This window comes from Kogia breviceps, chromosome 2 (genome assembly GCF_026419965.1).
Source record: "Kogia breviceps isolate mKogBre1 chromosome 2, mKogBre1 haplotype 1, whole genome shotgun sequence".
NCBI classification, from domain to species: domain Eukaryota; kingdom Metazoa; phylum Chordata; class Mammalia; order Artiodactyla; family Physeteridae; genus Kogia; species Kogia breviceps.
In genome coordinates, this window is record NC_081311.1 from 81,347,983 (window position 1) to 81,420,071 (window position 72,089).

General features: G+C 44.6%; 1 protein-coding gene across 1 annotated transcript; it reads right to left on the bottom strand.

The window, feature by feature from the left end:
- Nucleotides 1–10,810: 10,810 nt before the first annotated feature.
- Nucleotides 10,811–56,031, bottom strand: KCNK1 (potassium two pore domain channel subfamily K member 1). Its single transcript, XM_067025700.1, has 3 exons — nt 55,445–56,031; nt 16,710–17,105; nt 10,811–11,963 (listed from the first exon to the last, which is right to left on the bottom strand). Exons 1-3 carry the CDS (start codon nt 55,797–55,799, stop codon nt 11,704–11,706), a joined length of 1,011 nt encoding a protein of 336 aa, XP_066881801.1. The 5' UTR covers nt 55,800–56,031; the 3' UTR covers nt 10,811–11,703.
- Nucleotides 56,032–72,089: the final 16,058 nt, after the last annotated feature.

The following is a 72,089-nucleotide window of genomic DNA, read 5'->3' on the forward strand; positions in this document are numbered from 1 at the left end:
AAATACAAGTCTGTTCTCTATGTCTGTGAGGTCTGTTTTGTAGATGAGTTCATATGTGTCCTATTTTAGATTCCATATATAAGTGATATCATATGGTATTTGTCTTTCTCTTTCTGATTTACTTCACTTAGTATGATCATCTCTAGGTCCATCCATGTTGCTACAAATGGCATTATTTCATTCTTTTTATGGCTGAGTAATATTCCATTGTATATATGTACCACATCTTCTTTATCCATTCCTCTGTTGATGGACATTTAGGTTGCTTCCATGTCTTGGCTATTGTGACTAGTGCTGCTATGAACATACGGTTGCATGTATCTTTTTTTTTTTTTTTTTTTTCTTTTTTGGTATGCGGGCCTCTCACTGTTGTGGCCTCTCCCGTTGCGGAGCACAGGCTCCGGACGCGCAGGCTCAGCGGCCATGGCTCACGGGCCCAGCCGCTCCGTGGCATGTGGGATCTTCCCGGACCGGGGCACGAACCCGCGTCGCCTGCATCGGCAGGTGGATTCTCAACCACTGCACCACCAGGGAAGCCCCGCATGTATCTTTTTGAATTATAGTTTTGTCTGGATATATGAAGAGGCTAGATCTTAATTATTCCCACCACAAAAAAAGAAATGATAATTATGTGATGTGATAGAAGTTCCAACTATCGCTACAACTGCAATCAAATTGCAACATATAAATGTATCAGATCAACACGTTGTACACCTTAAACTTACACAATGTTATATGTCAAACATATTTCAATTAAAAAAAAAAAAGGTGGAGAAGGGAAGGCAAAGCTGGCAATGAGGGAAATGAAACTTAAATAGTGAGACAGATTGCCCAAGGCCCCCATGGAGCCTGCAAAGAATTCACATTGTCTTAGAATTCTGCCTCATTTTGAATTAAGTCACTCTTGTCATTGTGAAAGTGTCAGACCTTCTCAGTAGGTGGTGAGACAGCCTAAATTTGAGGAGAGAAAGTCACATCAAAGGTTTTGAGGAAGCGAGCTGCTAAATGGATTCCATCCATGTTTAAGAAATCAAACTTATGGTTAATGCTCTATTTAATCAGAAGCCAACACTGAGGACAGGTCACAAGGGGAGCGATTCAGCATCTCAAAGCCCTCTGACTGCCTTTAGCATCTCCCTTACATTTAACCTTTCAGTTTACTTATATCCACAGCACAAGCATATCTTTCACCCAGGCTTTGTCTGCCCATTGGTCCTAAAAGGCCTCTCTGGGTTTTGATAATTCTGATGAGATTTGCCCCCCACTTTAGGCCCCTTTGGCTTGAGTCAGGAGCAGAGTTAAAGGAAGGTGGTCTGACAGCCCCATTTCTGCATCTCTGAGCTGCAGAAATAATCTGCAGTGACCAGGCAGTGTTTGGAGTCACCTCCATTGGCCAACAAAGTGGGTTCACAGCATCCAGGGTTGGCCCCCAGGTCTCCAGAGGCACGAGGGGTGGAGGTTACAGGCTGACCTTATCAAACACCCTTTGGCAGATGCCACAGCCATTCCAAGTTCTTGCTCTAGAGAGGAAACGATGTGGTTTTAAAAGCTGACAGATGGAAATGTAAGCCTTCTTTTCCGCTACATCTGGAGTACTGTTTTGAAATGTAAGACAGTGACAATAAATGTTCTTTGCATGCTTTACGAAATAGTGTCCCAGCGTTCTGGGGGCAGAGGCAGAGGGTGCTGACGGGTAGAGACAGGGTACAGGGATCTCACAGAAGCTGCTGTAGTTGTGGAGCAATCATACTCTCTGTTCCATTGCAGCCACTCATTTTTAGACTGAGTAATAGATTTTGAGCTTCCTGTTATACCAAAGAAAGAGCATACGTTTTTTGCTTTTACTAAAGGAAGACTTACACTGAAATAGGTGAATAAACCTACTTTAAGGATATTCCATGACATTTTGTTTGCTTTCTCCTGGAAAGACTCTTATTGTAAAGAGAAGAGTGAATGGTACAGATGTCAGAGAGCTGCTTGGAGAAATCGAATAATAACTCGCTTGAAGGAAAAAAGGTGACAGTTTTTTTTATTCAGTTTCCAGGAGGCAGTTGAGCTGGAAGATCCAAAAAGTTAAATTCTGCTTCTTCAGCCTCGAGATGTGGCCACATCATCACTGATACAAAAGAGAAGCAGCCCTTAGGCAAAATGTTGCCACCCTCTAAATCATCAGCCAAAGCCAAGGCCGTACACATTCTGTCTCTGTTGATTAAACTGTCTTGTGTTTTTTTGAACAACTTTACCTATACAGCTAAGGACGCAGACTTATCTCACGGAAATATTGTGGGCATTAATTATCATAAAAGGTATGTGAAGTGCTCACCCGAAGGGGACCTAGCTCTGAAGCCATTTTTCAGGTTCTCATACAGCGAACATTCCATTCTACTACGCAATGTGATGAGACTCTCGTTTCAATTGTAATTTGGGTAACAAACAATTCTTCACTTACTTGTGTTTTTTTCATCAGCCAAGGGCAAGTCAAGTTCAATAGGGAGGGAGACTCTCGATGTCAATCAGAAAACTTGACTCTCTTTGCTGATGTCATTAATTGTACTGGGTACCACACATTTCCTTGCTTTTCTGCTTTTGTTTTTGCTTCCCAAATTATAATTATTTTATAGCTAAAAATCGAATACTTATGAATTGCTTTGAGATGGTAATGCCTGGAAAATAATTATAGAAAAAAATGTAATATCAGAATGAGGACAATGAAATACTGATGGTGATGGGTGCAGAAAACAAACAGAAAGCCTCCTACTTTATTTTGAACGCTATCCTCCTTTGCTCCTGCATTTCTTCCTACAGCTGCACCTTCCTGACACCTATGTGCCCCAATCAGACGTCCCTCCCTTCCCCTGTGAGGACTAAGATCTTTCCAGACCTAGAAGGGTAAACGTTCCTAGCTCTTTCCCTTCGCAAATAGAAAGTCGAATCTACTCATCTCTATGAAAAGTACTCTTACAAAGATGTTCAATTACAGTCTTAACCTGCGTTGACTAAAGAAAAACACACAACCTAAAAGTTGCGAGTTATGTTTTATTTGGGGACCTTACTGAGGACTATAGCCCAGGAGACAGCCTCTCAGATCACTCTGAGGAACTGTCCAAAGAGGGAAGGGAGGAGCCTGGATATATAGTTTTTGCTGAAAAACAAACAGACAAACATGTAGTTGAACATCAAAAGATTACTGCTAATCACAAAAAAACAGACATCTCCAGTTAATGATTTTAGTGCTTTTCTATGTATGGGAAGATGCAAGAGCTTGGACTCATTGAAATTACTCCTTTGATTTAAAAACAAATTTTATTTTATATTGAAGTCTAGTTGATTTTCAATGTTGTGTTCGTTTCAGGTGTACAGCAAAGTGATTCAATTATACATATACAAGTATCTATTCTTTTTCATGTTCTTTGCCCATTTAGGTTCTTACAGAGCATTGAGCAGAGTTCCCTGTGCTCTACAGTAGGTCCTTGTTGGTTATCTATTTAAAATATAATAGTGTGTATATAGGCGTCTTAACTATCTAGGGCCAGTATCCTGCTTTTCTCCACCCTGAATCTCCTCAGGGTGCACAGTCAGGGGGCAGCTGCAGTGGCTGATAGCTTGATGAAGGGCAACATTTGTTTTGTTTTATAAATTTATTTATTTTTGGCTGCTTTGAGTCTTCTTTGCTGCGCGCGGGCTTTCTCTAGTTGCGGAGAGAGGGGGCTACTCTTCGTTGCGGTGCGCGGGCTTCTCATTGCGGTGGCTTCTCTTGTTGCGGAACACGGGCTCGAGGCGCGTGGGCTCAGTAGTTGTGGCACGTGGGCTCAGTAGTTGTGGCTCGTGGGCTCTAGAGCGCAGGCTCAGTAGTTGTGGTGCACGGGCTTAGTTTCTCCGCGGCACGTGGGATCTTCCCGGACCAGGGCTGGAACCTGTGTCCCCTGCATTGGCAGGCGGATTCTTAACCACTGCGCCACCAGGGAAGTCCCAACATTTGTTATTTACTGGGAAGGCAGCAACATTTTTTGTCCACACTTTCCTCTCTTCTCGCGTAATTCCTACATCCTTCCAGCAGGGCTTTCTGCTTTCCTGGAGAAGCAACCTTCTTGTAGTTTTGGAAACCGTGAGCATTTGAGGAGTGTCCCCAGCAGCTCTGAGCCAGCAGACGGGATGGCTCTGAGGCCCCGGCTCTCACGCTGTTAGTTTCAGGCTCAAGGTGATTTAACAGACCTTGAATCTGCCCTGGGTGTATTCAGCTCCCAATAACTCCCTTTCTTATTCAATACTGCCCACAACCAGTGGGGATGTACGCTCAGGCTGGACGTGCCTGAGCACGGTCCTGGAGAGGAAGATGATTTGAGCAGCTCGGAGCAACGAAGCTGCTGGGAAACCACCAAAGGCCTGCGTGAACTCGGCAGTGACCCAGCGTGAGGTGTCAGGGGGACAGGCAGCCCCTCACCAGGGAGGTGTGTCTTCTCTCGAGGAGCCCATCTGGCTCCCAGTGTGCCTTTATCCCCCAGTAGTTATTGGCACACAGAGTCCACGAAAGGAAGATGAGTGGAATAAATGAAGTTGTGTCTGTCCCCGCCTATTAATAGTAATGCTATTGGTTAGGGAAGCCTGAGGCCTTCCCTGGGCACTGAGCCCACAGACATTTCCCGACCAGAGTCAATGTTGTGGATGGACCAGTCCCTGTGGTTTTTATTATGACTGCAGGATGCATCTCCACAGCAACCATCAGGGAACTCAGAGGATCAAGATTTCTTACTCAGAGGTCCTGGAGGGTACACGGCACACCCAGGGCCCACACAGTGAGGTCACGGGTAAAGAGAGTGTGGATCTGGGCTTCTGCTGTTGTTAGGATACAAGGGTGGGGTGTCTAGGGTTTCATGGGTTCACTCTTTATTGGCTAATTTAAGACATGAAGGTGGGAATTAGGGTGTGGAAGGGAGAAATGGGGCCACGCAAGTGGTCTGTTATCCAGGTCACCCAGTGCTTCCTGATAGAGGGAAGCTTCATGGGTTGGGGGGTGGCCTAATTCCTTATCTGGTTGTTGGCCTTGTAGCTATGTAGCTATGTCACAAGGCTGGCAGGGGCTTATTCAAGACGGATGGCTTTGGAAAGGGATGCCTTGGCCATCAGAAGCTCAATGTCAGTAGTTACGTTACAGAAGCACGGAGAGGACTAAGCAGAGCAAGAGAGAGGAGACCAGAAAAGAGCTACTGAAAGTTTAAATTTATGTCAACAAAGAGTAGGGGATGGCCCTAATCAAAGTCTCCCACCTTTCCTTTTCTTTTACCTGAAACACAAAACCTAAATGATTAAAGTAGGCTAGTATAATAATATAAACCCCTCTGCCTTTCTGTAACTGTCCTGCCAGCTCTTTGCCCTCAGGCCCGAACTGGCTCAGTTGTAGCTCTTGGACCCCCTGCATGAAGGCTCAGCCATGTTCCAAACTGTGCCTGATACTGGCCCTGGGCTGGGGGAGGAGGAACGACTGGGTCATTGTCCAGCATTCTGTCACTCTTGCTTGCTACTGGCTCTGAGTTCTGGCAGCAATGGCACATGCCATAAATTACAGCGACCTTTAAGAAAAGGGAACTTTCCAACACTGTTGGTGGGAATGTAAGCTGGTGCAGCCACTATGGAAAACAGTGTGGAGGTTCCTCAAAAAACTAAAAATAGTTGCCATATGATCCAGCAATCCCACTCCTGGGCATATATTTGGACATAACTCTAATTCAAAAAGATACATGCACCCCTATGTCCATAGCAGCACTATTTACAATAGCCAAGACAGTGAAGCAACCTAAATGCCATAGACAGATGAATGGATAAAGAAGATGTGGTACATATATACAAAGGAATATTACTCAGCCATAAAAAACAATGAAATAATGCCGTTTGCAGCAACATGGATGGACCTAGAGATGATCATACTAAGTGAAGTAAGTCAGACAGAGAAAGACAAATATCATATGATATCACTTATATGTGGAATCTAAAATAGGGCACAAATGAACTCATCTATGAAACAGAAACAGACTCACAGACACAGAGAACAGACTTGTGGCTGCCAAAGGGAAGGGGATGAGGGAGGGAAGGATTGGGAGTCTGGGGTCAGCAGATGCAAACTATTATCTATAAGATGCATAAACAACAAGGTGCTACTGTAGAGCACAGGGAACTATATATTCATTATCCTGTGATAAACCATAATGGAAAAGAGTATGAAGAAGAATGTGTACAACCGAATCACTTTGCTGTACAGCAGAAATTAACAGAACATTGTAAATCAACTATACTTCAATTAAAAATAAAAATAATTACAGTGACCCTTAAGATCTAGGTTGGTCACTGTTTAATGGCTGGAAATAGGCTTAGTCCCAGTTTTAAGGTCACACTGTCCTAAACTGCAATCATTACACCATGTACCAAGTTGGGACACCTGCACAGAGGAAAGCTTTCATTATGCAATCAGAGCACATGAATAAAAGGACACTTTTCCCAAGAATGCAGCAATATGAGGCAACAGTGTTTACACAGAGCACGAACAAAGTAACGCAGGAGTTTCAGGTAAATTATGCTGATGTCTTGAGCATCTATGGATTCATTAGAAGGTTAAATACCTCGTGGCTAATGGGCTCTGGGTTTCTAGCCACTGCTAAGAAATGGAAATTAAGTGCTGAGTTATATGATAGATGTATATAAAATTATATATAAAAACACTCAAAACTCAGTTTCTTCAACTAAAAATAAATAATATAGATACATAATTTATTTACAGAAGATGTAAGCCGTGGTCTCATCTTCACATGTCAATGACAGCGAGGCTATAGGTTCGTTACCATGCTACCTCCTGTTGGAAAGTGAGATGCTTAGCCCAAGGGAATTTCCTAGACAGTGGAAATGATCACTTCAAAAGCAAGGCTCTTAAAAACGAATTCTAATCATTTTGTATGGAAATACATTTTATCTCCTTAAACAGAGCATATCAGTTTAACATTGCTATGAAAATTGTGTAACTGAAATAACATCAATAAAAATACTGTGCCATCCCGGGAACTATTTGCCTCAGCCTGTGAAGGTTTTAGAGGGCAGGTCTTTTCTTCTTCATCTGGGTCTGTCCCTCATGTCAGGCTCCCAGAAGCCTGCTCTCCTTTGTGTACTTAGCAGCAGTTAACACAAGCTTCTCAGCCGGGGTGGCAATGCACTCACATCCACAAACCACACACAAGGGCGGCCAAGCAAATTTTTATCCATGTGGAAAGTCCATTTTTGCCACAAATTTATACTTTTACAATCATATCGACCTGAGCATGTCCTGCCATCTGGCTTAGAATGGACATAACTTGCTGTGACTAAGAGAGTTGTTGCGTTCCTGGATCATCTGACAATTTTCCTCCTAAGTACACTAGAGGGGTCAGGAAGTAAACTCTTCTTCCCCGATGCAGAGCACAGGAGGCCAAGGGGATGGTGCAGGCACCGTGGATGCTTTTACAGGTACAGAGAAACTGCTAATTTAAAGCTGCCCAAGCAATTACATGGTCATTATTTCCAACTTGCATCTTGAGACAATTTTTTTTTTTTTGGTACTCTGCCACCAAAAATTATAACATGGAAAGTCTAGGAACTATTGGGAAGCAGCAAGCTCCTTTGTTTTCTGTGGGTTGGGAAATCAGAGCAGTAATTTTTTGAGACCTGTGTGCAAAGTAAGTTTAAGCTCTGAGGGAAGCCAAGAGGGGGCTTATTTATTAAACGTACTTGACTGCCAGGCTGGGAAAAATACGTAAAATCATTTTTATTTACTTCTGAGTTCATTATTACATTTTAGAAAGCTGAGGTTGCCTGACAGCACATATTAGATAAATGAGACGTTTGGAATATTGTCTTCAGCAAACAATCTCATGTTTTGCCTCATACTTGAAAGCTTGGATGTACCAAATTTCCATAAAGGACTCTTGGAAAATAATACATCACTAATGGAAAACTTTAAATGTATTAAAGACACAGATCTGAAATCTTACTGGGCACAGTTGAATAAAGTAAATGGTAAATACTGTATTATTTCAATTTCAGCTTTCTAAGGAAGGGTTATTTCTAATTTTGCCCAGGATCTGTTTGACCATGTATGCATTTCTGAAACTACATCCCAAAAGGATGGACTGCCTTCCTGAATTGAGGATATCAGGATTCATCACAGCTCTCCTCAGCATGGAAGATTTAACTACAAATCACCAAATGGAGGTACGATGCCACGCAACTGGGAAATTCTGCTCACTGAATTCTGAGTAAGAGATAAGATAATCCCATGATCGCCCTCCAATGCATGCTTGTGTCAATTTAAAATGAACTCTTTTCTGGAGCAAATATTAGCTGCTTTTAGTAAGAAGCCAGTGTGCTACTGATAATTTTAAAGGGTTAAAAATGTTTTGCACTGACCATTTCAGTTACCCTGACATCTCAAGATTTGTAAATATCTCCTTATGCATTTCCTAAAAGGCACATGAGCATGACTGACTGTTTTCCAGACATTCCTAAACATTTTTTCCTGAAGCCACTCATAAATGGAGTTATTTGGGCCAAACTTATCTGTCCCATGGGTTTCAAGATTCTTTGGGAGACGGCTCCAATGCCTTGGTCTGCAGTCCCTTTGATTTGGGGGAGGCTAATTCTTACTCTGAGCTACCTACTGACTTTAAATTCACACACAATGAAGGACAATGATTTCTGCTGATCCTCTATCCTGAGGGCGTTCTGTGGGATTCTTAAGAACTCAGCCTAGGGCTTCCCTGGTGGCGCAGTGGTTGAGAATCCGCCTGCCGATGCAGGAGACGCAGGTTCGTGCCCTGGTCCGGGAAGATCCCACATGCCGCGGAGCAACTAAGCCCGTGAGCCATGGCCGCTGAGCCTGTGCGTCCGGAGCCTGTGCTCCACAACGGGAGAGGCCACAGCAGTGAGAAGCCCGCATACCGCAAAAAAAAAAAAAAAAAAAAAAAAAAAAAAAAAAAAAAAGAACTCAGCCTAGAAGACTCCTGCCCAGGACTTCCATCCTTCAGTTTATACTCTGCTCAGACTCCAAATTTCCTCTTCTTTTTTGTTTTTCCAGAATCCTCGTCTTTAGTGTTCACTTTGACCTTCAACTTCACACTTGCTCACCTTCAACTAGAGGGTTCCAATGACAGTTCTCACTTCCTCAACCTGCCCCCAGGGGACCCTGCCTCTGTTCTCTGGCTGACACAGCTCCCCCTCCCTCAGGACTCCAGGGCAGCATCTGTCCCTTGGCCAGTGACAAAAAGAAAGTCTGGAGAAGACACTCTCCCTTGCATTTCATTTCTGACAGGGAGGCAAAACCTGCTCCAATTTTTGAACCTCATCCTTCATATTAAAAAGAACAAAAACAATGTGAAGGGTATTAAGGTTTAGCATTTAGTTAAGGGTATTCTCTGCATTCACAAAAGCTTTGCAAGTGAAGGATTACGGTCTCTTCTAAAATTCCTAATAGTGTCCTGTGTACAGCATTTAAATGTTGCCTTTATGGTTCCTACAAATGCTTATGTAATTCATATGCAGCAGTATCTCTGCTGCTTATGAATGACATCCTGCTTCAGAATTTTCCCTGTAGGCTCTTTCTCATTTTCAGTATTTTGCACTCCCCTCTCAGATTAGAGTCAAGCAGTGGCAGCAAATCATCGTTTCCTGCATTGAATAAAATGCAATGACACTCTGTGGGTCTAATCCACCTTTTCTCCAATTTATATTCTTCAGCATCTTAGCACCATGCCAAGAACTGTGATCACCGTGAACTTTCCAAACCCAGTCCTGTCCATGAAGCATGTATCCTCCTAGGGGGTCCCTAGTGCATCCCTTACCCAATTACCGACCCCGGGTGAGCCGTCTGCCACCGTGGAGACACAGTCAGCCTGGAATGCAGACAGAAATGCGCTTACAGGGCAGGATCACCCAGATCGGAGGGACAGGAGAACACGTTTGGAATCAAACGCTGGAAAGGATCCGCTGAGGACGGTTCCCCATTACAGGAGCTATGGAGTGAGGTACTGGGGCTATAGAGTGGATGTCATTCCTTCTTATGGTTTTGTCGCTCTCAGACAAGATGGGATTTTATACAATAAAGAAGGGCCCTGTTCTAAGTCAGGGGATACAACGTTTGAAGGCTAACAGCAGAGAGCAGGACAGAGCTGGTAACGGTGCACCTGGGCGCACCGTGAAGGAGGTGGAGAGGCTTTCGTGGGAGCCCCAAGGAGAGGGTGCTCTGCTCAGCTGGCTCACCAGCAGGACGCTGACTTTTACCAACATGTCAAGCATCATCTACTGGGCTCGGGAGATCGGGACTTGGCTAGTGGGTCACTGAGCATTCGTCATCACACAGGGTCTGATTTTCTCTTCTAAAATTCCTAATAGCGTCCTGTGTACAGCATTTAAATGTTGCCTTGATGGTTTCTACAAAGGAGTGCATACCTATTATCTACCTGGAGGAAAACTTTTCTTGATATATTAAAGCATACAACTGCAACCAACTAACATTTTTATTTATCCAACTCGTGACTAATTTGAATCTGTTCATTTGGAGCGTCTGTGTTCGGGTTCTGTGCTTTAATACTAGGTGATAGCAAATCATAATGCACTTTCAAAACAAAATATCTTAACTTTTTTTTCTTTTCTTTCTTTTTTTTACAAAATCATACTCTTTGTTACTTGTTCATCTCCAGAGAAATGCTTACAAACATTTGAGACATTTGAGACCATACTACTACAAGAGGGTAGAAGCATTTATTGTAGCAGAATACTAAATTAATTCACTCATAAGTGTGTTATTCCCCTTATTTTATTGCCGCAACTTTTGATTCTTCAGTATAAAGAGAAATCAAAGGGGAAAAATCTCTACAGTCTTGGGTTAAGAAGTGTGCTGAGATCTGGTGACCTAAACCGTATGTACAGGATATAAACATATTTATACTTTATATGTACACAGTTAATGGTTATCTAGTCATTATAAATAGTAGGTTTAACTTAGAGTCTACAAAAATAATGATTTTAGATGGGCACATGCAAACCAGTACACATAAACTTATTTGTAAAACACGTCTCTATGCTTTTCTTTTTTGCTTTTAAATATAAATGTTGCCATTTAACCATCAGCTAAATGATTTAAATGCAAATCCCAAAGTCCCCAATGAAAAGTATAAAACCTGCTTCTCTCCACAGAGGCACCCTGCTTCAAGTGTTGTTCACCTATTAGTAAAGTCGAGATAATTTTGTCACATATGAATCACGGGCACAGACCCCATTTTCTCGGATTTAAGACAGTCCTCCAGAGTAAAAGCTTCCTTTGCTCCATTATACAAAAAATATTGCAGGGCTTCCCTGGTGGCGCAGTGGTTGAGAGTCCGCCTGCCAATGCAGGGGACACGGGTTCATGCCCCTACCCGGGAAGATCCCACGTGCCGCGGAGCGGCTGGGCCCGTGAGCCATGGCCGCTGGGCCTGCGCGTCCGGAGCCTGTGCTCCGCAACGGGAGATGCCACAACAGTGAGAGGCCCGCGTACCGCAAAAAAAAAAAAAAAAAAAAAAAAAATTGCAGACAGCAGATATTTGTTAAAATGTCACCTTGGCTTGTACATACTCATCAAAACGAACAAAGTGAAGCCTCCGCCCACTGCCCTGAGCCTGCACTCTGGGACAGCGCAGCGAAGCCCTAAGCCTACTGGTTCGCCGCACCGTCGGCAAAGGCCGGTGGCTGGGGGGGCACAAAAGGCTCATTCTGTTTCTGGTCCTCCTTCACGCTGGCCGCGTGGTCCGTGATGGAGGAGAAGGACATCTGGTCGTGTTCTATGATGTGCACTTGATCCTCTTCCTTGTCTTTCTTCACGTAGAACATTTTTCTGAACTTCTTCAGCTCGTGGAGCTCACAGAAGGTTTCCAGAACCACCAACATGGCAATAAGACCAAGAAGCAGGTAACCTGTGTGAGAGAAATGACAGCACCTCAGTGCGATCAAGTCACGCACGACGCAACCTATCTGCTGATGAGTAAATCCATTGCCACTTCTATCATTTCTAAGGATGTTTTGAATTCCATGGCTCAAAGAGGGACAACCCAGAGAAAAATGGAGAATGACTTAACCTCCTAGACCTAAATAGACATTTCTTCAGAGAAGACATATAGATGGCCCACAGGCACATGAAAAGATGCTCAACATCGCTAATTATTAGAGAAATGCAAGTCAACACTACAATGTGGTATCTATCACCTCACACCAGTCAGATGGCCATGATTAAAAAATCTACAGATAACAAATGCTGTAGAGGGTGCAGAGAAAATGGACCCTCTTACACAGTTGGTGGGAATGTAGATTGGTACAGCCACTATTGAAAACAGTATGGAGGTTCCTCAAAAAACTAAAAATAGAGCTACCATACGATCCTGCAATCCCACTCCTGGGCATATATCCAGAGAAAACTCTAATTTGAAAAGACGCATGCACCCCAATGTTTATAGCAGAACTGTTTACAATAGCCAAGGCATGGAAGTAACCTAAGTGTCCATCGACAGATGAATGGATAAAGAAGATGTGGTACATATATACAATGGAATATTACTCAGCTATAAAAAAAGAATGAAATAATGCCATTTGCAGCAACAAGGATAGACCCAGAGATTATCAAACTAAGTGAAGTAAGTCAGAGAAAGACAAATACCATATGATGTCATTTATATGTGGAATCTTAAATATGACACAAATAAACTTATCTATGAAACAGAGACAGACTGAGACACAGAGAAGAGACTTCTGGTTGCTAAGGGGGAGGGATGGATTAGGAGTTTGGGATTAGCAGATGCAAACTATTATATATAAGATGGATAAACAACAAGGTCCTACTGTACAGGACAGGGAACTATATTCAACATCCTGTGTTAAACCATAATGGAAAAGAATATGAAAAAGAATATATATATGTATACATAAATCACTTTGCTATATAGCAGAAATTAACACAACATTGTAAATCAACTATACTTCAATAAAATAAATTTTTAAAAAAAAGAATGACTTAACCTTCTACAAACCTGGATGATTCAGAATCACATGGTGTGATTTTGGGAAAAAAAGAAGTTGGGGCTGATGAGGCATTGTTAAAGAGAAATAACACACCACACTGTACTCACCCAAGGGCAACCTCCCCTCCACTGTATAATCAGTGCTTCTCAAAAAGCCAGTGACATTTCGGAAGAGCTTCTGATGTATCAGGAGTGCTTGGAACAAAGCTTACCATCCTTTTCAGCACTCAATGCTTTTAGCAGTAGAAATTACAGTTTAAGCTAGATGAAAATTCCCTGAAGAATGGACACGGAGGGACTTCCCTGGTGGTGCAGTGATTAAAAAAACTCCGCGCTCCCAATGCAGGGGGCCCTGATTCAGTCCCTGGTGAGGGAACTAGATCCCACATGCCGCAACCAAGAGTTCGCATGCCACAACTAAGGAGCCCGCCTGCTGCAACTAAGACCCGGCGTAACCAAATAAATAAATATTAAAAAAAAAAAAAGAGGGGGCTTCCCTGGTGGCGCAGCAGTTGAGAGTCCGCCTGCCAATGCAGGGGACATGGGTTCGAGCCCTGGTCTGGGAGGATCCCACGTGCCACGGAGCGGCGGGGCCCGTGAGCCATGGCCGCTGAGCCTGCGCGTCCGGAGCCTGTGCTCCGCAACTGGAGAGGCCACAACAGTGAGGCCCACATACCGCAAAAAAAAAAAAAAAAAAAAAAAGGAATGGATGTGTATATTTACAAGGTCTTTGGGTGTGGTTATTTACACTTTCACCAGCAGGCTGCAAACTAAGCTTTCCATTATGTGACCAGTCATTTCTGGGGAACACAGACCATTCATCAAATAACTCTATCAGTTTCTTACTCCAAAATGAAAGATAACCTGTTGCTTCAGGTAAAGTGTTATTCCTTGGAATCCATGATAGGAAAATGGTAATTTTAAGTCAATTCCAAGGCGTTTAAAATCAGTTTTCAGAAAAAAAATTTTTTTCATCAGGGAAAGGAACATGAAAATGGAAACTCAAAGAATAACAAAAATCCCAGTTTCATGACCCAAAATGGTAAAACGTTTGAGGAAGATTTTCAGAAAATAAATGAACCAGGGAAGCCAGAATCGGTAGCATAATAGGAACAAGGAAGCTGATTATGCCAAGAATGCAAAGTGACAGTTTTTTAGTATCTTTAGAATTTGGTTATTAGGTTTTGGTAATAAGATAGCATATTTTAGAAACAGCAATGACATTGTTAGTAGACTAATGGCAAATCTCCTCCTTTTCCTTTATCCATTATGTAGTCAAACTCTTGAGTGCTGACAAAAATAGCCATGATGTTTCAGACAAAAGCTGCAGGTCTTTAGCCTATCCACAAACTACTATACCTTTGGAACATTCATTTGCTCCACCTAGCACATGCACTATTCAGAGTGCCTAAAAAAACTAGGAAACAAGGAAACAAGCCTTACATCGTTCTGTAAGGATTTAGTACTACATGAAAAATTGAGGAAATTAAACCGTTGGGCAAAATTTATGAGCAAACAGTTAGCACAAGAGAAAAGTAGAGCTAGCCACCATAATTAATTACAGAAACAAATTCAACATCTCTTAAGTCACGAAAAAATTAAATTCAGATAAGGAGGTAAACATTTTACCCTAATGCAAAACAAGAAAGTCTTGCATTAGGTAATTCTGGTGATACTGTAAACTCATAAGGCCATTTGGAAAGCAATGGGTCAACATGATCTATGAGTCACCAAAGGGCATGTTCACTTTGGGTCAGCCAGCCCACTTCCTGGAAAGATAACAAAGTAGAAAAACATGCAAACATACAAAAGTATTTACTGCAGTATTATTTATAATGCCCCCCAACTGGAAGCAATCTAAATATTTGATGGAGGGCTTCCCTGGTGGCACAGTGGTTAAGAATCTTCCTGCCAATGCAAGGGACACGGGTTCGAGCCCAGGCCCGGGAAGATCCCACATGCTGCGGAGCAACTAAGCCGGTGCACCAAAACTACTGAGCCTGCGTGTCACAACTACTGAAGCCTGTGCGCCTAGAGTCCGTGCTCTGCAACAAGAGAAGCCACAACGAGAAGCCCACGCACCGCAACAAAGAGGAGCCCCTGCTCACCGCAACTAGAGAAAGCCCATGCACAGCAACGAAGACCCAACGCAGCCAAAAATAAATAAATAAATTTATTTTTTAAAAATCATAATAAATAAATAAATAAATAAATATTTGATTGAAGCAGGACTAGATGATGGTATAGGCACCTGATAAAATATTATGCGGATATTAAAGAAAAATATGGTAACTAGAGGAAATGTGCGATCACCCCTGTAACTATTTGGTAAATATTTATGGAACTTGTATGGTAGCCAGGCACTGTTGAAAGCACTGGGTGTTTATTAGTGAAGCCTTTGTCCTGAGTGAGCATGGTTTCATAGAAAAGCTAGAATACGTACAGTTCAACTAAGCATTTTGTCATGTTAAGACTACAGGACAGGGCCAGGCCAGAACATCCGGCTGCCTGAGTATGTACTGTGATTTCCTAGAAAATATGGCATGAGCTGAGTCTTGAAAAATTCCTGAGAAGGCAGAAATGAAAACTATACGTACAGGGGATGGTGGTGGTGGTGTGATGAACTGGGAGATTGGGATTGACATATATACACAAATATGTATAAAATAGAGAACCAAAAAGAACCTGCTGGATAAAAAATTTAAATTCAATTAAATTCAAAAACAAAAGAAAACTGTACATACAGTATGATGTAATTCTACACATTGTGAAAAGACAGGAAACAGACACACAAATAGTTTCTTGCCAATGGATTTCTAAGTTTTCCATGACATTATATTGAATTTTTAAAAAATTGTTTAAATTATAAGTCACTGGCCATCTGAATTTTATGCCTATTTTCCACACGTAAAATTCGGAAAGAAGCAAACATATTCTAACTTCAAAAAAGAACCAGATGGGGCTTCCGTGGTGGCACAGTGGTTGAGAGTCTGCCTGCCGATGCAGGGGACACGGGTTCGTGCCCCGGTCCGGGAGGATCCCACATGCCACGGAGAGGCTGGGCCCGTGAGCCATGGCCGCTGAGTCTGCGCGTCCGGAGCCTGCGCTCCGCAACGGGAGAGGCCACAGCAGTGAGAGGCCCGTATACCGCAAAAAAAAAAAAAAAAAAGAAAGAAAAAAGAACCAGATGGACAAATGAGATAAGCAACTGGTTTACGATTTTCCTGGTAAATGAAAGAACATGATGGATTGTTAACAGGCTACATCCTAGTCCTGGTTTTCTTGAGCTTACAATAGTTAATAAAGTAGAGCAATTTTCTAAAAATCAAAAGTTGATTATCAAGTTATTCTGTGTGGTGCATTCTTATGCTGTCATGTATAGTGTCTATTACATTACTAGTAAGAAATTGATGGGTACTTTTAAGGTGCCTGGGAAAAAATAATTCTCAGTAATAAGATTTTTGCTTAAAGCGTTTTGAAAGGAAGCATGAGGAAACGAAAGTTATGGGAAGGTGGCAAAATGGAAAACTTATCCACGGAAAGCAGTCAGGCCTCTGATGAGTGGCTCTCCACGAGTGGGTGAGGTGGAGCTTGGAACTGCCAACAGAGCCCCGGCGGGGGGTATTGTTCGTGAACCCCAATACTCACACGTGATCCCAATCTTGTAGAGCTCCCTGAATTTTTGATTATAGCCCTCTCCGGGAACATAATCCCCGAGGCCAATGGTGCTCAGGGAAATGAAGCAAAAGTAAAAGGATTCCAGGAAGTTCCAGTCATCCTCTAGGAGGGAGAACACCGCCGCCGGAATGAAGAAGAAGCAGGACACAGTGACCACACCGAGAAGGAAAGCGTGGACCATGGCCACCGCCTGTTTGGAGAAGCCCCAGCGGATGTGGAAGTAGAGGACTGGCCTGCGGGTGACATGGATGGTGACACGCTGGACCACTGCCGTCAGGAACAGGAGGGTGAAAGGGATGCCGATGACTGAGTAGATGATGCAGAAGGCCTTGCCCCCGTCGGACAGGGGCACAGTGTGGCCATAACCTGAAAGGGGAAGAGGTGGAAAACACCTTATAAATAACACACGCCTGCTGTCCACCCCTCCTCCCCTCCCACCAGGAGATGAGCCACAGGAAATTTACGTTGGTGCTTCAAAGGCTCTATCCTGTTACTGCAGTAAGATTCAACAGCACGTGCCATACATTTGGGAAGTCCATCACTCTGGATCAAATCTACCCAGCTCTTCCAAGCCTGGGTAGATCCAAGCCTGGTTTTTGTTTGTTTGTTTGTTTGTTTGTTTGCGGTACGCAGGCCTCTCACTGTTGTGGCCTCTCCCGCTGCGGAGCACAGGCTCCGGACGCTCAGGCTCAGCGGCCATGGCTCACGGGCCCAGCCGCTCCGCGGCACATGGGATCTTCCCGGCCCGGGGCACGAACCCGTGTCCCCTGCATTGGCAGGGGGACTCTCAAGCACTGCACCACCAGGGAAGCCCAGGAGGAAGGATATTTTAATGGTCAGAGGTCTGGAAACAGAATCTGATAATGGAATCTTATTTAACACAACAAAGCCAACTGGAAAGTGATTCACAAATTTGGTAATGAGCCTCTGACCAAAAGTATCAGGAGACAACAGGTGATCAAGCAGAGACTGTAAGAGATGGATTGACTTTGGCAGGAATTGTGTAGAGAAAACATAAGATTAGCTGAATTTGTTAGACTACGTAGGTAAAAGCCTTGAAGCCATGATTTTATTACTGTTTGGTAGCATTGCTATGAATTATCTTCACTAAAAGTGTAACACACCTATTTCACATAGCCCACCTCTTCTGTAGCATCTGTTCCAATAAACTACACGATTTCAGTACTAGTAGGAAAAAAAGTCCATTTCTAGTTTTAAAATACTTTAGGCTAAAGGTTTTACTCTCCAATGATAATAGCTCTTTTTATTAGATCTTAACTAAACTTCCATTTACTAAAATGTTATCTCCAAGCCATAGAGATAATCATTACAAGACTCTAGGATGGCTGTCTGCAGTAATGCTTTTTTTTTTGGTCAGTAATGTGTTCCCGGCTAAGAGATTAAAAATCACTGAAGTGTAGATGGCTCTTGAAAGCCAGTTTCTCCTTCTGATGTTTGCATAAATAATTTTTGTTAGTGGAAAGTACAATGTAAAATTTATATCTCATCTGCAGCCTCTCTACTCTCAGTGCTTTACTGAGTACTCAGCAATTCTTTTGCAATAGACAGTTGAATGCACCAGACAGAAACCTTCAGTCCTAGAGAATTGTAATGAAGCAGTGAATAATTTACTCAAGTTCAGTCAACTGACTCCCCAGATAAATCGCAAAGCAAAGCTCATATTTTTATCTCAGAACCACATTAAAATCCTTCACAGACTAGGAAGGATTTAGCAAAATGTTAATACCTTACTTATTTGGTGTTCCTTAAATTTTTCCAAGGCTATGCATATAATTTTGGGGCCACGAACCCACGTCCCCAGCATCGGCAGGCGGACTCTCAACCACTGCGCCACCGGGGAAGCCCCCTCAATCTCTTGTTAAGACGTGTATCCCTATAATGTCTTCTCCCACCAGCCTCTGCATATCCTCACAAGCCAAGATCACCTTATGAAGCCCTGCTTCATGAAACGGAAATCATCAGAGGAGTAAATAAAAGTTGCAGAAACTTTTGCAAACTGTCCCTCCTCCTTTCCACCACTCCCTCTGAACTGGGGGGACCTGACTATCAGTCCAGCTCCTGCTGCACCTGGTCCTCGGCTTGAGCCTTACTCAGTCAAGATGCTAACAGTCCCGCTCGCACTGTGCAGCCGTCATTTAGTAACATCTGCAGGAAGATGTTCCATGCTGTAGGGGTGCTGTCCAGGAAACAGTGGCCAAGGGCACTTCTGGCTGATCATCACAGCCCACCTATTCCCTCTGGAAGAGAATCAGGTCATATACCTCTATACCTTCCCCAACACCAGCTTGCTCAAACGGCCACCTACTCAGCACTCTCACTTAATCCCCTTGTTAGGTTACCAGAGGCGTAAGAGGATAGCACGTGACCCAACAGCCAATAGGAGATGATCACCAGATTAGTTCCGGTTCTCAGTATAGCTTTTCCAGAATTCCACGCAGTCCCATGTATTGTGGTCCCCCAGAAGGAAACAGACGAGGCAGGGTAAGAAATGTTTAGGTCACCCCTGGTCTACACCTGGTCCCAATTCCACGAGAACAGGGATGAGAGGGTTTATACCCCTCCTGATGAGTGCCATCCACATCAACCTCTTGCAGACGTTACAGAGGATGCTCTACACCCACGGGCCCGGCATTCTCACCCTGGCTGCTGCTGTCGTGCGTGTGGCAGCACCCCATCCCCGCTCCTTGTGTGGCGGTCAGCATACCTGTGCAGGCCCCCGCTCCCCCCGTGTGTCTGTCACACACAGACCTACCCTCCACCCCTGGGACCTCGACGAAAGAGTTGGAATCCCGATCTAGAGCCTGATTATTGTGCAAAACAGAACGGCTGAGGAATCGCACATCATATTCTAGTCTGTCTTTTTGTGATTTCTTTTTCGTTTCCTCTCTCACCCATTCCTGACCACGTCTTAGAAATTTTTGACAACAGGACAACAATGGGAAGAAAAACTGAAGGAAGCAACAGAACAAGGGTCTAGTCCTTCCGAAAGCACCAGTATTTTAAATAAGCCTTTCTGATCATATTTCCTCCACCTGCCACTTCCCTCAGGTGTGCCTCTGGGTTTGACATAATTATCCTGCAGCCATCACTTCCCTGAGGTCTAAAGTTCTTAGACTGAAAGGCTTCCCAGTCATGCACTTTTAGAACAGGGTTTGAAAATCCATGCTGTAGGCATTTCCCCCCCAGGCATGGATGCCGTGGAGACAATTCCAATTTCTTTTCCCCTAGGAACAGCGGGCACCTTGCCCTGTGGAAGACAGGCTCAAAAGGTAAAGGAAAAAGTGCTGGAGGACAAGAAGACACACCATTTACTTGAACCTGAATTCCCAAGCCCTGCCATGCAGATAATCAGCATAGTTCTTGTTTGGCCCCAAGCCTAAATCCAGGCTAGAAGTGGTCCTAAACTCTTGTCTGGTGTAAAGGGGTGGAGGAGCCCTGGATGCCTGCTGAACCAAACCACCCCTCGCTTTACAGAGACTCAAAGCAGTGATGTCCCAAGGTTTTCTGGCAGGAAAACACAGGTGTCTACTTCACCTTGGTGGAAAAATCTCTATACCTTTTAAAGGCAGAGGTTCCTGGAATAAACTTTTTTTTCTCTTCCATGTGACTTTAAAGACTCAGATGCTCTTGAACATTGAGAACACAGGGAGGAAAGTACAAACAAAAAAGTCCTTTGCAATACCACACGTGTAAACCAAAGGTGGTGCTTAGGGAAACGGGCCGAAGAATCTGACATCCTAAATTTGAATCCCGGCTTTGCTTCTTACTAGCTGTGTGACCCTGCAAAACTTTATGCCTTCATTTCCTCATCTGTCAAATATGAATAATACCTCCTACCTCTTGGAGGTGTGATGATTACACCAAAGTATCCATGTAAAGCAATTAGCACAGACGCCGGTACCTAGGAAGTACAGAGCAAGTAAACTCTTCTATGGATGCTGAAAGAACTAACTGAATTCTCTCGACAGTATCTACGCTCTTCCGGACTGGCCACTAGGCATGCTAGTTAGAAGATGTCTGTATTCTCTTCTCTGTTCTCTGCTCACATTTTAATTTTCCCTCCGTCCTTCAAGACTCCTCTTCCACACTGATGGGTAAAGCAGTTCCTGGTAACAACGAAATACCTAACAACAGCACTCAGGGAACAATCTGATACACAGGACTTTGTGGCCTCTCTGTAGTTGGGGACATCCCTAAATGACCCCCATTCCAACAGAAAAATCCAAAGCCTCCCTCTCAATTTCTCACTCCCTTCACTGTAAACAGCCCAGTAAGGCCCCATTCACCACAGCCACGTTCTTATGGGTAGATCCCAGGAAATTCCAATGATTAAAGGTAGGTGAGACCCCCTCCCACAAAATTTCTCTACTAGGTGGTATGTGCTCCAAAGAAAAGAGGCACTACATAGCCACACAACCTATTGTGAGCACAGGGAAGTTCAAGTTCTCTCTCCTTTAGGTACTGCAACAAGCAGTTACTTGAAAGGTTGGGCGGAGGCAGATATCACACTCCTCTAGAAGCCAGACTTCAACCACCTTCTGGTCCAATCAGGTGACAGAATCCTCAGGATCCTTGGTGAAGTGGCAGAGCTCTGAAGACGGCCGAGTCCTCGAGCTGGAATGCCATGGTGAAGGACAGCCATTCGCTGGGTTCTAAAGGTTTTATACCCCCTCGTGCAAGAGTAGATGAAAAACATCTCTAGTCACCCTACGTAACTTGAATGAAAAACCATCCATATTACCCGTGAAAATACTTGTAAGTCTTCCTCATTCATGCTCATTCATGGACTCTAGTCTATACTTAGGCCTTGCTGAGACCTCAGGAGAGTGGATTCCTAGTTACGGTCTCTCAAATGCTAACTAACTTCCCCTGGAGTACATGTACCTAATCAGGGAACTTCACATGCTAACTCCCTGCCTCTGGACTACAGACTAATTGATAGGAGTGCTATCACACCGTCGATATGGGAATACACAACACCTCTGTACTTCTCTTAGGGCCTGACGTGACTGACTTTTCCTTCTAGGAAATCTCACTTCTCTCAGCTCTGGGTCATGGTCCAGTCGGCACAGGATCTCCTTCAGGAACAGCCGTGAGTGGGTCTTCCACAGGGCGAGGCTCGCCTTGCTGCCTTGGTCCCAGAGCAAAGGCACATGCATCCGCCAAGGACGCGTGCCTTGGTTACCGGAAGCCACTGAGATCAGGGCCACGTCACCGCAGCATCGCTTGGCCAAAACTTACTAACCCAATATGCCAGGGAAAACTCAAAAGCGGGCGGGGGAGTTGTGCGGGATGGAGGAGATAAGAATGAAAAGATTCAGCATGTTGACAGCTGGCTTGTGGGTACACGGAGGATCCATTATGCAACTCTCTCTAATTCTGTCTATATTTGAAAATAACCTATAAGGACAGACTTAAAAGTTAAGACTTTGACGTGTGGATGTAAGAACAGTTTTCCATCTACATAACATCGAGGAGGACATTCTAGATTTTTCTTTACTCCTTGAAATCCTGCTTTGGTACAGGGCAGTGCTGGAAGTTAGCACATGAACAGAAGATCAATTAGGACACAGAGGTGTGGCACTCAGAGGCATGAAGATACAAATGTGCTTTTTAAACTGCTACAGGGACTTCCCTGGTGGCCCAGTGGCTAAGACTTTGCGCTCCCAATGCAGGGGGCCCGGGTTCGATCCCTGATCAGGAGACTAGATCCCACATGCATGCCACAACTAAGAGTCCGCATGCTGCAACTAAGAGTCCGCATGCTGCAACTAAAGATGCTGCATGCCACAACTAAGACCCAGTGCAGCCAAATAAATAAATGAATGAATAAATAATGGTGGTGGAATTATATATTTAAAAAAATAAATTGTTACAAGTCTGCAACAATTCCATAATCTCCTTGAACAGATGGCTTAACACCTCCGGTTGTGCTCTGAGGGCACAAACTCCCAGGCTGTAGGCAGCTCAGACGTGTATGGGCCGGATGGATGGGGGGATGTCAATTCTGGGGCATCCTCAGGAGAACTGCCAGGGGGCCCATGCACACCTGCTGTCTGCTCCTAGATGGGGGACACAGTTCTCAGGTCCATATGCCAGCCTTGGGGCAGGGGGGAGTTGCAGCGGTGCGGCCCAGAGAGCACCTCCTGGTCCTGCCAGCCCGTCACTGATGAGCAGCGTTCCAGAAAATGCTATTTCTCTAAGGCTGAAGGAAGTGCAATCTGCTCCGACACACCTCCCCACATATGCTGGGCCTGACTTCATCCTCCTGTGAAACTCCTGGGGCAGGGAGACAGGATTCTTGGGGGGAGGCCGAGCACTAGAGCAGAACCCAAAGGCAAGGCAGCCCTCCTGGCTTGGCATCAGGGGGAGTGGGAGCCCTGAGCACAGAGCAGGGCAGAGGCAGGGGGGTGAGGGCGGTCCGGGTGGCGGGAGTGCGGGGGGCATGTAAAGGGCCAAGCTCTCCCAGCCACCCCGGTGGCTCAGGTGCCCTCCTCCCAAGGGACCCCCAGATGTACACCTGGCTTTCCCCAGGGGAAGCTGTGTCTGCCTTAAGGTGATTTCAGCCCTAAGTTCCAACTGATGTTTGCTGAGCCCTGAATGTGTTCCAGGCAGCGGGGTTTGACAACCTCATTTACATTCAGGTATGAAGTCATTCAACTAGAACCACCTTGCTCAAGAGAAACCACGCAAAGCTCACTGATCCCCCAGCCTGGGGAGAGGATCCGTCTGTAGCAAAGGCAGACTGAAAAGAAAAAGATCTACGTGAATGGAAACGGAGACGCAGATGACACACCCACTTATAAAGCTGACACCTTAATAAGGGGATTCGGGTACCACATTCCCAAAGATGAAATATTGGGCTCTTAAATACCTTAGAGCTGTCACTTCAATTGGTCTGGGATGAAGTGCAGATGTTGGTATATATTTTTCAGCTCCCCAAGAGACTCCAACATACAGCTAGGATTGAGAACCACGGATGTAGATACTACCGTGATGGCTCCCAAATTGACCTGTCCTCTTTTCTGAGCTTTCAATTTATGCCTAACATGCTATTCAAAATCCTGTCTTGGATGTGATACAGGCATCTCAAAATTAATATGTCCACAAAAGATGTCTCGATTATGACATTCTTAGGACCACCTCTACCCCCATCACCACCCCTCACCCTGAAAACCTCAGCCCAGCTTGCCGCTAGACTAGACCCCTAGCCTAGCCTTCCTCGTTTCAGGTAACAGTACTGGCATCTGGTTCATTCTTCAGACCAAATAACAAGGTGATTTTTTAAAAAATTCTTCTTTCCCTTGTCCGCAGCCTCTGATTGATCAGCAAATCCTATTGGTTTCACTTCTAAAATATGTTCTAAAGCAGAGCACTTTTCATCATTCTCCCTGCTGCTGATCTATGGTCCATGGTTTTTCTCCTGCATCACTTTGTCAGTCTCCCATTTCCCCTTACGATTTCACTCCCCCAGCCGCTGATGTGTGCCAAAGCTATGAGACGCTTGCGTTAGCACCCTGTAGCTGCCTTAAGAAGCCGACGTGGCGGCTTAAAACAGCAGAAGTGTATCTTCTCCCAGTTCTGGGGGCCAGGGGTCTGAAATCAGGATGTTGGCAGGGCCGCACTGCCTGCAAAGGCTCTGGGGGAGGATCCTCCGTGCTCTCCCAGCTTCTGCTGGCTCCAGGCCTCCAGGAAGGTGGTTTCCTTGGCTTGTGGCCGCACATCACTCCATGTCTACGCTCCACCTCTACCTGGCCTTGCCTCTGCATCGTCTCCTTTTCTGTCTCGTATCATGACATCTGTTACAGCATTCAGGGCCCATACGGACAACTTCACCTCGAGATCTTTAACTCAGTTACATCTGCAAGGACCCTCTTTCCAAAATAACGTCACGGGATCCAGGGTTAGGACCTGAACGTAAACTGGGGACGCACGGGGGGGCACCATTCCACCCACTTCAATACTATAAGGTTAGTTTTGTTTTTTTTAAAAAACAAAACTACTTTTCAGACAGCTCTGCTATACCCAACAGCAGCACACAAGGCTGACAGATTACAGGGAGCACTTCCTTTTTTTTTCTTTTTTAAATTAATTAATAAATTAATTTATGTTTTGGGCTGCATTGGGTCTCCATTGCTGCGTGTGGGCTTTCTCTAGTGAGGTGAGTGGAGGCTACTCTTCGTTGCTGTGCGCGGGCTTCTCACTGCCGTAGCTTCTCTTGTTGAAGAGCATGGCCTCTAGGCGCACGGGCTTCAGTAATTGTGGCGCGCGGGCTCAGTAGTTGTGGCTCGCGGGCTCTAGAGTGCAGGCTCAGTAGTTGTGGCGCACGGGCTTAGTTGCTCCGTGGCATGTGGGATCTTCCCGGACCAGGGCTCGAACACGTGTCCCTGCATTGGCAGGCAAATTCTTTTTTTTGTAATATGAATTTTAGGATTTTATTTTATTTTTACCCAGCTGGTTCTTGTTAGTTATCTATTTTATACATATTGGTGTATATATGTCAATCCCAATCTCCCAATTCATCCCACCCCGCCACTTTCCCCTCTTGGTGTCCATACATTTGTTCTCTATGGCAGGCGGATTCTTAACCATTGTGCCACCAGGGAAGTCCCTAACGTCATCTTTGAATAATGAAAATCATATCACATCATCCCTTGGATGAGAATCCTCTAATGACTTTTCGCTGCAAGTACTGGAAATAGAACACCATCTTAAATTCCTTGCTACAGCTTATTGGACTCTAAAGATCTGGCCCCTGACTACTTCTCTGACCAAACTTCCTCCTACTTCCCCCCTCATATACTCTACTCTCTGGAAAACACTGGCCTTTTGTCTCCTCTTCAAAAAGTTTGAGCTCTATCACAGGAGTGGCTCCTTTCCTTCATTCAGGTCTCAGACCAACATCACGGCCTCATAGAGGGCCCCAGGGCACCCTCTCGACAGTGGTCCTATCCCCTCCATCAATCTGAAGCCACCACCCCATCTCAGTGTCCTGTCTCGCACCCAACACTGCCTTACTTAGTTTACATACATGCCCAAGTGCCCAGAAGAGCCGCCGGGTCAGTAGGTTGCACTGAATAACTGTTTGTGGACTATATGCATTAGTAGGGTATCTGTTTTAAGAAGCACCGTGAACGCCCCTGAGATGGGTGGCGGTTTTATTGTCAAGACACGTGAACTTTGAAAACTCCTTTGGGATAGTGGCAGCACAGCTGATTCTGTCTTATTACACTTTCCCTCCAGAGTCCAAATAGTCTACACTGAGCGTGGCTGGGGGGGGGGGGGGGAGCAGGTGAACTCAGATGATGCCGGGTCCGGAGATTGTGTGAGCTGTGGTGTATACGGATTCAGTCACATCACGCCATGCCATAGGGGGGTGGCGTGGGGCAGTCATGGCCGCTCCTGCCGAGCTGGTCAAAGGCCCCATGGACAGCCCACACCCAACTGAGAAGTTCAAGTCTCCACACCTCCTCCTGTGACCTCTGTAAACAGGGAATGACAGGGTATCACAGTCGGAGGACTCGATAAGGAAAGAGAAGCACAGCAAGGGCGGAAGTGCAGTAGCTAAAGGGAACTCACTCTGGGGCAAGTGTCTACTAAATAGGAGCTCGTCAGAGAAAATCTTATCCTCTAGAAGGAAATGTCAAACTATAAAGTCCTAAGTTGACATGAATTCCATCACAGTACAGTGAGCTAGAGTGGGGCCCCCCTCTTACCCTGGACTCCACCCAGACATTTTATTTCATCTGGTATCTACATGCTCCCCACCTCCCCACCCAGCCTCCATGAAGTCCCTAATTTATATATACCCCAACCGCCCAGTTCTCCCATCAAACCCAGTCCTCCATTCCCAACCACCTAGAGGCGAATGTACCGTAACCACCTCTAACCCAGCAAATCTACGAAGGAACCCGAAAGCTCACCCCTCAAACGAGATCGGACACTGGCTCCTCTGACCACCCACCAGCTGCCTGAGAAGGATCCCCGACTTGCTCTGCCTCACCCCCACCGTGCAAGGGCACACCGCGAGCCCCTGACTTTGGGAGAATCGCCCCTGCTCCCCTCCTTTTTCTCTGTCATGGCTGCGGTGTTACGGTTGAGGATTTTGTGTGTGTGTGTGTGGTACGCGGGCCTCTCACTGTTGTGGCTTCTCCCGTTGCGGAGCACAGGCTCCGGACGCGCAGGCTCAGCGGCCACGGCTCACAGGCCCAGCCACTCCGCGGCACGTGGGATCCTCCCGTACCGGGGCACGAACCCGCGTCCCCTGCATCGGCAGGCAGGCTCTCAACCACTGCGCCACCAGGGAAGCCCACGGGTGAGGATTTTATCATCCCTCCTCTGTACGCAGAGGAGCTACCGTCTCTTCTCCCGCTCTGCCCATCCCCCGCGCCACCATTTCTCACTGCGAAAGGTTAAGATGCAGACCCCCAGGTGAACGCTTGGTGCCCATCGGGTCAGCCTCACGGCCTGCTCAGGGCTGATCAAAGAGAACCCGGAGATGCTCCCAGAAGAACACACCCTGCCCTTCACGCTTGCACGGTTTCACACGCACTGCTCCTTTTCGTCTTTCTGACCTGTCCCCGAGCCCCCGCGGGCCTCAGTCTCTGCTTATGCACCCGCAGCATCACTGTGACAGCCCCCAAGGCACGTAACCCCCTTCCCCCTCGCCTGTCCCTACCAGGGGCTGGCACAGCCACCCAGTTCCCGTCCTCGTCACCCCGCAAGCCAGGAGTGACCACACGGGCATAGCTCGGGATAATCAGCTGTCCCTGGAAATGTGCTGGAGGGAAGTTGGTCTGGCAAACCTTCGTTTCCTCCCGCTTTATCACCAACAGCATGCGGGGAGCAGAGGGGCCTCCTGTGATGCTGAGGGCCTGGGCTGAGGGCCTGGCCCGAGGGGAGGAGGCGACAGGTAGGAAGCTACACCAAACGGCTGCCAGCTAGACCAACGCCTGCAACCGCTCCCCATCGGACGATATAATGTGAGAAAAATCACCCCCCAACACCAGTTTAAGCCGCTATAAACTGGGATTTTTTCTTTACCGCAGCTGAAAGCAATGTGCATTTGTACAGTCACCTGTATTATGGTGATCATTTACATGCTTCTCTACGAGACGTTTGATGCTTCTAACTCTGAAACCCTAGCACAGGGCCTTGCATATGGCAAGCTGATGAAGGCTATAAAACCCAGAAAGTGCTGCCTATGAGGAAAGCAGTCCTAAGGGGCTATTCCAGGCAGACACAAGATGTACCTGACATTTATGCTCAACATCTTCCCAGGAAACCACCTCTTTTGGAACAATTTACAAGGGTACTTGAAGAGACTGAAAATACATATGTAGAGAACAGACTTATGATCCCCGAGGTGGAAGGTGGATGGGTGAGGGATGGCCTGGGAGTCTGGGATTGGCAGAGGCAAACTATTATACATAGGCTGGATAAACAAGGTCCTACTGTAGAGCAAAGGGAACTAGATTCAATATCCTGTGATAAACCATAATGGAAAAGAATCTGAAAAAGGATGTATACATATATATGTAAAAGTGAATCACTTTGCTGCACAGCAGAAATTAACACAACTTTGTAAATCAGCTACACGTCAATAAAGTAAATTTTTAAAAAACACAAATGTAAACTGTTGCCAAATTTCCATCATAGGGATATTAGTTCACTTGATAAGAAAACAAGTTTTGGAGCCAATTTATTTTACCATTGACACCTAACTTTAAATAATTACTTTCAAGTCTGTTTTGTTTTTCAATGGAGATGAAATGAGAAATATAATGAGTCTGCTGAATTCAAGCTCATCACTAGGTCAAAAGCTAGCCTGGGCTTCCAGACAGTTCCTGAGAGTTCAGCACTGAGAATTCCAATTGCCCCTTTATTACTCACCTGCCTACCTGCAATAAATCAGGCTCAGAGTTAAGCCCCCACTGACAGCAATATCGCACAATGACTATTTCTTATGCTTCCTTGCCTTTTCAAAACTACTCATGGTGCCAAAAAAGTTCTACTTTATCAGAGGAGTACGTTTCCAATGTATTCAAATGTACCAAAAATGTTTAACTCTTCAAACCAATATCATGTTTTTTTCTCTCTGTTGCTTCCCAGGGCACCTGGGGTATTTGTTTTTCTATTTGGACAAGAGAAATTCTCATCTCAGATCTCTTTTTGGATACAAAGTTTATAGTCCCCTTTGTAAATCCTCACTGAAAAAATGAGAATAGTGAAGTAATCGCAGGAGCCACTCCCTACCCACACCTTGCTCAATTGCTAATCAGTTTCTTTCCAGTTCACCCCAAAGCCCTAGGTGAGCAGATGCAGAGAGCCAGAAAGAGGCAGGGGGAGAGCCCCAGAGGGTCTCAGCAGGCGAGTGTGACCTGAAGGAAGGAACAAGCATTCAGTACTTTTCAGGAAGGAGTTTTCAGGATAAAAGTCAGGAGTACAAAACTAAACCCCAAACCACAGCCAAGTAAACATGTGAACAAACTGAGACAGGCTGGTACCTGGGACCTGGCACCCTTTGCTGCAGCGCTTGTAGCTGGCTAAAAGGTCTCTCCTCCAGCAACAGAATACAAAGAAACTTTAAGGGACTGAAAAATAACTGCATGCACAAGCAACTGGGGCAAATTATGGACAACAAGATACAAAAAGACCAAAAACCCAACTGCCACTTCTGAAGAGCAGGGAGAAAAGCGGGCTACTGTTCATGCACCATGCACACAACACCACCTAAATAGTGGGCAAACCACCTAAGCTACCCCTCCGGTGACCTTTGGACCCGCCCCTACCCTCACCCCATATAAGGGACAAGCTCTCCCACCCTGAGGTAAGTAAGCGAGAAACTGTTACTTGTTTTCACTCCCCTGCTGCTGCAGCAGGGGCCCCAATAAACCTTGCCTGAATTTGTCTGGCTTATCAATTTCTGTTGATTAAGGAAGGCCAAGAACCCTGGTCAGTAATCAAACCACAATGCCAAGCTCATGAGATGACTGATTGCCTCCAGGTTGTTTTTTTAAACAATGGACAGCCTAAAGAGCACTGATTCTCCCCCTAGAATATTAATGGGGAACGGATCAAGTATTTGACACAAACACACAGGGAACGTTCAATGCTTTGTCAGATTCTTCTATTTTAAATATCCTTGGCAAATAAACGAGAAGGAAGCTTGGTGGTGAAAAGGATGGTCTCTCTTATGGCAGAAAGAGATTCAACCAGGCAACATAACAGTTGGAAAATCAACCCCTCTCATAAATGTTGATAGCTCAAAAAATCAGGAATGTGCTTTGGTTGTGATGTTCGGGTCTATATGACACACCTATTATGGATCAAACACTTAGAGATGATGCAGGTTCTCCAAAGAAACATAGAACCAGCTCCATGCTCCTCTTGTCTTATGAAAAATATAGTTGTGGAAACAAAAAGAACATTTTTTAAAAAGGCAGGACAGTGTATTATTAGGGGCTAAGAGAGTGGTTAGAAATGCTCTGTATAAAAAAAGTGGGCAAACCCTATGTGAAGTCAGTGTCAGCCCTTTCTTTCATCTGGGTCCTGATTTAGGGTCATACGGATGAAAAACTCAAATCCTATACATTCACATCTTCTTTTGGTGCCTCAGGACGGGAGCCTAATCTCAAGCCAACAGTTGTGGGTGAATATACACATGGGTGCAAAAATATGAAGACTTCTGTTTGAAGACTTTGGTCAGTGGAAACTAATCATCATTGGGCTTATGTTTTGTTTCCCCCAAAAGTGACTGGTATCATTTGGTTTGTGGGCAATTACCCTTAGGAAGCAGGAAGATGTATCTGCCGCTTCTGTGGACCCACGTGCTACCCCACAGAGCCAGACGTAGGAAGGACAAGCTGCTTGGTAGAATCACATGAATTCTTCCCTTTCTAAAAATACTACTTTCTGGCAAAAAACACTCTCCCGAGTGTGGCTCAACTTAGTCACACAGCCCAGCCATGCAGAGCTGGGATATTCAGCACGTCCTGCTTCCCCCCACAGCTGGGTCCCCAGGGCTCGCACCTGTGCAGCAGGGCGGCTCAGCCACAAAGAGCTCAGATTGCTCCTGAGAGGAGGCTGGGAGGCTGGCAGTGTCCACGCCCTGCTGCGCTGCAGCCTCCAGAATCCGTCACCACCTCACAACGCGGCACAGCAGAGCTCCTGCAGTGCTTCAGTCCATCTGTCTTAGGAAACATTCCACTTCTACTAAACCATCATTTCCTGAGCGGATTTCTTTTTTGGAAACATCATTAAATAAAAACACAAAAAGAGAAAACAGTCACTTTTTCTTCTTTTCATAACCCACGTCTTTGTATGACATCATTAAAGAGAAGCAGTAGGGGCTTCCCTGGTGGCGCAGTGGTTGAGAATCCGCCTGCCGATGCAGGGGATACGGGTTTGTGCCCCGGTCCGGGAGGATCCCACGTGCCGCAGGGCGCCTGGGCCCGTGGGCCATGGCGGCTGGGCCTGCGCGTCCGGAGCCTGTGCCCCGCAGCGGGAGAGGCCACAACAGTGAGAAGCCCGCATACCACAAAAAAAAAAAAAAGAGAAGCAGTGAGACCCCTGTTTAGGGAGGGCACATTGTAGAGTCAGGGGAAGTAGAGGCACATGGGGTTTCCCCCACACACACTTTTAAGCATCTCAGATCTGACACTAACTTGGCTTTGTTTTACCGTTTAAGACAGAAAGCGAGTGAATATCCAAACCATAGTTTTATTAACTTTAAAATTCAACGCTCCTTTTGGATAAATGAAACAAGGACAAGAAATCCATCATGGGGTGGGGTCCCGCTTCTCACTGGCGGGGGAGGGGAGGGATAACCCTTTATGTTTTTCCACAGCCCAGAACATTCTCCCAAATGTTAATTTCTGTAACTGACACTGTAATAGGGAAGCACAAATCTGACTCCACATTGGATCTGTTTCTTTTACTTTAACCTTCGTGTTCTATTGCTTTTGCTACAAGTTAAGAATGTTGCCTGTAGCCTGAAATATACAGGGTAGCCCATTCTCAAGGCTGTGACCTTTAAAGGTACACCACTTTTCCATTCATATAGAGATAAAAAGTTGCAGAACAGAGAATAACATTTGTCTTGTTGGAGGTTTATAGGAACACCATGGCCTGACCTATGTGGACAGATGCAAGAACAAAGCATTCCAACACCAAGGAGTCTGCAACAACCAGCCACACCCCCTCCCCCCTTTAGTATAAAAGAAGCCTGAATTCTAATTCAGTAAGATGGTTCTTTGGGACACTAGTCTACCTTCTTCTCCATCTGCTGGAGATTCCAATAAAGTGGCTATTCATTGCCCCAACAACTAGTCTCTCAATTTATTGGCCTTTCCTGCAGCAAGCAATCTGAGCTTGGACTCAGTAACAGCATGGTAAATAATAAATATAAAATATAATGGTATTCAAACTACATATCCCTCTCCCCACATAGCCATTGAGAATCTCTGCTCTAAAACACCTTAAACGCTGTTTCTAATCAGTCCAATAAATAGAACCATTTAAAATATAAAATGAGGGACTTCCCTGGTGGTCCAGTGGTTAAGAATCTGCCTTCCAGTGCAGGGGATGCAGGTTTGATCCCTGGCCAGGGAACTAAGATCCCACATGCTGCAAGGCAACTAAGCCCACACACCACAACTACTGAGCCTGCCCACTCGAGCCCACGTGCTGCAACTAGAGAGCCCGTGCCACAACTAGAGAGAAGCCTGCGCACCACAGCGAAAGATCCCACGTGCCGCAATGAAGATCCCATGTGCCGTAACTAAGCCCCGACACAACCAAATACATACATGCATAAATAGATAAATAAATAAAATGTAAAATGAGCTTCCTGCTCCTCAAATGACCAAATTGTATTTACTTTTAATCCAGAGTTTCCCAAAACAATATTACATTCTAACCATTCCACTGTACCAAAAAAGCAGACTTTCCATTGTACAGGATTTGTACAGGTGAAATCTCATCACTGCTCAGCCCTGGGAAATACACCACCATCAGAAAGATTCCACTGAAAGCTTGGTAATTCTGTGTTTATGAAAAGCTAAACAAGCACTGACAAATGGAAATTTTAATCTGAATGAGCTTGAAAGAAATGATGGTGAAAACAGAGATGGGCAGAAAAACTGGTTAAGTGTATCGGTGAGTTTTTAAGCTCTTTTGTTTCAAATTCTCCTTACATTTTCATCCCACTGAGCAAACAGAAGCCAACAGAAAAGACTTCCCACAAGAACCCAGCAGCACATCTCCCCACCCGTGAAAATTACCGCCAGCCTTTCTCTTCTGTTCCTGAGGCCAGCTTTCCACCTGGGCAGAAGGTCCCAGCCCCACACTCACCTACCAAATACTCAGCCCAGCAGGTCTACCTTCTTTCCACAAGCAATGTTGCTCTCCCATCTTAAATGAAGAAGCTAACCCTTCTCCTGATCCTCCACTTCCCTGCCAGCTACTGACCATTTTCCTGCTCCTCTGTGTAGCAAAACTGTAAACCATTATCCACCTCCTACCTCTAACTCCTCTCCTCTCTCTTTTTCATAGACTTTACCTTTTAGAGCAGAACGGTTCACAGCAACATTGAGTGGAAGGTGCAGAGAGTCCCATAAACTCCCTGGCTCCACACAGCCACAGCCTGCCCCGTGACCAGCATCCCCCATCAGAGTGGTACATTTGTTACAACGGATGGACCTACACTGACACATCATTACGGCCCAAAGTCCAGAGTTTACCTTAAGGTTCACTCTCGGTGTTGTACATTCTGTGGGTTTTGACAAATATATAATGACATGTATCCATTATTATAGTATCATACAGAATAGTTTCTCCTTGCCCTAAAAATCCTGTGTTCCACCTATTCACCTTTCCCCCATCCACTGCACACTACTTTTTGCTGTCTCTATAGTTTTGTCTTTTCCAGAATGTCCTATAGTTGGAATCATACAGTATGTAGCCTTTTCAGATTGGCTTCTTTCACTTAGCGATATGTATTTAAGTTTCTTCCATATCTTTTCATGGCTTGATAGCTCATTTCTTTTCAGTGCTGAATAATGTTCCATTGTCTGGAGGTTTCACAGTTTATTTACCCATTTACCCACTGAAGGACACTCTCTCATTGTCTTTTGAATCTTACTCACATTGGGCTTTTACCCTCACCAACTCACTGACCTTGCCCTTGCTAATAAATCCAATGGCCAGTCTCAGCCTTCACCTATTCATGCCTCCCTGCAACAGCGCTAGCACTGATCACCTGACCTCCAGGCCACGGCAATCACCTGGTTTTCCTATGACATCACTGATCACCTCTGAGTCTCTCTCATTTGTTTCCTCCTCTTTCTGACCTCTAATGTGGGACAGCCCAGACTCACACATCCCACCAGATACTCAGTATCTCCACTTGGCCATCACACAGGCATCTAAACATGTCCATAGCTGAGCTCCCAACCTGCTTTTACCTGGGTTTATCCCCTCAGCTAGTGGCACCTGCAACTCCACTTCACTGTGACTGAAGCCAAAAGCTCTACAGTCATGCTCATCTCTTCTTGGTCCCTTTCACCCACATCCAATCCATCAGCAAACCCTACAAATGGTTCTGCCATTAAAGAATGTCTATATTGGACCAATTCTCACCATCCCCCGCTCTACTCCTGTGGTCCAAGCCACCAAAAATCTCCCTGATGATCACAGTAATGGTCTACCCTGATCTGCCCAGCCTCATACACCCCAAACAGTAGCACAGTGACCCTGAGAAAACAAGTCAGATGGTGTTTCTCCTCTGCTTCAAATCCTCCAGTGGTGTTCCGCCTCATTCTCTCACAATAAAATCCAAGTCCTTATTATGGCCCATATGGCCCTACCTGATCTCTCTAATTTCATCTGCTACCACACCCTGCTTTTACTCAGCTCCAGCCTCCTAGCTCCAAGACAGGTTCAGTCTTGACTCAGGGCCTTTGCATGTGCTATCCCTGCTGCCTGGAATGGTCTTTCCTCAATATCCATTTGGCTGGCTTACTCACCAACTTCAGGTCTTTATTCAAAAGTGGCCTACTCAGAGAAGCCTCAGCAAGGCCCCTTACATAAAACATCAGTGCTCTCCTCAATGCAAACCTTGTATCATCCTTCTCCATTTTACTTTATTTTTCCGTAGCACTTATTTTATGTAAAATACTTTATACATTTGTAAGTTACTTATATTGATTAGTATCATTTGTCCTTTCTGGAATGTATATCCCATGGCAGGAATTTTGGTCTATGTTGTTCCCTGATGTCCCTCAGCACCTAACAATGTTCCTGCGACACGGCAGGTGCCCAAAAGGTATTTCACGCAAGTATGAATTAATAAATGAGGGAGTGAATGAATATACTTGACTTGGCAGAAGCAAATTCATAGCTTAATCTTTAACAAAAACCCAAGTTACCGGTTTTGGTGGCTCATTAACATGTTATTAACCAGATCATATGTGAAGTTTCAAAATTTCAAGTAAAAAATATACAGCTGTGATGCTCTATTGGCTTAAACTTTCCATTTTTATTCAACCATTCAAAAATATGAGAAGTAACAAAAATGTGATGGTCTTGGAGCCAGACTGCAGGTTCCCTTTGGGTAAGGATTGTATTTGCTCTGTTTCTTGCCTTATTTCAAGCCTAGCAGAGGCTGGCTCACGGCAGGAAATCAAAAGGTATCTGTGGCCTGAATGAACACTAAATAAGGCTTTTATTTTACAGTGAAGTGTCATTATTTATTGAGCTATGCTAGGGTGGCTATAATCTCAGGGGAACTCCCACCCAAGCAGGTATACACGTAGACCATTTATATGGAAATGATGTCCATTTTTCCATTCACAAATTGATAACTGTTATTAGCAGAATATTAAAGTGGTTCCTGAAATAGAACAAAATGTGGGTATTTACCTACTTCAGCTGTTGGGAGAATTCCATTCTTTAAAAAGACTTTTTTGGGAGCAGTTTTGCATTCACAGCAAAACTGACCAGAAGGCACTGAGATCTGCCACATACCTCCCACCCTGACACATACACATCCTCCCCCAGGATTAGCATCCCCACCAGGTGGCACAGCTGTGACAGCTGATGAACCTACACCGATGTCACCCGGAGCGCAGAGTTTACATGAGCGGTCACTTTTGGTGCTGTACATTCTGTGGGTTTGGACAAATGTATAATGACATGCGTCCATCATTAGAGGGTCATATAGAGTAGTTTCCCTGTCCTAAAAATCCTCTGTGCTCTGCATGCACCCCTCCCCCTGCCTCAAGATAATTCCATTTTAAAGACTTGGGGTAAACAATGGAGAGATTAGACCGGAGAACTACTTCTATCTATCTAAACACTCTTCCTTTGGAGTTGGGCCAAGGGGTAAAAGCCTTAAGTACCAATGGGGGTTATGATAAGTCAGTTTAACTTTGCAAAGAAACAATTATTTCTACTTAAAGTGTCCCATCTGAACAAAATGACCACTTCAGACTCAGATGCTCAGGATTTTCTTTCAGCTCTGCATTAAGTAATTCAAACGAAGCCTAAGGACAGGATCTTTAGCAGAGCTTCTCAAAGAAGAACTGGTAGAACTTTAAGTCACTGTACGCAGGGCACCGAGTGGCCAGGACAATTCCATGAGTCTTTGCTTCTGCTGAATCCCCTGGTGTTCACACTTGACTCTCTCAAAAACCCCCCAGGACTGTCAGAGCCCTGGAGTTTGAGTCCCACACTCTGCTCCCAACTGCTTCCAGTGAAACAGGACATTTACATTCATATCTTTAAGGCTGTAGGGGAAACTAAGGGCCGCCCTGCTATCCACAGTTTAATGATCGAAGGAAGCAACGTTAGTGAGAGCAGTTTGAACTGAAAAAGCAATATCAAAATGTAAATATTCTTACTGAGTGCTTATATTTTCTATTGTATCCTGATCTCATTCATTGTCACTGCTGAACACTGGTCTTTACAATTTCTTGTACCCAGCAAATACGCAGTAAATGAATGAATGGAACTATCGTTTTGTTGTGTACTGGACTATTCTAACTCCCCCTTCACAGTACTAAAAGCTAAACTGGTTTTCCCATTAATTAGTTCATTAAAAGCGAACTGGTTTTTCCCTACCCTTAATGAGACTGGGTGTTTTCTTCATAAATCATATGCTTCTAGCATCACCTCATTTCAAATTGTTTCCCCACCCTCAAACAAAAACAAACAAAAAATATATCCCCCCCAAAACAAAACATGGAACTTTGGACACTGGAAACTACCAAAATGTGTCTCCTTTTCAGACTGACCTTAAACACTAAGTAAATTTAATCTTTCACTGGGTATTATTCAAGATTTTAGATAAATCAGCACCACAATTTTGTTCTTCTACAGAGAAGGATCAAATGGGCCTCCAAATTCTGTCTTACAAAATTAGCAGTTTAAGGAATGCAGTAAATATTCTCAATGACAATGTTAATGAGCCATCAACACTTTCCAAGTATACTATGTTAATCTGGCTTTTTAAAATGTACTGACCTACATGAGAATGCCCTGGGGAAGAGTCCTAAAATATACTCTAATGGAGTTTTCCTCTTAAAAATGTTAATTTTTGTTACATACTTTTATTGTTTCATACCTGACCACAGGTGCAAATGACAAATCCATCTATTATAGGTAGATTTCTAAGGGTCACAGAATGAACCTGTTTTGCTTGTAACCTCTTCTCCACCCCATGCTTCTCAAGGATCCCACAGCTATTTTCATACAATTCACTCATTGGCAATGGATACAATTTTCATTGAAATAACACAGAATCAAACCAAAGTTAACAATAACCTAGCCTTTGTATGGGCCGAGGAGGAAGCTCTGAACGCAGAGCTACAGGTAGACACTGGACACTGGGAAGACAGGTTTCAAAACATTTCTGAGAATAGAGAGTATGGCCACCCAGCTCATATCTTCAAAGGCAAAGGCTGTTTAAAAGATGAGAAGCTTCCAGAAGCTAAGTTCTGAGAGCTGAACTGCAAAGGAACCTGATACAGAAGAAAAACTGGAGGACAAAGAAAGAAGTTGGCAGGTAAGGACACTGCAACAGTGAATTGCTTCTGGGAAGAGGAACAAACCCAGGATAATCAGAAAGGGTGACCGAGACCACCAAGATTAGTATGTAGACAGCAGGAGCACCCAATTAAGTGCAAGACAAAGAAACCACATCCTGCACATGGCCTGCAGGATGTGGTCAGCAAGCAGTAGTAATTACCAGAACCACTGAACCAGATCTCCTGGTGAAGTCTAAGCAGCAAACAGAGGACAAATCATTACCAGGAGAGGCTGCAGCAGTGTCTCCACTGGATCTTGACAGGGACTGCAGGCAGTTAAAAAAAAGGATGAGCTCCAGTATTGTAAGATTATTTAATAAATGGACCCTTGAGGCTTCTCGTCCATGAATTGACCTTCTCATCCTACCTGATCAATAGTACTAATAAAACATTCTCCTTAATATAATCAGGTGGTTTGCATGTCACAACTTATTAGCTTCAAGTTAGAGCTGAAATTTTTAGGGGAAAAAAAGTAGGAAACAGGCCAAACATGCCCATGTAAAAGTGAATTCATGCAGAACATAACATGAGAGGAATTATTAACTTTGGCAGCAGTCTTGAGGGGAATGAAGAGAACATTGCCCGATGTAAGCAGACAGAGCACATATTAACCGCTGCTGAGCCCATCAGCAAATGTCCCGCTCCCACTTAGGACACAAAGCTATGCTTTCCTCTTCCAACGAGCACAGCAGCACACATGTATTGACAGAACCAGGGTACCAGGGCCATGGCATCTTGGGCACACACTGTCTGGTTTGTGGGGCTGGAGGTTAGAGTTGGTTTTCAGGTCCAGGGCCAGGTTGAGCTATGATCCCTCTCCAGGGACTAGGACAGGGCTCTGCCTGCATCAGAGGGGATCGAACCAGAAGACAGGCTCAGTCACTAAAGCTTCTGTATGACACACTCTCTCTACCTCTGCATTTAATGAGAAATGGAGAGTTACCTGCTGGGGAAAAGGCTGAACCCATCGGCCTTTAACGAGAGCACACACAGGAACGACCCCGCTGTGTGCGAAGTGTGAGGGTGCTTCTTTGGGAACACATCGCTAAGATTCTAGCCCAGCCTCATTGCACAGGTGAGGGGAAGAAAAGGGAGGCTGGAAAAACTCAGAAACAAAGGAATCATCTGACTGGGTTCCTGAATGCACACACCTTTTAAAACATGCGAAGTGGACAGATGAAATTGAGTGGCTTTATTGCACTTTTAGGTAGAAGGGAGAGTGGCTTTCAAAACCATCATGTATATGAACAAGGAGGAATTCAATTAAATTCATGCTGAGTTAACGCACTACATACTAACGCGCTGCATACTCTCTTCAATGTACCAGGGCACAGGCTAATTTTTTTCTGCTTTTGAGCTGATAACTGTTGGGCTTAAAACCCTACTCATTAAGAAGAAACATAATGAGGTGGGCCTAATTAAACTTTGTGTCTTTGAGCAATGATTCTCCTCCTCTTACCCAATAGCTAAACAGACATCAGCTAGCCAGTGTGTGACACGCTCTCATTGGCATATACCCTGGTGTGGTATCCGGTTGGTTGGCAAGGGAAGGAAACACTATGATAATCAGTAACCATCACGCCTTTTAGAATTACGAATTCCCAACACTGGTAGAAATAAAACAGACCGTGGATGGTGCAAAATTCTCCCGGCCAGAGGTAATGCATTTTTTTTTCCTATTCAAGAAAGCTTATTAGACTGGAAGTAAGGGTGACATTATTATAAGAATAACATTTAACCTATTCTAATTTAGTCTTTTGGAAATGCCCGAGCCCTGCCTCTCACCTGCTTCAGGGGAGCTCTGTATCACTTTTCTACGGGGCTCTTACTGCCCTGAGAGTACATCTGACCAAGGAGACCTTGGGGCAGGGGTAGGGTCTAACACTGAAATTCACCAGGGTGGATTCTCAGAGGTTAGATGGCAGATTCTTTTTTTAAAATTAATTTTTATTGGAGTATAGTTGATTTACAACGTTGTGTTTCAGGTGTACAGCAAAATGGATCAGTTATACAGACATATATCCAACTCTTCTTTAGATTCTTTTCCCATATAGGCCATTACAGAGTACTGATAAGAGTTCCCTGTGCTATACGGTAGGTCCTTATTAGTTACCTATTTTATATATAGTAGTGTGAATATGTCAATACCAATCTCCCAATTTATCCCTCCCCCGACCCCTTTCCCCCTTGGCAACCATAAGTTTGTTTGGGCAGATTTTTATTTATTTTATTTATTTATTTTTGGCCACATTGGGTCTTCATTGCGGTGTGTGGGCTTCTCATTGCAGTGGTTTCTCTTGTTGTGGAGCATGGGCTCTAGGCACGAGGGCTTCAGTAGTTGTGGCTCATGTGCTTAGTTGCTCCGCGGCATGTGGGATCTTCCTGGACCAGGGCTTGAACCCGTGTCCCCTGCATTGGCAGGCGGATTCCTAACCACTGTGCCACCAGGAAGTCCTAGATGGTGGATTCTTAACCACTGCGCCACCAGGGAAGTCCCTTGGGCAGATTTTTAAGAGAATAAAAAATCTGATCACCTTTGCTTTGCTTTTCAACATTTCCACATATGGGACTCTCTCTCAGACTCGCTGAGGAGCTGTGGAAATACCTTGGCTACGAAAACAACTGTGCACATGTGGGTTCAACACAGAATAATACACTTCTTGAGTTCACGGCTTTCCAATGAGGTAGCAAGAAGGAAAAGGAGACTTTGCTAGTGTGATCACGTGTGTGGCTAAAAATGGAAGTCACATCTGATGAGGAAGAAAACAGAATAAGACCATGAATTTAAAGACATATACTAAGGGGTGTCTTTGCCTCAAAGCATTTATGAGTTTTCATACAGCTGTTCTGCCATCCCAGCTTCCTTGTGAAGAAAGGACTTGTAATACTGGCTGCCCCTGAAGCAAAAATGAAGACTAGGAGATTAAAGCGAAGCCAGACATCCTTATGCTGAGTCTGTGCACTAGGGAATCCTCTTGAATGATTATAAAATGCAAAGAACTGCATGTATAATATGCGCGTTTCTTTTAAAGTCGAGAGCTTGGTCACTCAGGAACGGGGCTGAAGTTGAGATTTTAGTCTGTCCAAAGAGAACTAACTTAGAGCCAAATAGAAGTATACACATGATCTGGGGAATGGCTATTCTACACTTTGAATTTTTCAATACTATTTAGAAATGCTCCTTTGTAACTAAATGACATACTAACTACGAGAAACATGGATTGCCACAGCCTGGAGAGCTCATTCATTATCCTGTGGCTGAAGCTACGAGAACTTGGGGGGAGGGACCCAGCTCGCCATAGCCTCCCTGCGTCCCCCAGAAACACACCAAAGTCTTGGGTCTGGGCAACCCACAAACGGGTGAGGAGGTGAAGGAACACAGGCCTGGGGTTGTTTCCAGCCACATACACACCCGGCAAGAACCTAATCAACAGAAGCAACACGCGATGATTCACATTAATCTCATGGCGGTGTGGGCTGTGAAATTCTCAGTATGCCAGGCCACGATGATCTCCCTAATCCCACAGCCCCAGAGCCTAGGAGTCCCCATTTATGTCCACTTACGAGCTCTGTGTGAGCTCTTCCTGGAGCACTTCCCCACCCCATCCTTGCAACTCTCCATACTCTTGTGGTCCTTTGGGCACTTCTGTCTCTTCTTCAGCGCAAGCTACCTGTGTTTGAATGACTGCAAAAGCCTCAGAGCCATGGTCCCTACCTTTAGCTTCCCTCCTCTTAAGCCAGTCCGCAGGCCGGACTGTTCATCATAGCGCAGGCTCAAGAACCTGCAGTGGCTCCCTATTACCCACAGAGTCACGCACAAACTCCACTTCCCACATTCGAGGCCCTCGCCTGCACCCACAGGTGCCCCTGGGCTGGGTGGGGCTGGCATCCCACGCTCTCTCGAAGGCCAGGCTCGATTCCTCTTTGGGTACCAGCACTGAGCACACGTGAGGCTCCTCTGAACACCTCAGCCCACCCTGGTCTCCCCTGCAAAATCCTACAGCTGCCCCTAGGGCCTCACACAATTAAGCACTTAGGTGTCTATACCCAGTACGGCTGTTTATGTATTAGTTTACCCTCCGCAGCTGGACTGCAGCCTTCTTTTTTTTTTTGGCTGTGCTGGGTCTTCAATGCAGCACGTGTGCTTCTCTGGTTGTGGCGATCAGGTTCCAGAGAGCATGGGCTCGGTAGTTGCGGCACGCTAGCTCTCTAGTTTTGGCCCAAAGGCTTAGTTGCCCCACGGCATGTGGGATCTTAGTTCCCTGACCAGGGATCGAAACGGCATCCCCTGAATTAGACGGCGGATTCTTTTTTTTTTCCTTTTTAAAATAAATTTTATTTTTGGCTGTGTTGGGTCTTCGTTGCTGCATGCAGGCTTTCTCTAGTTGCGGCAAGCGGGGGCTACTGTTTATTGCTGTGTGCGGGTGTCTCATTGCGGCGGCTTCTCTTGTTGTGCAGCACAGGCTCTAGGCACGCGAGCTTCAGTAGTTGTGGCGCACGGGCTTAGTTGCTCCGCGGCGTGTGGGATCTTCCCGGACCAGGGCTCGAACCTGCGTCCCCTGCATTAGCAGGCGGATTCCTAACCATTGTGCCACCAGGGAAGTCCAAGATGGCGGACTCTTAACCACTGGACCACCTGGGAAGTCCCTGGACTGCAGGCTTTTTGAAGCCAGTGGTTATCTCTTTCAGCCTTTTGATGTGGCCTCTCATGCTGGGCACAGACTAGATAAGTATTCAGTAAACACTCCCAAGACCTAGGACCATAGGACTTAGAGGTGGAGGAGGATCTTAGCCCTTTCCTTGCACAGAGGAAACAACTGACCTCTAGAGAGATTATCAATGGACTCCTGCCCCTTTCACGCCTCCCATCCCACCACCTTTCCCTCAGGCCCCTAGGCTTACTCTTTAAAGTTCCCCAAAGAACACTTTTAGTAACACTGACTTAAGCCTAGGTCTAGTCCATCAGTACATCTCAAAGTAAAACTTCATCCTAAAAATAATTCGCGATTGTCACTTTTCACTCATCACAGTGGACTTTGTCATATTAGTTCAGTCTGATATCACTGAGGACAATCGCAATCCACAGCTCCCGTCCCCGGGCTAGTGAGAGAAAGCCAGCCCTGCCCGCGGTTAGGAGGGACACGGCCTGGAGGTGCCCTTGCTCTTGGCTGGCCGTGTGGACACTGCAGAGGGCCACACCAGGATGGCAGGAGAAATCCCTGGGACACACGCTCCCCCACACAACCCTGCCAGGGCAGGAGATGACCAGCACCGATCAACACACAAAACGCAATTGTGCATGACGTGAGAGAGGAAATACAGGTGGCAAATATGCCTTTTTAGCCTCCTTCAGATGACCTTTTTATTTTTATTTATTTATTTTTAAGATGTTGGCGGTAGGAGTGTATTAGTTAATTTATTTATTTCTGCTGTGTTGCGTCTTCGTTTCTGTGCAAGGGCTTTCTCTAGTTGTGGCAAGCAGGGGCCACTCTTCATCGTGGTGTGGGGGCCTCTCACTATCGCGGCCTCTCTTGTTGCAGAGCACAGGCTCCAGACACGCAGGCTCAGTAGTTGTGGCTCACGGGCCTAGCTGCTCCGCGGCATGTGGGATCCTCCCAGCCCAGGGCTCGAACCCGTGTCCCCTGCATTAGCAGGCAGATTCTCAACCACTGTGCCACCAGGGAAGCCCAGATGATCTTTTTTTTTTTTTTTTTTTTTTCCCCTGGTATGCGGGCCTCTCACTGTTGTGGCCTCTCCCGTTGTGGAGCACAGGCTCCGGACGCGCAGACGCGCAGGCTCAGCGACCACGGCTCACGGGCCCAGCCGCTCCGCGGCATGTGGGATCTTCAAGGACCGGGGCACGAACCCGTGTCCCCTGCATGGGCAGGCAGATTCTCAACCACTGCGCCACCAGGGAAGCCCCAGATGATTTTTTTAAAATAGTAGATGTTCAGCCAGAGCTGCTAGGAGAACGAATGCAGGCTTAGATCGTGTTCCATAAACTACTAACAGAAGTTTGCATTTTTCTCGCTGTCTTTGTCAATTTGTTTGTCCTTTCCATCTTTAAATATAAGATGCATCGGGGTGGCGGGGCGCACAAGGTGGAAGATTGCTGGCCCCCTTGGCGGGGGTGAGGCTGGGGCTCCTCCCGCTGGACACTGCATCTGCGTCACTGGCCAGTGGCTGTTTTGCTGCCATGGCTCAAGTCACAGCACTGGTGGCAGGTAGGTCGTGATGCGGAAGCTTCTCTCCCCGCTCGGAACTTCTCAGTGGGGCATCTGACACCCAGGCAGCTGCCGGAACAGCCTCTCCCACTGCTTTAATTAACTTAATCCACCTAACACCAGTCTTTAAATAATTGAGCGCCTTGGCAACCGGTGTTCAAACATTTAAAGAATTTTAGTTACAAGAAGGTTTTAACCTCTTAATTCTAGTTTCAAACACTCTGCTTTCCTTCCTGTTATGCACTGCTTGCAGGAGGTTACATCAAAAAAACAACATTTGAGAAAAAGAAGAGGATGCTTAGACCACGGATGGCCATGAGCAAGGAGCTAGCTATACAAATGGGATCATTTCAAGTGGTAATTTGGCCAACTTAAAAAATCAAAATACTCTGAAGAAATGAAAATTACTCAGGTGGTTTTCTGAGTCACATAATTTTCCCATCTGTTACAAACTGTAAATGTGTTTATTTGAAACTGACAGACTCTGAAAATGTCTAGATTCCTTTTGGGAAAAACAAAAAAACTCATGTTTTTTCTTATTTACTTCCTAAAAATAGAAGTGACCTAGATTGATTTCTTTGTAACTTTAATGTTAGCTGCTCCTAAAAAAGTATACCAAAGATATTTATTTATTGTTTTTCTTTGGACAAAATATAAACTTTACATTGAACTATATCAAATGCTAAATATACGACTGTTAAACTTAAGAAAATATGAAGCAAACCCTTCTACCCTTCCCCCCCCCCCCCAGTTTCCCACACAGCCTTACATAATACTAAAGTAGAAAACAATATGACAGTTTAGATGCTCTTTCGTTGAAGCACGGAGTTTCAACTATGGTTAAATACATTAATCAAAGGGCAGCTCAGCCCACAGAATTCACATTTTCAATCTGAGTACCTTTCCCTCTTTTCTGTTTAAGGACACTCTCTTTCTCCTTCAAGGACAAATTCAGATATCACCCCTCAAAAGCCTTTAAACTCTGCAGTCAGATAAATGATGCATGGGGATGTTACCTGAAATCAAAGCCCGCTAAACAAATGGAAGCAGTTACAGTCTCCCCAGGCCACCACACTGGGGTGACTGTAAGACAACTGGACACCCAATAGGGATCTCAAGTTCAGCAGGCCCACATCTCAGCTCCACCCAACACCCCCGATCCTTCCCCAGCTTTCCCTCCGTCTCCACACGGCCGGGGGCTCTGACCAAAAACCTAGGGTGGGGGGTTCCCTCTTGACCACTTTGTCTCACAAGTCACATCCAATCCATCAGCAAACCCTGTTGGTTCTATCATCAATACATACCTGAAATCTGACCACTCTCACCACCTACTTGCACCGCCCTTTACTAAAAATCTCCCAGTACTCTCCACCTCGCTGAGAGAACAGCCAGATGCTCTGCAGTGGCCTATGACATCCTCCACCGCGGGCCCCATCACTCCCCCTTCTCACTGGGATCCAGCCACAGTGGCTTTCCAGCTGCCCCTCCAATATGGGGACCTGGTCCTGGAACACAGTTCCCCAGATGGCCGTATAATGGCCTCCCACCTCCTTCAGCTCTTTACTCAAATGCCATCTCCTCAGGAAGACCTCTTTTGGCTTACTCATCAAAGACCACCCTCCAGGACCCCACCCTGCCCCAAGCACACACTAATACATGCTCCCTAGCTCCTCGGTTCCCTTAGCTGCAGGACATTTCTCCTTAGGAGATTTATCCCCATGGTACATACTATGCATTTAACTTAGTTACCTCGTTTCCTGCATCTCTCCCCCTCCTAGATGGACACATCCAGGAAGGCAAGATCCCCAAGGGCCCCATAAACACTGGCTTAAGAATCTCTTCGTACTTCCTTTAGATCACCTAGGACCCTTCACAGGGCACTGAGTAGACATGAGGCACTCAGCTACAACCGCTTTTATACTGTGAATAAAAAATATTGCCTGCTATATATCAGTAAACAATGTTGCAGCCATCAAGCCTTCACATTACAGCCACCCCATCGTGCATCCTGAGACTCAGGATTAGAAGCACAGGATACTGGCCTCAGATAGCTGAGGTGCATATCAAAGGAATGACTTCAGTGAGCCCAGACTTTGCATCTTCCCCTACATAGAAAAGCACTAAATTCCTTAACTTGAGAGGTCTGATTTTTCCTTAATTAACAGTAATCTCTTGATGTTCTGACTACCTGGTCTCTGTTGCAAAAACTCCTCTATATCCTGGCTCCCCCTTTGCCTCTTCAGAGCAGTCCCTCAGTTATCTGAGATGCTGTGTCCCAAGCTTGAAGTCCTCAGAATGTCTGCCAAATAAACCAAAATTCTCAGCTTTTAGGTTGTGCAAAATTTTTCAGTCGACAATATGAATAACTTCAAAAGTTATTAAAGCAATTTGGGCCTCTGTTTCTTCATCAAGGCAATGGAATTATATCTAAGGTCTCTTGAAAATGAAGAACATCTTTAGAACCTTCCTCATTTTCCAGAAGAGGAAACAGATTCCCAAGTGTGAAGAAATGTGCCTTAAATTGCCCTTAATGAGGACCTACTGAGTGCTAGGGATGGGAAGGGAGGCTGAGAATGTGTTCATCCTCAGGGCCACTCTTGGGAGAGGTCAGATAGGAAAACAAATGATGTCAGTACAAGGTGGTAAGTGCTGTAACAATAGAATGGACTTTTCCGACATAAGGTGGTACACAAGGCGTTATGGGAGCCATCAGGCAGAAGGCTCACTGACCAGACTCTGCTGCAGACCAAACAATGAAAACCAGGGTCTGAATAAACCGCAGGAGGCTTCCATAAAGCTGAGTAGAAAGGGGACTGAGGCATAGACTTGATTAAACAGCTTAACTCGGGTCACGGTGCCACCAAAGCAGTAACAAGGGCCGGACATTATCATCAGAGCCTCCAACTCTTATTCTCATGTGCAATCTATGGACCACACTCAAGACAAATGAAAACTAGCATTTTTTTATTCTGTGTGCTTTGCACACAGTAGCCAGGGTTATACTGACACTGCATGAACTGGGTCTCTTGAGTTCCCCGGGAGCTTTCTGCCTAAAGCTCATCACCAGGTATCAATCCACCCAGGCTTCAGAGGGCAGGCTTTGATTTCACAGAGCAAGTCGACCTGAGCCCAAGTAGCCAATGCAAACAGACTCTGATCTGGGATTGAGCATATGGGAGCCAATTAAAAAACACTGCCCATGTCTAACATAACCCAATTAATCTCTCTAATGTAAGAATTGATCCTGTTTTACCAATTCAAGAGGAGAAACATGAACACGGCTAGAAAATAACAGACAAGCCCTGCTGGTCTGATTCATGCTCAGGGAGAGAAACACACAGCCCTTTCAGATACAGCCCCTCTATACCTCCAACCTCCCTTTTTTTTTTTTTTGGCATACCATATCATTTCATTTATATGACATTCTAGAAAAGCTACAGCAAAGTAGCCGTCAGTTTCTGACTTTGGGTAGAAGAAAGTGACAGGAAAAGAGCATAACTTTGTAGGGTGATGGATGTATTCTCCATCTTGATGATGTTGGTGGGACAATTCATACAGCTGTATACTTTAAAAGGATATATTTTCCCGTACGAAATTACACCTCCATCATCCAGATTTAAAACGAACAATCAAAACAAAGAAACTTATTGGAAAAGAGCAGAGAAACCCATGAGAGTCCAGCAAAACTATGGCATATTCCTGGAAAACTACAGAATGTAGTTTTTATTTGTTGAAAGTGTGGAATAAGAAAGCCAGCAACTCCCCACCCCACTTTCTTCATTTTGACCTCAGGTCAGGGGCACAGCCCTGCCCCGACAGAGAGTGGCCACAGACTCTGAGGACAAGGAATCTACCCAGAAGGAACAAAGAAAGTCAGAGCACCAACTGAGTGAAGGAGAGAGAAAGAAACATCATGGCGGTGAAGACCACACCTCCGAAGTTGCCCACTTTTCGATAGAGAGACAGCCTTTGTCTCGTGCCAGTAAGAGGCGGTATGATCACACACCAGTCAACGGAGGAGCAAAGCATCTCAGTCTTTCACACATTTGGCCACACTTGGGATCGAATGATGATATCTCTTAAGAATAAAATCTAGCACAGGGCACTCTAACTACGCCAAGGAGAGTGTATGGTGTAGACACCGTCTCCGTGCCTGAAGCCAGCTTGTAGTAAGTTGACCCACGTGAGTTGGACATTGGTATGGGTTAAAACGGTTGACCACTAGCAATTCCACTTGCTCCAAACTTCCAGCACTCTCCTCCACGACAACAGGTGCTCTGCCCCAACGACCAGCAGTGCCATAAAACTACTTGTCCTGAAAGGCACCAGACTTCCCCCTAGGCTACTGGGATAATTGGAGATTGTATTCTTGACAAGACTTACAGTTATATCACAAAAGCAACACATACTTTCTTTCAAGATACATTCATTTACAACAGTACAGTATGTCCCAGGTGCCATAAAACAGGGACAGATAACAGCATTATTTATAGTCTTGAAAAAAAAAAACCTTTCAAAATACTAAAGAACTGATGTTTAGACAGGTATGGGTTTACACATTAAACACTAATATCTACTCTTTGATCATTATTGGATGGAAATGTTTCTAGAATTTACCACACACATCTGTGTTTTCTTAAACAGAAGCATGTTGAAGTATTGTTCTCGGTATTTCAATTAACAATTCAATATATTTCAATTATATCAATTACTAGAGACTGTGTTCTAAAACAAGGATGTCCAGTCCAACCCAGACAAATGAAATTGTTGGCTACAACAGTAAAGACCTTAAAAATTATGTTTGTGCTCCTATATTTTGGGTGGAGGGGTTATTTGTACAACTAAAAAATAATTACCTGAGTAATTCTGTATTAGTTTGCTGGGGCTACCATTACAAAGTGACTAGGTAACTTGAACAAAGAAATTTATTTTCTCCCAGTTCTGGAGGCTGGAAGTCCAAGATCAAGGTGTCTGCAGGATTGGTTTCTTCCAAGGCCTCTCTCCTTGGCTTGCAGATGGCCACCTTCCCACTGGGTCCTCATTTTAATTTAATCACCTCTTCAAAGGTCCTACCTCCAAGTATATAGTCACATATTGAAGTACTGGGGTGAGGACTTCAACATCTGAATCTGGGGGACAGGAGTCATCCCAAAACAAGCCCCTATGCCCAGACACTAGGTAAAACTCAAGTTCTTAATTCAGACACGTCTGGAATCAAATCAAGGCCAGTCACTTCTAGCTCTGTGACCTAGTTAGAGAAGTCACTCAAGCAAAACTTCCATCCCAGCCTCTGTAAAGTGAGGATAATGACACCTACACCTCATCACTTCCTGGCAATACACGGAAGGTAATATATGCAAATACTGCCTGGCACACAGTATCATTTTATTTCCCTGGTTTTTAAGGTATGTGTCTTTTCATGACCTTTCTCTTATGTTTGCGTGGAGCTGTGCCTTTCTTTCCTTTTTTCATTTTTTAGGGGCTTGAAAACCAGATCATTGAATTTGTTAGAATTAAATGTAAAGGCTCAAAATCAAGACCAAAGGCTCTCCTGTGAATAAATAGTGCAAACTTCTGCATGTGGGATGTCAGATCTCTCTTCTGGCTGATAGAGTTTGCCTGTTTGCTTCTGGAGGAATTTCCTTCCTTGTCATTTCTGCTCCAGATATAATATAGTATTTACCACACATTTTAGATAAGGTAATCCCAACATGAAGTGTAGCTGTCACCATTTAAAAAAAAAAAAAAAAGAAAAAAAGCAGTGTGTCACAGATTTGACCAAAACCTAGTGACACATCCTATAATAAACAATCATTTGTTCTGGAAGAGGCTATGGGTGGCAATGCATAATTTACATGTTGCAAACCACTTAAAAAAAACAGCACAAAGAAACCTGAGGAGCTAAACTGTCTTCTAGAAAGTTTTCCAAAAGGAAGGAAGGCACTTAGAACTCCTCTGACTTAGAGTTCCCTCCAAGCATTATTTTAAGGAGGGGCTGGCAAACTTCTTCTACAAAAGGCCAGACAGTTAATATTTTAGGGCACATGGGCCTCTAGTTTCACAACTCTCAGCTCTGCCATTCGACATGGAAAGCAAACAAAATACAGAAGCAAATGGGTGTGTGTCTGTACAGCAATAAAATTCGTTTATGGATGCTGAAATGTGATTTCCAAAGAACTTTAATGTGTCAGGAAGTACTGTTTTCCTTTTGACTTTTTTTCAGCTACTTGAAGATATAAAAGCCATTCTTAGTTTGGGACACACAAAAATAGGTGGTGGGTCAGATTTGACCCTGAAGCCATAGTTGACCCACCCCTATCCTGTTCTAAGAGCTCAAGAAATACCTGTTGTCAGTGAAAGTACACTTCTCCTTCGGAAAACAATCTGAAAACTAAGGATCCATCAGGCACCTCCCATTACCTTTTCCCACCTTCTATTTTTGAAAACTGCCGATATGCTGCCAACCTGACTACAACAAAGGCCATTAGAAAACAAGCCAAATAAAGTTCCTTTTCTGCCCTTTAAATAAGAGTCTTAAAACAGCTCTTCATAAAGAGGGACAAGGCAGCATGCCTACTAATGATGGAAACGGAGACTGAGCAAGCGTGTGGACCCCATACTCATAAAGCAGCAAAGGTCACGGCAGCTTTAATCACATATACATACAAAAACTGTATATTTTCCCCATCCACCATCATGATAGAGCCTTGCTTAGGGGGATGAATACTGAAGCAAATATGTAGTAAACTGACATGACAAACTGTTCTTTTTTAAAAATTATTAATCCCAGAAATACAAAATTAGCTTAATTAATATAATTAAATAATATAGCATATTAAAGATAGAAAGTTAAAAATCACAAAATTATGTCATTAGAGAAAAAGCATTTGTCAACAAGCAAAACTCTTTCATAGTAAAAATGCTCAATAAACACTTAATAGAAGAGGACTTCACCCTGAAAAAGAGAATATATGCCATTTCATTTTGTTGATTATTTCCTTTGTGTAGAAGCTTTTGAGTTTGATGTAGTCCCACTTTGGTATTTTGGGCTTTGCTACCTGTGATTTTTCATGTGAAATCCAAGAAATACTGTCACGACCAACATCCAAGAAGTTTTCCTTATGTTTTTTGAGAAGTTTTACAGTTCTAAGTCTGTGTTTAAGCCTTGCTTACAAATGGAATATTAGTCAGCCATAAAAAAGAAGCAAATCTTGCCATTTGCAGCAACATGGATGGACCTAGAGATCATCATATGTGAAGCATATGTGAAGCAAGTCAGACAAAGACAAACATCACTGGATATCACTCAAATGTGGAATCCCATTTAAAAAACTTTACAAATGAACTTATTTACAAAACAGAAACAGATTGACAGATCCTGAAAACAAACCCATGGCTACCAAAGGGGAGACACTGGGGGGAGGGACAAATCAGGAGCCTGGGTTGAACATACCCTTTGGTTCTTATTTTTCAACAATTAGCATAGCTATCAGCAAAACCTTTTCACTCCATATGAACTTTTAACCTTGTGTTAAGTACTGAAATTTATGTACAGAATAGTATATCAAACATATTTGTATATTTTTAAATTATTATAAAGACAACTATCTAAACACCATCTAAATTACAAAATGTAACACACTAGTAACTAACAAGACACATGAGACCCTCCAAAATAATACTCCATCTTGCCATTTTATTAGTAACTACCCTCTAAATGTCTGTAGTAATCATTTTAATACATATCATATTATAGCTGTTTATGGTTCCCTTATTTTAGGTAAAATTTACACATGTACAAATCCAAAGTTCAAAATTCAATGTATTTGGATAAATTCATACACCGGTGTCAACTACAGTCCTATCAATAAGCAGATTACTTCCATCACCCCAGAAATTACTTTTGTGCTCATTCCTCATTCAGAATTATCCTAGTCCTTACCTCTCTTCCACTGTATATTTCACTAGATGTTAATTTTGTTTATTCTAGAACATTACATAAATGGAATTACAGACTAATACTTTTTTGTATTTGGGTTTTGCTCAGAATATTGTACATGAAATTCACACCCGTTTTTGGACAAACTGTTCTTAAGAATGAATGAGATTGCTCACCATTTTTTTTTTTTTTTTTTTTGCGGTACACGGGCCTCTCACTGCTGTGGCCTCTCCTGTTGCGGAGCACAGGCTCCTGGCTCACGGGCCCAGCTGCTCCGCGGCACGTGGGATCTTCCCGGACCGGGGGCACGAACCCGTGTCCCCTGCATCGGCAGGCAGACTCTCAACCACTGCGCCACCAGGGAAGCCCTGCTCACCATTTTATATGGCTACTGAAGACAACTTTAATAAAAATTATTTCTTACTCTCCAAGTGTCACCTAGACATTATTTCTTTAATCCTTGAAAAAAAAAATCACAATACAAGAGTTATGTGGGAAATACGCACATGTATAATAACCTCCTTTTATTTTTATACAGCCCTGCCCTCTGAAAAGGTAAAAGCGGACTGCAATTTCTTCCATGCTCACGATGTCCATGTAGATGTTGCTGTAGATCTTTTTATAATCAAGAAGTAAAGAGATGTTCAATTATTTGCTGGAAATAATTCAGAGTCCTAGGCAGAGCAAAGAATGAAGGGAACATTGCTGAATTACCAACTTAAGGCTTCTTCCAAACAGACCATGAAGGAAGACTTTACCCAGTTCTTTCCAGAAATGGAAGCTTGTACTTTCTGGGAGAAGATTCTGCCATCAGTGAGTTCGTGTTCCTGCGTTATGATGATGATTACCAAGAACCGCAACTTTGTAACGCCCATTGTTACCATTCTGGCCAAGCCAGGGGTGGACTGCACTGATTGACAGGGTGACAATTATCTCAGTGAGTTGCCATCATCCCTGGTAGAAGAGTTTTTAAAAAATTACAGCTGGCGGGGTTGGGGGGGGGCAGGGGGGTGCTGTGATGAATTGGGGGATTGGGATTGACATATATACACTAATATGTATAAAATGGATAACTAATAAGAACCTGCTGTATACAAAAATAAAATAAAATTCAAAAAGAAAAAAAAAATTACATTGTGTCTAGTATCTACCTGAAGAGAAGCATAAACCACGATTCCAATTCATTTGAGTTGCCTGGTACTCTTCCAGAAAATATTTTTGTAGCAATGAAATACACTAGGATTGACCCTAAAAATTACCTGATCCTCTGCCACAAAACCAGTAACACATAGAACATCAAACATGTCACAGGATGGGTCAATATAAAACCGAGAAAAGAGTATCTATGATTTAGAATAAAATTCTACATTTTTATTAACATTCTATTTGAATTAATAAATTCTACTCTATCAATGACAAGAATTCACTGATTTGCTAATTTTACAAACCAAGAAGCAAATGTTTTTCATCTAGTTTATCCTTAAGTGCCCCGTTGCACTGATTTCCTAAATGAACTCTTGTTTTGCCTGAATACACACTTTCTTAGAAACTACAAATGAGACATCTTTCCCCACCTTTTTTTTTTTTTTTTTTTAACAAGAACTACAGATTTTCCTAGTTGAAAAAAGGGAGGGAGGGAATCTGGGAAAGAATTGTCTGTTCAAGATGTAAACTAGCATTTTTGACATTTAATTAGGTGCATCTGATGTTGAGATTATACAAGAGCTGCGTCAGTGATGGAAAATCTCACCCAGGAGCAGCAAACCTGTTCTTTTCCTCATAATACTGTTCTTACTCCTGTTCCATCTCTGAAGTACCGTTATTTAGAAAGTACTTAAAGTTATCATCATTCTCCATAATATCTACCCAACATTGTGACCTAGCTGTAGACCTCAGCTCAGTGAAACCACTTACTTCTGCAGAGAAGAAATGATTCCCGATTTAGCACAAACATACTCCAAAGGAAAGACAAGGTGAGTTCTAAAGGATCTAAGGAACAGGGTGAGGTAAAGACAGTGAAAGCTGGACTGGTCGGGAGAAAATAAACTAAAGAGCAGCGTTGGAAAAGTTAAAAAGTAAGATAACAGGTCTGTCTTAAGGCTACTTTTAGAAAGCATCACAATACAAAGTAGAATTCTACTTCTGTTTATTGCAGGGCAGACTCCTGTCAGTTTAGTAATTCACCCCACACTTCTGAATCACCGTATTACATGATACCTGGGTAGTATACCATTACTCATTACCAAATAATTAGCAGAGTTGGGTTTAACCCAAAGGGATTATAAAGAAATAGACCCTGGGAGGCGACGAGAGGGGATGGGGAGAAGGCAGAATCCGAGAAACACAAAGTTGATTCACCTGTAAAGGTGGGGGGATGGGGTACTGGCACGTCCTGGCAGGGAAATCACAAGGCCCAGGTTCCAGGACGACACCGGCAACCAGGAAGCGTGTGACCTTGTGGAAGCCAAGATGGACTGTTCAAAGAACTGACCTCATGGATAGAGACGGGACGGCGCGCTGGACGCTCTCTGAGACCACCTTCCAGGGTCCAGATCCCAATGGATAACACCTCCCCCTCAGGTATACACGCGCCTCAGCCACGGCTGGGACATCTCAGCCTGCTCCATCCAATCTGGCACAGTTTCGGCGCCCTGGGGCGTGGGGCCGGCCTCCTCCCGCCCCCAGGACATCCTCCATCCGTGAACGTCCTGCCGCGTGAGCGGTGCGAGCGAAGTGGCGCTTAGGAGTTGAAGGGTGGCCTCGCACACGGAAAGTTGAAAAAAAAAAACAAAACGCTGAATCAGGGTGCCCCCATTTTGCCTGTTCGCGGGCAATCGGATGCTCCCTTCCCTTATCCCTCCTCACGCTCCGAAAAGAAACCGGATCGGCGTGTGCGCTCAGAGGTCACCTGCGAAGAGCACAGCGATGTCACTTGGCTAACCCTAAAACGGCCCCCACGACAGAAAAGAGCCGAAAACACCACCGCATCATGCGAACAGAGGCCCCCTCCGGAAGGTGACCCTTTAACGCGTTATCCTTCGGTTCCGCAGCCTCGACCGGACGGGATGGGGGCGGGAGGGAGGTGAGCGCCCTCGGAGCACCGGAGAGTTTCCACCAACCCCGGCCTCGCCGCGCGCTGGCCAGGACGGTACGGACTCCAAGCGGACGGTCCGGTGTAGGATGTCGCGAACTAAAAACCGCAGCCCGAGGGACCCCCGCAACCGCCCAGGCCGAAGGGTTAGGGACCACGATCCAAGAGTTCCGGGCGGCCACCCCCGAGTCGCGCTCTGAGGCCACCTCGCCGGCTTCCGGCGCCGCGGAGCCGGTCCCCAGTGATCAGAGCCGGAGGGGCCCGGGAATGGAAGGAGGAAGGGGGTGGGCGGATCAGGGGGCCGATCGGGGATCGGGGCCGGGGGCGCGGGCCGGGCCTCCTACCTGTGGTGGAGAGCACGGTGCTGGCGAAGAAGAGCGCTGAGGTGAAGTCCCAGTTCCAGTTGCCCGAGGCGTTGCTGAGCACCGACACGCCGTAGTTGCTGGCCTCCAGCACCCGGCCCAGGAACTGCTCGAGCTGCGGCTCCGACAGGCATTCGTGCTCCTCCAGGAAGCGCCGCTTCAGCTTGCGCAGCTCCTGGCGCAGCAGGTCCTCGTAGGGCAGCTCCACCGACGAGAAGACCACGGCGCCGAAGACCAGGTAGAGCAGGTAGCCGAGCACCAGGAAGCCGAAGCACCAGGCCGAGCGGTGCCGCTCCACCAGGCGCACGCACGAGCTGCCGGCCAGGGACTGCAGCATCTTCTCCGCCGCCCGGCAGCGAGGCCCGCGCCGCAGACCGGCCCGCCCGCTCCGGAGAGCTTCTTCGCCCTTCTTTTCCTGTTTCCTTGCAAATAGAAAAAACCCAGGTGATGTGGCGCTGACGTGGTGGCCGGTTCAGGTAGCCCGAGAGTCGCCCGAGACCGCCGAGCAAACTTGCAGGCAGCGCAGGGGGCTGGGCGCGCGGCCGGGGAGCCCCCGCCCTTGACTCCGCCCCCCGGGCCGCCCGGACCCCGCCCCGCCCCGCCGCGCGGCGCCTCCGGCACCCTGCCCGGTTCCCTCTCCCAGCCCGCCCGAGCGCCTGGCAGGCGGGGTGGGAGGGAGTGTGTGCTCGCGTGCGTACGTGCGTGTGTGTGCGTGTGTGTGTGTATACACACTTCTGGGCTGTTCGCTGCCGCTCCAAGACCCCAGTCCCAGCAACACCGTTTCCCACCTATTTCTTCTTAAAGCCATTATTACAACAAAGAGAGCGCTGGAATACTTTCCATCTTCTCTTACTGGGCGGAGCGGGTTGAGCAATCTGGTGCCAGTGATGATGGTGAAAAGACCGGAATCTCAGGGCTGGAAGGCACCTGGAACCTGAAAAGAAAGGCAGAGTTTTGGAAAAGCCACATTTCTGAACCCTAATTCTTTAGAACGTGAAGAGTGAAGAAATGTCCCAGTATGTCAACTACCAGAAGCAACTGAGCTTTCCCGAGAGGCGTTTCTTTTTAAGGGGACGAGCTTGCTGTGGGCCAGAATCTAGTTGGTGCACCCTTTTTGCAGAGGCAATTTGACCGGGTACGTTTCAAGAGCCTTGAAAGAGTTTATGTGCTCTGACACTGTGATGTGTCCTGAGAAAAAATAATCAGGGAGACAAAGATTTATAGAGAAGTCTGTTCATGAACAATATATATCTATATTATATATGAAATAGTGAAGAATCAGGAACAGTCTAACTATTCCAAAATAGAGGAGTGGTTAAATAAATTGTGATATCTCTAAAAAAGAATGAAATAATGCCATCTGCAGCAACGTGGATGGACCTAGAGATGATCATACTGAGTGAAGTTGGTCAGATAAAGAAAAATACCAGATGATATCATTTTTATGTGGAATCTAAAATATGACACAAATGAACTCTTCTATGAAACAGATTCACAGACATAGAGAATAGACTTGTGGTTGCCAAGCGGGAGGGGGTGTGAGGGAGGGATGGATTCAGAGTTTGGGATTAGCAGATGCAAACTATTATATATAGGATGGGTAAACAACAAGGTCCTACTGTATAGCACAGGGAACCATATTCAGAATCCTGTGATAAACCATAATGGAAAAGAATATGAAAAAGAATGTATATATATGTATGACTGAATCCCTTTGCTGTACACCAGAAACTAACACAACATTGTAAATCAACTCTACTTCAATAAAATATTGTAAATTAAATAAATAAATTATGGTGTCTCTACAGCATGGTTACCATATTAAAGATGTGTTTAAAGACTACTGAAGCTAAGCGATCTCATGTATAGAGTATATATGGTCTTACGTATAGAATCTCACTCAAATACGTAAAATATTTGCATTTTGTATTGTAAAACAGAACTATCTGCATAATAGATCTACTGCAAATCAAACCAGCCCCTAACAGTTGTCTTTGGATGGTAGTAGAGTATATAGGTGACATTTATTTCTTTGACATTTTTATATTTTTCAAATTTTCTAAAATGGACCTTTTTTTGGGGGGGCAGTGCTGCGAAGCTTGTGGGATCTTATTTCCCTGACCAGGGATTGAACCCGTGACCTCAGCAGTGAAAGTGCAGAGTCCTAACCACTGGTCTGCCAGGGAATTCCCTACAGTGGACCTATTTTTGTAATCCAGAGAAATATTAAAAATAAACAAAACTGAATTCTTTAGTACAATTATTTAGTACAATTCCTATCTGCCTACTTTAAGAAATTCAAAAACAAAAACAAAAAACCCAACCAAATGAAAACCATTTTGTGTTCATTTATTTAGAAATTTTCATGGAAATCTTTTTTTTTTTTTTTTTTTCCCCGGTTTGAGGGCCTCTCACTGCTGTGGCCTCTCCCATTGCGGAGCACAGGCTCCGGACGCGCAGGCTCAGCGGCCATGGCTCACGGGCCCAGCCGCTCCACGACATGTGGGATCCTCCTGGACCGGGGTACGAACCCGTGTCCCCTGCATCGGCAGGTGGACTCTCAACCACTGCGCCACCAGGGAAGCCACCCCCCCTCTTTTATAACTTGAATACTGCTGCTCTACTAGCTCTTTTCTCTCTGCTTCAAAAAATCACCTGAGTCTACACCATCCTGTAACACGTTCTCTGCCCCGTGCTCTGTAACCCTTGCCCCTCCTACCATATCCTTCTTGATCTTTGCCAGTGTGACATGTCGGGGGACCTCCATGCTCCCGAGGTCACCTCTGCCTGCAGCACACTCTCATTGTCCTACCTCTCATGGTGCCTTTGCTCCCAGTGTCACTGCTTTTTTGGTTTCTCTTTGTTTGACCTCAGTGTCTCTGCTCATGTGTTTCAGACAGTCCTTGCCCCAATCTCTATCTGTGATGTACCGCATGAACCTGTCCTTCAGGGCCTGCTTAAATGCCATAGCTCATCCGCAACACCTCGATGCCCCGGGGGGATGTGATTTCTTCCTCCTCCCAAACCACTGAACCCTTTGAACACTGCATTTTGTGGGGATACATGTGGTTAACAACTGCGTACACCAGTGTGGTTTTATCATCGTGCACTCAAATATACATATACATATATGGCAGCTTTAACACATGGTTGCAAATTCTTTGACCCTTTTCTCATCAAAAGATAGGGTTTTGTGTTTCCTACTCCTGAAACTCTGTGGGCTTATGACTCTTTCAACCAACAGAGGTGACACTAGGTGATTTCAAGGTTGGGTCATAGAAGGCCAGCAGCTTTGGACATCATTCACTGGAACTCCCCTCTCTTGGAGCCCCCAGCCATAACTTAAGATCTCTGATTACCTTGAGGTTGATCAAGGTAAACTGCCATGCTGGAGAGGCCACGTGTAGGCGTTCCACGTGACCGTTCCAGTGGAACCAGCGCCCCCTCCATCCCCACTGAGGCCCAGGGCATGCCAGGTTCAACCCCCCAGATCCGGCCATCCACCTGCTGAATGCCACCCAGGGACCTCTGTCAAAGTCCCCTGCAACAGAAGAATCTCCCAGCTGAACTTGGCTTGAATCACAAGCTCTAATAAAGTAGGTGTTGTTTTCAGCCATGAAGTTTGTGGGGAGCTTTTTAAGTAAAAAAAAAATAGAGAACCCAGGACAGCATGCATCTGGACTATGCCTAACTTTAAAACTCATCATTAGATGTTTTCTTCCAATGTGTTTGCTGTTCTTTCCCATATTTCACTTCTCTGGCTGAGGCTGTTGCTCAGTTCCATACAACAGCTAGAGCAGGGATACCAAATACTTTAAAATCACCTGTTTTATGGCTGAGTAATATTCCATTGTATATATGTACCACATCTTCTTTATCCATTCCTCTGTCGATGGACATTTAGATTTCTTCCATGTGTTGGCTACTGTAAATAATGCTGCAATGAACATTGGGGTGCATTTACCTTTTCAAATTATGGTTTTCTCCAGAGTTCAGGGTTAACAGATACACACTACTATCTATAAAATAGATAAACAACAAGGACCTACTGTATAGCACAGGAAACTCTACTCAATATTATGTAATAACCTATATGGGAAAAGAATCTGAAAAAGAATGGCTATATGTATATGTAAAACTGAATCACTTTGCTGTATACCTGAAGCTTACACAACATTGTAAATCAACTATACTCTAAAATAAAATAAGAATTAAAATTTAAAAAGCAAAACAAACAAAATAAAATAAAATCACCTGTTACTTCAGACTACAGAGAGAAACAAAATTATCATACGCGTGGTCTGACAGGTCCTTCCCTGCAGAGTGAAATCTGCTGAGTAGAGCCTGGAGGCGGGGCTGAACTGAGGGATGCAAAATTCCTGTATTTCTGGCTCTTGGACTTGATGGGTATCACCGTGATAGAAGTTGGCTGTCTCCTTCCTCTTCCCAGCCCCCTTTGCTGGACAGTTAGCAATCTTAGCGATGGTAGGATTTTTTCCTTCTGTTAAAACCTTTACCCCACATGGCTTCTATGTACCACACTGCTGAGAAGCTACTTCCCTTCCGGCCTCCTCCTGGGGACCATACAAGCTGGAGCTACCCCACGCCAGTGTGCCAGAGGCCATCCCAAGCATTTCTCAAGAAAAAAACCTGAGAATGTGGAAGAAAGCTCAGAGAAGAGTGCAGAGATTCCCAAGAAGTAGGCAAAGGTGGGAAGGGAGGGTGTTGAAATAAGTGGGAGAGACAGTATGTCACCAGGCTGGGGCTGCTTCCTACATCAGTGTTCTCATTAATCAACATAATTTGGCAACAGGTGACCAAGCTTTATGAGAAACAAACCTTGCACTTGGCACAGAATTGACAGGTTAATCTGACATGGAGTGAATGATGTAAGCGATCATCACTGTTGTGCTGTATGATAATTAGGCATAAATGGCAAACAGTTCATGTAAATGAGTTTAATTTTCGCAACAGGTTGCGATGAACCACCTGTTGAGATGGAACAATTCGTAGAGGTGGCTGTTCCATAGGAAAGTCTTTCCCTTGGGACCAAAAAGTGAAACTCACAAACACTGGGTTGGTGAAATCAGATCAATCAGCAGCAAAAACAAAAGTGTTGGTGTTGGTAATTCCATTTTGGGATGTATACCCAAAAGAACTGAAAACGGGAATTCAAAGAGGTATTTGTACACCCGTGTTCATAGCAGCATTATTCACAATAGCTAAGAGGTGGAAGCAACACGAGTGTCCATCAACAGATGAATGATAAACCAAATATAGTATATACTGACAACAGAATTTTTTTAGCCTTAAAAAGGGATGAAATTCTGACACATGCTACCATCTGAAAGAACTTTGGAGATGCTATATTACGTGAAATAAACCAATCACTCCAGGACAAACACTGTATAATTCTACTTACATGGGGTACCTAGGGTAGTCAAATTCACAGAGACAGAAAGTAGAAAGAATTGTGGTTGCCAAGGGCTGGAGATAGGGGAGGGGGTGGGGAGTTATTGTTTAATGGGTTCAGAGTTTCAGTGTTGCAAGATGAAAAAGTACTGGAGACGGACGGTGGTGATGGTGGCACAATACAATTGTACTTGATGCCCCTGAACTGTGCACTAAAAACGGCTAAGATGTTCAGTTTTGTGTTATGTGTATTTTACCACAATTCTTTAAAAAGTCAGCGTTTTGAGCTGACAGTGGGATTCAGGCCTTACGAGTGGGCTGAAGTTTCCCCATCCTCCAACTAGCTCCAGGCTGTATCCATGATGAGGGCCCCTGAAGAAGCAGACGTCCTTCACTTCCAGCGGGTGTTGGACAGTCCAGGCGGGACACAGCACAAGGGGCCTCAGTGACCTGGCACACACCCAGATGAGATACGCCTGGCTAGTGATGGGTCTGGAGGCCCAGCTTGGAGAAATGGCAGGAGTATTCCAGGCATTTGCCCTGACGAAAGAAAAATTAGGATGATCTGATAGCTGCATGCAGAGAAAAAAAAAAAGTGTGAGTTTATCTTGTAAGTCTTCACAGGGCAGAGCTAGGATGGATCGGTGGAAGATACAGGGCGTACGATTTAAAAACCACAGCAAGAGAGAACATTCTAATCACATGACTTGACTATCAATGGAATCAGCTGCCTCTAGAAGGCTCCCTGCCATGACTGCTCAAGCAGAAGGCAAACAATCACAGATTCGAAAGGTAAAATGGAGAGCCTTTTGTCATTTAAGGTGCTTTTGAATCTGAGATTTTACGGGTGCGCCATTTATAAGTCAAGGGTATGGGGAGAAAAGAGTGAAGCAAATGAAGCACAAAGTTGCCCTGTGGTGCTTCTGAAAATTGCTGGATGTCTAACCAGGGGCTGCCAAGACGTTCCACCCCTGCAGCCCCTGACTCCCAGGTGGAGTCATGCCCAGTGCCAGGGAACCCCGACCGAGCAGACCCCCAGCTTCTCTGTCATCTTTGGCAAAGCTTGTTGCTGCCTCCCCCCACCCCTTATTGTGATGGAAGGGGTCCATCCTGGGAGGAGGGCAGATCAGGCTTAGCCTCTAGACAGGCTCAGCATCCGCTGGGAGGGCAGCAAGTGACAGATGACTCCCTTTAGGGTCCTTGTGGCCACACAAGCCTGTGAGAGACTGTCCACCCTTGGCGCAAGGGATGCTGGTAATTTCCCTGCCCTCATCTCAGTCTCTTAACCATGCCTCCCAATCTCACTTTCCCTGTGGATGTTAAAACATAATCCATCCCCCTTACCTCTTATTCAATCGTTATTTAACATGCCCTCCAGGGGTACAAGAGATAAGGAGGGGAAGGACCAGAAAAAAGGACTCTCCTGGAAGTAAGATAATGAAAAACGGAGAAGGTGAAGTTTAAAAAAATTAGAGGAGCTGTTAAGAGTCTAACGACTTTCAGGGCTCTGGCTGCCACGCGCCTTGGGAAGGTGGCTCCACCCCCAGTAGCGCACCTCCCTCCCAACCCTCCCCTCGGGCCCCAGAGCCCTCGGGGCGCGGGTGAGTTGGGAGAAGCAGCCTGAGGCCATCTCATCACTCTTTCCAAAACCAGGTCATATGTCTCAGCAGCTTGGAACGGCTTCTCCCCAGGCTTGGTTAGTCAATGATTTCAGACCATTACACAGTGTGGGGTTTATGGCCCTAATGGTAGAAAAGCGAGAGAGAAAAAAAAGAACAGGACAATATATTTTTCGTCTCCTGGAGTGTGCAGTCCAGGCTGCTGGCAATCATCAGGGCTGCTGTGTCCCACTCCTACCGAGGAGATACACACAAGCTGCAAGCTCCTTGACAGCCTAGGACAATATCCTTCATAAACTATTGTGTTTGCATGTGACACAGGTCAGCAGCATGGACACGGGTGCCAGCTGGCATCCGTGAAGCTTTCCAGCACAGACGGGCTTCATGCTGAAGGTCCGTGTTTTTACCTTTTCAAGAACCCATCTACTCAGAGAGAAAAATTTCAGATATGGGCACACTGAGATTCCCTACCTACTCCCATGGAACTATAGGGCCAGGACTCCAAGTGAAGTCTGTAAACCCTCACCCCAAACACGGCTCAGTTTGCTGTATCAGTACCTCCTCTAGATCCTAGAATCTTTAATTCCCTCCATATCACAGGCCACTTCCACATAAACTGTCCTGTCTTTCAACACCCCATTCAAATCTTCCTTTCAGGTCTCTTTCTTTAACTATCAAAACACACAAAAACTCATCTCTCTCTCTCTCTCTCTCTCTGAATTCATGCTACAGACATTATCTGTGCAAACACTGGGTTCCTAACACACACCTCCTCGTATCATTCATTTTATGAGTACACACTCTGTCCTCCCACAGGGCTGTACGCTCTTAGGAGGGATTCCCGTGTCTCTTAGTTCTTTGTATCCTTGATAGCACCTAGGCACAATTCTTTCACATGACATATGTACAGTAAATACCTTTGATTGTTTGATTAATAAATAGTCACGGGGCTTCCCTGATGGCACAGTGGTTGAGAGTCCGCCTGCCGATGCAGGGGACACGGGCTCGTGCCCCGGTCCGGGAGGATCCCACATGCCGCAGAGCGGCTGGGCCCGTGAGCCATGGCCGCTGAGCCTGCGCGTCCGGAGCCTGTGCTCCGCAATGGGAGAGGCCACAACAGTGAGAGGCCCACGTACTGAAAAAAAAAAAAAAAAAAAAAGTCACGATTACACTTTCCCCAGGCAGCAGCATATTGTTTAGTGGGAAATATTTTTAGAACGATGGTCAACCACCCTGTGTTTATGCAGTAAATATCTGTTATTGCTTTCAATGTGCGGGAACTGGTTCTTAGCACAAGGACTGCCCAAGGGACCCTAGACAGGAAATGATTTATTTGGGGGTAATTTTATTCTATTGGATTCTATGATTTTCCATATATAAAGAAGACCTTTCAGGTGCTTCTTTACAATGGAAGGCAAAGATCCTCTAATAGACTTTTAATTTTGAATGTCTGCCCTGCCCATCACCTTTATTTTTTTTAAGTTTAATTTTTTAATTTTATATTGGGTTATAGTTGATTTACAATGTTGTGTTAGTTTCAGGTGTACAGCAAAGTGATTCAGTTATACATATACATATATCCATTCTTTTTCAGATTCTTCTCCCATATTGGTTATTACAGAATATTGAGTAGAGTTCTCTGTTCCCATCACCTTTAAAAACAAAACCAAACACCCTCTTACATATTCTAGAAAAAGCAAGACTGTGCTAATGGAAAAGAATCTGAAAAAGAATATATATATATATATATATATATACATATATGTATGTGTATATATATATGTGTGTGTGTGTATATATATATATAACTGAATCACTTTGCTGTACACCTGAAACATTATAATCAACTATATTTCAATAAAAATAAAAATTAAAAAAATTTTAACAAAGGAGCTGTTGAGAAACTTACCTTGTGGAGTTTTAGGGAGGACAAGAATTTTTGCAGTTAAGGAGAAAGAGGCAGAAAAGTGAAATCCATAAGCCTAGAATGTTAATTCAAGTTACTCCATGGAAAGAAAAGAAGCCCACTGATGGGACTATAGGATAGAAGGGGTGTGTGTGGTTGTGTGTGTGGACATGTGTGTTTAAGACGGGAGAGACTTGAACGTGATTGTGTATCGCAGGGAAGGAGCCAGTGGAGAAGTTGAATTAGAAGCAAGAGAAGAGAGAAGACAATTGATAAAGAATGGTTCCAGGGGACTTCCCTGGTGGTCCAGTGGCTAAGACTCCACTCTCCCAATGCAGGGCACCTGGGTTCGATCCCTGGTCAGGGAACTAGATCTCCAATGCCACAACTAAGACCCAGCGCGGCCAAATAAATAAATAAATGTTAAAAAAAAAAAAAAAAAAGGAAGAAGAAGAATGGTTCCAGAGAAAGTAGGCATGACTGCGGTCAGTAGCATACAAGCAGTAGACAAAGGAAGGGAGAAATGTGAGTGCCGGGCTGTTCACTCATTGATCTATTGCTTCATTTAACAAATAGAGATTGATATTTGCTATGTGACAAGAATTGTGCTAGGCTCAGAGAATATAACAGTGAGCAAAAAGATTATGTTTCTTGTCTTCAAGGAACATATTCAAATGAGAGTCAAACACTAACTAAATATGAAGTGTAAGGTGTAGGGAACTCTAAGGCAGGTACCAGGGAAGTCTGCCTGAATATGGAGATCAGAGAGGCTTCCCTGAGTACACACTGAGTCGAGCTGAAAGATGATAGGAATTGACTACTAAAAAAAGAGGTGGGACCCAGGGAGGGGTTGGAACTGGTGGGAAAAACGGCTAGAAAAGCAGGTGGGGGGGACTTCCCTGGTGGCACAATGGTTAAGAATCCACCTGCCAATGAAGACGACACGGATTCGAGCCCTGGCTCGGGAAGATCTCACGTGCCGTGGAGCAACTAAGCCCGTGCGCCACAACTACTGAAGCCCGTGCGCCTAGAGCCCGTGCTCGGCAACAAGAGAAGCCACCGCAGTGAGAAGCCCGCGCACCGCAACGAAGAGTAGCCCCAGCTCGCCGCAACTAGAGAAAGCCCACACGCAGCAACGAAGACTCAACGCAGCCAAAAATAAAAATAAATAAAATAAAATACATTTAAAAAGAAAAGAAAAGAAAATCAGGTGGGGTCAGACCATGAAGGAAATTGTAGGGTCCTAGGAATTTCCTAGGAATCCAGGGAAGAGTTTTCAGCACAAGAATTTACATTTCCAGATGGCCTCTTTTGCAGTGTGAAGAATGGGTCTGAGTAGAGCAGCAGTGGATACTGACAGAACCACTGGGTTGGGAGAGGTGTCCCAGGAGGAGAATGATGGCAGCTTACTTCAGTGCATGGCCATACAATACAAGACAGTGCACTGTCTGTTCTGTCCATGGTTGTAGCCTCATTTACTGGACCTAGCACATAGTGGGGCTCAATAAATGGCTGTGGAATGAAAAAGAATGAATGAATATGAGCTCAAGGGCATAGAGTTGAGAAAGTTCCAGGATTTGGGACTGGACTAAGTGTGAGTAGTTGGGTCTAGGTGGTAAGAAAGGCATCAGGTTTCTGGCTTGTGTATCAGGGATTTTTTTTTTTTTTTTAATTTTAATATTATTTTAATTTATTTTTGGGGGGCTTTAAGAAAAAACTTGCTCCAGTTTGTTTGTTTGTTTCATTTATTTATTTATATTTTGGGCTGCTTTGGGTCTTCGTTCCTGCACGCAGGCTTCTCATTGCAGTGGCTTCTCTTTGTTTTCGAGCATGGGCTCTAGGCACATGGGCTTCAGTAGTTGTGGCACGCGGGCTCAGTAGTTGTGGCTCACGGGCTCTAGAGCGCAGGCTCAGTAGTTGTGGCGCATGGGCTTAGCTGCTCCGTGGCATGTGGGATCTTCCTGGACCAGTGATCGAACCTGTGTCCCCTGCATCGGCAGGCTGATTCTTAACCATTTTGATGATAGTGGTGTCATTAATTGAAGTTCAGAACACTGCAGGAGTATAAGGTTTGCAGGGAAAGCTCACAATTTCAGTTTAGGACAAGCTGAGTTTGAGATACTTTTCAGATATCTAAGAGAACATGTCCCACTGGGCAGTTGTATATATGAGCTTGGAGCTCAGAGAATTCTTTGTAGAGATAGAAATCAAAATGGTGTTATCTAATTTACTATTCATATATGAATACCTCTAGAAAATGATTACATTTGGCTTTGCAGTAGAAGTATAGTAAAGGTATAAGATTATTGGAATGAAGAAGTTCAAGAACACAAGGGTGTTGGTTGCTGGATGGGACACCCACGTGGATGTTAATTATTACCCAGGGAGATGATAGGAGTTGAGGTGTGAGAACAGCATCAGCCATGTGCCAAGTCCTCAGGGACCTGATGAGTGATAGAGAAAACGAAGGAAACAGGTGGAGAAATAGTGCCTAGGGCCACAAAGACCCATGGGTAAAGAGCAGGGCGCTAGGTTGGGTTCTGGAAGACTTGGGCTCCATCTCCTACTAGCTATGCAGCTTGAGCAAGTCACTTAACGTCCTGAAGCCTCTTTTTCTTTGTGTGCTTAACAAAAAAAAGAACAAAGAGGAATGTTATTAACCCATCACCTGTCTCTATCTAATAGTGAGAATAGAGGAAAATCATTTTTACATACATATATAATTGAGCACTATTGCATAGTAAAGCAGGGGTGCAATTAGTTTTCACAGAGAGGCTCTAATAAAAGCCCCAAGTGTTCGGAAGATAAAAGACACACTGTGAACTTGGTCGAGTTATCCACACCGTCTTCCTAAGTGGAGTCATCCTTGAGCTAGGACTTGAAATGGTAGGTGGTGGAGAGGGACCTGTATTTTAAAAAAAAAAGTTAGGAAAATATTTGAGACAAGAATTAGCAAGTCACAGATTGACCCTACAGTAAAAATTTAATTGAAGTCACAGTGTAAATAAATAAAGTCTAAATAAAAGCTATAGATGGGCTACTGCTTTTTTTAAAATAAATGATCCAACATGGTTATATTCTCCAAAGTACAGAAGACATTTAGCTATTCTTTTCAGTATAAAGCAGATGGTAAATCAATTTTATTCAGGAAAGGAGGATATAACTGTAATTATCAATGTGTCAAAGTAATAGGAAGGGAGTTTGTAGCACATGTGTGTACACCACAGACTAAGCAGACAGTATCAGGAGGTAAACCACTGTGCAGCACCCTGCCCAAACCTTTTCCCGAAACTCTCCCCCTCATCAGACACTTTGGATTTTGGTGAAAACATATTCCATAACTGGCTATCTTTGGAGGCCCTAATTCACTAAGGCATCCCAAATTAAAAGGCTTTTCGGGGACTTTCCTGGCAGTCCAGTGGTTAGGACTTGGCACTTCCACTGCAGGGGGCATGGGTTCAATCCCTGGTTGGGGAACTAAGATCCCGAAAGCCACGCAGGGTGGCCAAAACAGCAACAACAAAACAAACAAAAAGGGCTTTTCATTTCTTCCTTGTGGTATCTGAGTTGTTCCCACAAGATGCGAAATTAGTAGGATAGACATGGTACGTTTTAGTCCCCACAAGAATTCAGAGTTTTGCTCTAGCATTTTCTATGCTTGTCCTGTACTTGCTTTTAAAGCAAACCTAGTGCATTAGTGGTCACTCCCCACTGACCTGTGGCCACTTGCAGTGTTGCGTCAGCACGATAGAGCAGAGTGGTAGGTGGGGTTCTAAAGAAGATCCCCAGAAAATTCTGTCCTCTGGCTAGTCAATTAAATGCTAATCTAGGTGCTGCTGTAAAGGGACTTTGCAGATGGAATTAAGGTTACTAATCAGCTGACCTTGAAATAGAGAGATTAACCTGGAAGTCATTGCCTTTTCAGTTTTCTTTCAGTCTTTCAAATTATGTCATTTATTGGCTGTGTGACCTTCAACAAGTTACTTTACTTCTCTGTGGCTCAGTTTTCTCAACTGTAAAATGGGAATGATAAGAAACAGTACCTACCTCATCGGCTGGTTGCGAAGACTAAATGAATTAATAGATGTAAAGGTTTGGGAAGGTGCTTAGCACATAGTAAGTTCTCAATAAATATTAGCTCTTATTGTGGTACATATATACAATGGAGTATTATTCAGCCATAAAAGAGAATGAAATATTGCCCTTTGAAGCAACATGGATAGACATAGAGATCATCACTAAGTAAGTCAGAGAAAGACAAATATCACATGATATCGCTTATATGCAGGATCTAAAAAAAAAGATGCAAATGAACTTATTTACAAAACAGAAACAGACACACAGACATAGAAAAAAACTTATGGTTACCAAAGGGGAAAGATAGGGGGGAGGGATAAATTAGGAGTATGGGATTAACATATAAACACTACTATATATAAAATAGATTATCAGCAAGGACCTACTGTATAGCACAGGGAACTATATTCAATATCTTTTGTGTGTGTGTGTGTGTGTGTGTGTGTGTGTGTGTGTGTGTGTGTGTGGTACACGGGCCTCCACTGTTGTGGCCTCTCCCGCTGCGGAGCACAGGCTCCGGATGTGCAGGCTCAGCGGCCATGGCTCACGGGCCCAGCCGCTCCGCGGCATGTGGGATCTTCCTGGACCAGGGCACAAACCTGCGTCCCCTGCATCGGTAGGTGGACTCCCAACCACTGCGCCACCAGGGAGGCCCTATTCAATATCTTATAATAACTTATAATGGAAAAGAATGCAAAAAAGAATATATATATATAAACATATAACTGAATCACTTTGCTGTACACCTAAAATTAGCACCATATTGTAAGTCAACTGTTCTTCAATAAATAAATATATAACAATTCTATAAAGATGTTAGTTATCACTAAGGAAAAATTTGTTACTCTGTCCCCCTATAATTACCGAAAAATGATCAAGGAGGTGAGAAGTCCCTTTGTTTCTCAACCTTCCTGCCTCTGCAAATTTTTTTTTAATGCAGAGACATCTCAGGTAATATGTATCTGGACTGTAACAAGCTGTACTCAACCCACCACAGACATGAAAGCAAAGTATAATTTGTTTTATTTTTTTAACTTAAAAAAAAATATTTTATTTATTTATTTAAACTGTGCCGAGTCTTAGTTGTGGCACATGGAATCTTTTAGTTGCAGCATGCGTGTGAGATCTAGTTCCTCAACAAGGGATCAAACCCTGGTCCCCTGCATTGGGAGCATGGAGTCTTACCCACTGGACCACCAGGGAAGTCCCTAATTTGTTTTAGATTTACCAAGAACCTGTAAGCTTTGAGAATGTGGTACATTCTATGAAATCAAGAGGAGACCTAGGCAGCTTGGCTGAAATCTAAGCCTTAATTTAATTGTCCAGCAAGACAAATAGCAGGATTAAAATAAACTAATAATAATAATAATAATAAAGCCTATTACTTATATAGAGATAAGCGCTGGGCTAAGTGATTTATATTTTATTTCATTTAAAGCTCCAACAAGTCCATCAAGCAGCAGCAGTTGTCCCTGTGATAAGCATGAGGAAACAGAGACTTAGGGAAATTAAGTTGCCTGAGGTTAAACAGCTCCCAGTGGCAGAATTGGCATTAAGACAAGTTTTCGGGGACTTCCCTGGTGGAGTAGTGGTTAAGAATCTGCCTGCCAAGGCAGGGACACGGGTTCAACCCCTGGTCTAGGAAGATCCCACATGCTGCGGAGAAACTAAGCCTGGGCGTTATAGCTACTGAGCCCGTGTGCCGAAACTACTGAAGCCCATGTGCCTAGAGCCGGTGCTCTGCAACAAGAGAAGCCACTGCAATGAGAAGCTTGCACATTGCAGTGAAGATCCAACGCAGCCAAACAAAAACAAAAAAACAAACAAACAAACAAAAAAAAAATTAAAATTAAATAATAAAAAATATAAAGAATTATGTGAATCACTAAATAAATAAATAAAATCAACCTAATGATTGGAGGTGCAATAGAAGAGTTTTTTCTTCTTCTGCCAATGGTATAATTTGTATTATTTTCTAGATTTTAAATATATTTCTATGTACTTGAAACTACAGATGGAAACTGGCATTGGGGATGAAAAGGACAGTTTTAGATTCCATTATTAGGGGCTTCCCTGGTGGCGCAGTGGTTGAGAATCCGCCTGCGGATGCAGGGGACAGGGGTTCGTGCCCCGGTCCGGGAAGATCCCACATGCCGTGGAGCGGCTGGGCCCGTGAGCCATGGCCGCTGAGCCTGCGTGTCCGGAGCCTGTGCCCCGCAGCGGGAGAGGCCACACCACCAAAAAACAAAAAAAAAAGATTCCATTATAAGGACCTGATATCAAAATTTAAAATGTTATTTCTTGGTTTTTAAGTGGCTCTCAAATTTGAATGTTATTGTTGTATTCCCAGTTCTTTTCACACATATGGAACACAGCAGTAGCTATCTTTGCAACTAGAAAAAAAAAAACCTGGAAGGCAGTGATATGTTATAATCACCAGAAGAAGAGTAACCCAGAAGAATGCATATGGGGAAAACATAGTATGTAGCACCATCACAGCATCCTTTATACATTAAGATAGGTTTTAGGTATCTAGCTCTAGGAAGCATACCAGAAAAACTCGGGCTTATTCACTCACTCAGTACTTTTTTTGAGAGCTCTTTGTGGTAAGGGCAAGCTTGCAGTGAGATGATGAATTAGAAAAAATAGAATAAAAAGAGAAAACCTCCATGCCTTCAGGGACTTGCCCTGTAGTTCACTTAATGATGAATTTATTAATTTCTTTGCAGTTTTTCATTTCAGTTAATTAGCCCAACTATATTCTGTAAGCCCACAGCTGTGCTGGGAATTAAAAGAACAGAAGTAGGACCCAGTCTCTACCTGTGAGAGAAAATGAGAATATAGTCTGGGATCATTAAGTCCTAGAGGTTTTTTGTTCTTTCTATTCAAGGTTCTCAAATCCATCCCACCTCAAGGGAAGAGACAGTGTCTCATTCACTTTATTTTTCCAATACCTAAGCCTGTGTCTGACACATGGTAAAGATGCAGTAAAGGTATGTTGAAAGAAGAAACACATTTTTTCAAAAATCCAAGGCTACGTCTGGCGAACATCTCATTTCCCAGGCACTCTTCCAGCACTATGCAGAGTTGAAAGTCTTCTCTGGCTTTTGAAGTAACTACTCTTAATAAAAAATTAGAATACCTATTACCAAATGTTAGCAAATATCTGACTGTGATCACCATTATTTATTACCTAAAATGCCTCGTTTTCTTAGAAACTGTTTCTAAGTCTGGAAATTACAGAAACCAGAAGAAATATGATTTCAATTCTAATTTAATCTCCTGGCTGTCCTCTGATCGCTTAATAGTATGAAAATCTGGTTTGCTTTGGTCACATACTGCCAGGTTCAGGAAAATATACACCAAGCTTCTGAACATGGGTAAATCTATAAAAAGATTTTCTGCTTTCATGGCCTGTACAGAACTGATATTGATTTTTTTTTTTTTTTTTTGCTGTACGCAGGCCTCTCACTGTTGTGGCTTCTCCCGTTGCGGAGCACAGGCTCCGGACGCGCAGGCTCAGCGGCCACGGCTCACGGGCCCAGCCACTCCACGACATGTGAGATCTTCCCAGACTGGGGCACGAACCCGTGTCCCCTGCATCGGCAGGCGG

Bases quoted from the DNA above. Each gene is read 5' to 3' on its own strand.
- KCNK1 (XM_067025700.1), bottom strand. From the start codon at position 55,799: ATGCTGCAGTCCCTGGCCGGCAGCTCGTGCGTGCGCCTGGTGGAGCGG. The intron at 17,106-55,444 runs GTAGGAGGCCCG...TTCCCCTTTCAG, and splicing joins CACCGTGCTCTCCACCACAG to GTTATGGCCACACTGTGCCC. The intron at 11,964-16,709 runs GTGAGTATTGGG...TCTCTCACACAG, and splicing joins CTACAAGATTGGGATCACGT to GTTACCTGCTTCTTGGTCTT.